General features: G+C 42.6%; 4 protein-coding genes across 4 annotated transcripts; 1 reads left to right on the top strand and 3 right to left on the bottom strand.

Moving 5' to 3' along the window:
- The first annotated feature begins 16,859 nt into the window (after positions 1–16,859).
- LOC111955420 (c-Myc-binding protein) lies at positions 16,860–19,978 on the top strand. The gene is made up of 5 exons (XM_023975644.2): positions 16,860–17,176; positions 17,538–17,610; positions 18,624–18,672; positions 19,368–19,497; positions 19,702–19,978. The coding sequence occupies exons 1-5, from the start codon at positions 17,162–17,164 to the stop codon at positions 19,744–19,746; spliced, it is 312 nt and encodes a 103-aa protein (XP_023831412.1). The 5' UTR covers positions 16,860–17,161; the 3' UTR covers positions 19,747–19,978.
- Positions 19,979–21,406: 1,428 nt separating this feature from the next.
- Positions 21,407–23,115, bottom strand: LOC111956173 (gap junction alpha-9 protein-like). Its single transcript, XM_023976623.2, has one exon. The coding sequence runs from the start codon at positions 23,098–23,100 to the stop codon at positions 21,550–21,552; it is 1,551 nt and encodes a 516-aa protein (XP_023832391.1). The 5' UTR covers positions 23,101–23,115; the 3' UTR covers positions 21,407–21,549.
- Positions 23,116–28,824: 5,709 nt separating this feature from the next.
- Positions 28,825–35,562, bottom strand: LOC111955949 (akirin-1A). The gene is made up of 5 exons (XM_023976338.2): positions 35,264–35,562; positions 30,718–30,864; positions 29,481–29,612; positions 29,144–29,215; positions 28,825–29,055 (listed from the first exon to the last, which is right to left on the bottom strand). The coding sequence occupies exons 1-5, from the start codon at positions 35,463–35,465 to the stop codon at positions 29,045–29,047; spliced, it is 564 nt and encodes a 187-aa protein (XP_023832106.1). The 5' UTR covers positions 35,466–35,562; the 3' UTR covers positions 28,825–29,044.
- Positions 35,563–39,937: 4,375 nt separating this feature from the next.
- On the bottom strand, positions 39,938–46,229 carry LOC111955655 (serine/arginine-rich splicing factor 10). Its single transcript, XM_070436449.1, has 6 exons — positions 46,055–46,229; positions 43,016–43,119; positions 41,948–42,052; positions 41,549–41,726; positions 41,354–41,410; positions 39,938–41,073 (listed from the first exon to the last, which is right to left on the bottom strand). The coding sequence occupies exons 1-6, from the start codon at positions 46,117–46,119 to the stop codon at positions 40,767–40,769; spliced, it is 816 nt and encodes a 271-aa protein (XP_070292550.1). The 5' UTR covers positions 46,120–46,229; the 3' UTR covers positions 39,938–40,766.
- Positions 46,230–62,815: the final 16,586 nt, after the last annotated feature.

Raw genomic sequence — 62,815 nt, 5'->3', positions numbered from 1 at the left:
CAGTATAAAGAGAGACTGGCTCCCCTTCTCTTTTATCCCAGTATAAAAGAGATGACTGCTCCCCTCTCCTCTTTTATCCCAGTATAAAGAGACTGCTCCCTCCCTCTCTTTTATTCCCAGTATAAAAGAGATGACTGCTCCCTCTCTTCTTTATCCCAGTATAAAGAGATGACTGCTCCCCTCTCTTTTATCCCAGTAAAAGAGATGACTGCTCCTCTCTCTTTATCCAGTATAAAGAGTAGCTGCTCCCTCTCTCTTTTATCCCAGTATAAAGAGATGACTGCTCCCTCTCTCTTATCCCAGTATAAAGGAAATGACTTGCTCCTCTTCTTTTATCCCCAGTAAAAGATGACTGCTCCCTCTCTCTTTTATCCCAGTATAAAGAGATGACTGCTCCTCTCTCTTTTATCCCAGTACAAAGATGACTGCTCCTCTCTCTTTTATCCCAGTACAAAGATGACTGCTCCCTCTCTCTTTTATCCCAGTATAAAGAGATGACTGCTCCCTCTCTCTTTTATCCCAGTATAAAGAGATGACTGCTCCCCTCTCTTTAATCCCAGTACTGGCACCCCCAATGTGAAGTGGCTGATGTCCTGACGGATCACAAAGCGCTGTTAGCTGCCTGCACGCACACAAACCAAAATGAACACTCCTGGCATTCGCATTTGTTGTCTTTGAGGGGAAAGCTCTCATCAAATCGATATGCAATTTCTGTCTGTTTCAACATTCCCAAACGGGATGTTTTGAGACACTGAGTTCTTGAACGTCAACCAAGCCCAACATTCCTTGACCAACGTCCTTCTGAGGTCACTGCAAGCAATGTGTTGAAAAAAGACTGCATTGCACTGGGAAACACACACTGGGCGATGATGATGATGATGATGATGGCGTAGCAAATGAAGACAAGTGAAGACTTACCTAATCTTCAATCTTATCTGAATTTACTTACAAGCACGGACCGATTAATGTCTCCACCTGCTCGTAGGGTAGTAATCAAAATATCCCTTGCTGACATTAAACAGAAACCCTGAGCCTGTAATCTTTCACCTGCCCATTGAGGAACATTAAAAGCTAAATTAATGAGAGGCTACGTGCTTGGCTGTGTTAGCTTGGGCTTCCAGCTGACCGTTTATACCCTGCAGAGAACAATGCAAGCTGCAACTGAAAGAATTCTTAGAACCACGTCCCTCCTACACCACCTCTGGTGCATACCAAAACAAAGGGCCAAACCAGATAACAAATAAAGATATCGCTGTGCCTTCTTTGCTCTGAAAGCCTGAGCATGATTTGGTGCTGAAGTTGGTCTAGTCAAGCTAACAAAAAGAGCATAAAGTTAAAAGAAAATCTAAAGAAAAATCTTTTGAAATTAGCAATATAGCATGTATAAATCAATACTGTATACATATATACTGTATAAATCAATACAGTATACATCTATACTGTATAAATCTATACTATATACATATATACTGTATAAATCAATACTGTATACATGTATACTATATACATATATACTGTATAAATCTATACTATATACATATATACTGTATACATCAATACTGTATACATCTATACTATATACATATATACTGTATAAATCAATACTGTATACATCTATACATCTATACTGTATAAATCTATACCTTATACATCTTTACTGTATAAATCTTTACTGTATAAATCTTTACTATTCTTCATGTAGTCATAGATCGCCATGGAATGAAGAGGCGAGATACATCTCTAGAATCCTCTTCTCAAGCAAAGTTACTTGTGGCAACAGGCTGTTTCATTTAGATTCTTTTTCTGTGGAAATTTGACCAAAGAAGAAATAAACAAAAGTTGTCTTGATTTGCACAATCAGCAGTCAGTCATTATCCAAAACAAATATGCTTGTAAAATGTAAACACATTTTCCCAACAGATAGCTGCTGGTAGCCAGTGGAGCATCCATCCATCCAACCCCAGGCCCCGGGTGTTAATGTTCTCAACTGTGTTTATTTTCCCAGAGCCCCAGGCACCCCTATGGCCTGTTGCCTCTGTTTCATGGCTGGTTGATTTGAGATTGTTTTTGTAACATCTCCATGTGTAAGCAGTTTAGGATTGTTAAGACAAATGTCTGTCAACCCAACAAGCTTTGAGGGAGCGAGTATGAGGAACTATAAGATGGAGTGAAGAACAAATCAATATAAGAGAGAGACAGGGGAGAGAGAGACTGGGGAGAGAGAGACAGGGGAGAGAGAGACTGGGGAGAGAGAGACAGGGGAGAGAGAGACTGGGGGAGACGAGAACTGGAGGAAGATCGAGAGCTGCCGGGAGAGGGAGACAGGGGAGAGGAGACTGGGGAGAGTAGAGACTAGGCGGAGAGAGAGACGGTGGGAGGAGAGGAGAATGAGGAGGAGAGAGAGACTGGGCGACGGGGAGAGAGAGACAGGGGGAGGAGAGAGACGGGAGAGAGAGACTGGAGAGAGAGAGGAGACTGGAGAAGAGAGACAGGGGAAGAGAGACAGGGGAGAGCGGAAGAGACGGCAGAGAGAGGGACGAGGAGAGAGAGAGAAGATGAGAGGAGAGAGAGCTGGGGAGAGAGAGACGAGGAGAGAGAGACTGGGAGAGAGAGAGAGGAGACGAGAGAGACAGACGGAGAGAGAGACTGGGGAGAGACGAGAAGCGAGAGAGAGGAGAGACTGGGGGAAGAGAGAGACGGGGAGAGAGAGAGGCGGAGGAGAGAAAGGGAGAGAGACAGGGAGAGAGAGACTGGGGAAAGAGAGACTGGGGAGAGATAGACTGGGGAGAGAGAGGGACAGGGGGGAGAGAGAGAGACTGGGGAGAGAGAGGAGGAGGACTGGGGAGAGGAGAGAGGAGACTGGACAAAGAGACTGGGGAGAGAGAGAGACTGGGGAGAGAGAGACGACGGGACAAGAGAGACTGGACAAGAGAGACGGGAGAGAGAGACTGGGGGAGAGGAGAGAGAGACTGGGGAGAAGAGAACTGGGACAAGAGAGACTGGGACAAGAGGAGACTGAGGACAAGAGAGACTGGGACAAGAAGAGACTGGGGGGAGAGAAAGACTGGGGGGAGAGAGAGAACTGGGGAGAGAGAGACTGGGAGAGGAGAGACTGGGAGAGAGAGACTGGGGAAGAGAGACGAGAGGACTGGGGAGAGAGGAGGAGAGAGACAGGAGAGAGAAGACAGGACAAGAGAGACAGGGAGAGAGAGACTGGGGAGAGAGAACGAGAGTGAAGAGAGAAACGGGGAGAGAGCAGAGAAAGAAGAGACTGGGGAGAAGAGAGGAAACGGCAGAGAGAAGAAATGGGGAGGAAAAAGAGACGGGGAGAAAGAGAGAGAGAGACGGGGGAAGATACGGGGAGAGAGAGAGACGGGGAGAGAGGAGAGACGGGGGAGAGAGAAGAGACGGGGGAGAGACGGGAGAGAGACGGGGGAGAAGAGACGGGGAGAGAGAGATGGGGGAGGACTTTGACTTTTGTCTTTTCTTTAATGATACATCCTCATTTCATTAAACAAATATCCCCTGTGCTGCATACTCACCTTGCCCTCTACCCCACGATACAAAACACATCACAATAACCAAAACCTCACCACTTCTACACCGTGTATCCAACCCATCTTCCCCAGCTATACAGACGGCCTCCCCGACACACCATAATCTCTGAAACATCTTCCCCAGCTATACAGACGGCCTCCCGACACACCATATTCTCCTGAAACATCTTCCCCAGCTATACAGACGGCCTCCCCGACACACCATATCTCCTGAAACATCTTCCCCAGCTATACAGACGGCCTCCCCGACACACCATATCTCCTGAAACATCTTCCCCAGCTATACAGACGGCCTCCCCGAACACCATATCTCCTGAAACATCTTCCCAGCTATTACAGACGGCCTCCCCGACACACCATATCTCCTGAAACATCTTCCCCAGCTATACAGACGGCCTCCCCGACACACCATATCTCCACACTTTTATCATTTTATAGAATTCAAATTCCACCCTAAGGCGCCCAGAGACCATCCCATTAAACAATAGTAAAGGGTCTGTTATCTCTCCACCTTTGACCCTGGTTCCTGCTTGTTGAGCAAACAGAAAATTCAACAACACACATTTGGCCTTTTCCTTATTTGAATACCTGTACACCATTATAAACATCCCAACAGTAAACTCCACCCCAACCTCTCACACAGACATTACAACAGAGACATTAATGGTATTAACCCGCCCCACACAGACATCCCAACAGATGTACTATAGAGTCCAGACGGAATTCAGTTTGTTAGCTAGGACCTTGGCAAATATCTTGTAGTCCGCACAGAGCAATGACACAGGTCTCCAGTTCATAAGTTCACAGAAGTCCCCTTTCTTGGGCAGGAGAGTCAGAGCCACCGGACGGCAGCTCATTGGCAACTCTCCTACCCCGACGCACTCACGCAACATGCAAAAGAAGTCCAGTCTCAATTATTCCCCAGAATTTTTCATAAAAACTCCACTGGGAGTCCATCGACCCCCGGTGCACTACCGGGGGACATCTGGGTTACGGCCCTGCCAGTTCATGGGACAACAGGGGAATGTCCATTTCATCCCTCTGTGCCAGAGAGAGCTTACGTAGTAGTTCTACGTAGTTCTGCAAACAAAACCTGAGCACACATAGGATCACACAGTTCTGCCCTTGTCATGGCATTCAGAGGAAGAAGGTGAGGACAAGGTGCAGCGTGATACGATGTTCATATTATTTATTTGAAACTGAACACTAAATACAAAATAACAAAAGGAATAACCGAAACAGTTCTGACAGGTGATACAAACACTAAACAGAAAATAACCACCCACAACTAACAGTGGGAAAAAAAGGCTACCTAAGTATGGTTCTCAATCAGAGACAACGATAGATTGGGAACCATACCAGGCCAAAACATAGAAATACAAAACTAGACATACAAACATAGAATGCCCACCCACATCACACCCTGACCAAACAAAAATAGAAACATACAAAGCAATCTACGGTCAGGCGTGACAGTACCCCCCCCCCCCCAAAGGTCGGACTCCGGCCGCAAAACCTGAACCTATAGGGTAGGGTCTGGTGGGCATTACTCCGCGTGGCGGTTCCGGCGAGGGACGTGGACCCCGCTCCACTTCTGGCTCGGCCCACTTTAATAATGCCCTGGAGTGGGAACCCTCACCGCAACCCCGGACTAGAGGACGCCACTGGACTGATGGTCGAGTCTGGAGTGAGTGGCGCCTCTGGACTGACGAGCGGCTCTGGCGCCCTGGACTGACGGGTGGCTCTGGCGCCTCCGGACTGACGGCGGCTCTGGCGCCTCCGGACTGACGGGCGGCTCTGGCGCCTCCGGACTGACGGGCGGTTCTGGCAGCTCCGGACAGGAGGGCGGCTTCTGGCAGCTCCGGACAGGAGGGCGGCTCTGGCAGCTCCGAACTGACGGGCGCTCTGGCAGCTCCGGACTGACGGGCGGCTCTGACAGCTCCGGACTGACGGGCGGCTCACAGCTCTGGACAGGAGACCTGGAGGGAGAGACGGAGAGACAGCCTGGTGCGTGGGGCTGCCACAGGGCCCACCAGGCTGGGGAAACCTACAGGAGGCCTGGTGCGTGGAGGAGGCACGGATGGACCGGGCTGTGGGGGAGCACTGACTCTAAGGTTGCGCAGCCTTGGCACCACTCCTCCAGGCTGGATGACCACTTTAGCCCGGACCCTCCAGAGTGCAGGCACAGGTTGAACCAGGCTGTGGGGGAGCACTGGAGATCTGGTGCATACCACTCGCACCTCTCCCTTAGGCTCAATGCCCACATTCGCCCGCCATGGGCGGAGCGCAGGCATAGGGCGAACTGCACCCTCCCAGCGCCCCGGAGACACAGTACGCAGAGCCAGCGCAGGATACCCTGGGCCAAAACGGCATACCGGAGACCAAACCCGCTGAGCTGGCACAATCCGCCCTGGCTGAATGCCCACTCTCGCATGGCACTTGCGGGGGGCTGGCCTATAGCGCTCCGGGCTATGAGCGCGTACTGGCGACACTGTGCGCTTCACAGCATAACGCGGTGCCTGACCAGTACTACGCTGCTTCCGGTAAGCACGGGGAGTTGGCTCAGGTCAATCGCCTGACTCCGCCAATCTCCCTGTGTGCCCCCCCCCCAAAAAAATTGGGGCTGCCTCTCGTGCCTGTTGCGCTGCCGTGCTAACTCCTCATAGTGTTGCCGCTCAGCCTTAGCTGCCTCCAATTCCTCCTGCGGATGGCGATACTCCCCAGCCTGTGCCCAGGGTCCCTTGCCTTCCAGTATCTCCTCCCATGTCCATTTCTCCAGATAGCGCTGCTCCTCCTTACCACGCTGCTTGGTCCTTTTTTGGGGGGTGGTTCTGTCACGGCATTCAAAGGAAGAAGTTGAGGCACAAGGTGCAGCGTGATACATGTTCATATTATTTATTCGAAACTTAACACTAAATACAAAATAACAAAAGGAATAACCAAAACAGTTCTGACAGGTGATACAAACACTAAACAGAAAAATAACCACCCACAACTAACAGTGGGAAAACAGGCTACCTAAGTATGGTTCTCAATCAGAGACAACGATAGACAGCTGCCTCTGATTGGGAACCATACCAGGCCAAACACAAAGAAATACAAAACCTAGACATACAAACATAGAATGCCCACCCACATCACACCCTGACCAAACAAAAATAGAAACATACAAAGCAATCTACGGTCAGGGCGTGACAGCCCTATTCAACTCAGTATAAAACTCCACAGTCCGCTTCCGCATCTCCCCCACCACAGAGGTCACCCGCCCATCTGACAGCTGTAGACAATACATAACCTTGGCTTCACTGCTCTGTCTTTCCAAACCAAAGAAGGAGCTGGGAGCATCCATCTCCTTGAACATTGAGAATCTAGCTCTTACAAGTGCTCCCTCTGCTTTAACCTGGAAAAAACTGTAATTCAGCTAAATTAGCCTGGAGGGCTACATTGCCGTGCCCCACTGGCTCTACCTCCACTTCACTGATACTAAGAGTCAATATTTGCAGTGTTGACCCTTCTTTTTCAAGACCTCTGCAATCCGCCCTTTTGCTGTCAATTAACTTCTGGGCCACATCCTGACTGATGGCAGCCCATTCTTGCATAATCAATGCTTGAAGCAGATGCTAAACTACAGGACTGTTTTGCTATCACAGACTGGAACATGTTCCGGGATTCTTCCGATGGCATTGAGGAGTACACCACATCAGTCACTGGCTTTATCAATAAGTGCATCAATGACGTCATCCCCACAGTGATACCGCCCAAACAGATCCACTAATGATGCAATCTCTATTGCACTCCACACTGCCCTTTCCCACCTGGACAAAAGGAACACCTACGTGAGAATGCTATTCATTGACTACAGCTCAGCGTTCAACACCATAGTACCCTCAAAGCTCATCACTAAGCTAAGGACCCTGGGACTAAACACCTACCTCTGCAACTGGATCCTGGACTTCCTGACGGGCCGCATCCAGGTGGTGAGGGTAGGTAGCAACACATCTGCCACCCTGATCCTCAACACTGGAGTCCCTCAGGGGTGCGTGCTCAGTCCCCTCCTGTACTCCCTGTTCACCCACGACTGCATGGCCAGGCACGACTCCAACACCATCATTAAGTTTGCAGACGACACCACAGTGGTAGGCCTGATCACCGACAACGACGAGCCTATAGGGAGGAGGTCAGAAACCTGGCCGGGTGGTGCCAGAATAACAACCTATCCCTCAACGTAACCAAGACTAAGGAGATGGTTGTGGACTACAGGAAAAGGAGGACTGAGCACGCCCCCATTCTCATCGATGAGGCTGTAGTGGATCAGGTTGAGAGCTTCAAGTTCCTTGGTGTCCACATCACCAACAAACTAGAATGGTCCAAACACACCAAGACAGTTGTGAAGAGGGCACTACAAAGTCTATTCCCCATCAGGAAACTAAAAAGATTTTGCATGGGTCCTGAGATCCTCAAAAGGTTCTACAGCTGCAACATCGAGAGCATCCTGTCCGGTTGCATCACTGCCTGGTACGGCAAATTCTCGGCCTCAGACAGCAAGGCACTACAGAGGGTAGTGCGTACGGCCCAGTACATCACTGGGGCTGCCTGCCATCCAGGACCTCTACACCAGGCGGTGTCAGAGGAAGGCCCAAAAAATTGTCAAAGACCCCAGCCACCCCAGTCATAGACTGTTCTGTCTACTACCGCATGGCAAGCGGTACTGGAGTGCCAAGTCTAGGACAAAAAGGCTTCTCAACAGTTTTTACCCCCAAGCCATAAGACTCCTGAACAGGTAATCAAATGGCTACCCGGACTATTTGCATTGTGTGCCCCCCCCCTCCCCCCTTTTACGCTGCTGCTACTCTTTGTTTATCATATATGCATGGTCACTTTAACTATACATTCATGTACATACTACCTCAATCAGCCCGACTAACCGGTGCCTGTATATAGCCTCGCTACTGTTATAGCCTCGCTACTGTATATAGCCTCGCTACTGTATATAGCCTCGCTACTATTATTTTTCACTGTCTTTTTTACTGTTGTTTATATGGGGACAGCCAAAGAACCCTGTTGGAAGCCTTATTTCTAAGAGTGTACCCTCTCAGGCAGTTGCTGGGAGAGACTCCATCTCTAGAAGTCCTGCCAACCGTCTGGCACAGCTTCAATGATTGTACACAGAACCAACCTTCCCCAATGAGAAGAATGTCAGGGGAGTGCCACTGTGGTCAGAATGGGGCAGAATCATGTGGCTGCAATGTTAGGATTTTTAAAAAGATAACAAAATGCATTTTCTACCACCACCCTTCTGTTCTAAAAATGACAAATTCCTCTTTTCCTACAAATAATGAGTTATTTCTTTCTGGCTGCCACCACATTTCTGCTGGTTACTCCTCACTAAAAAGCCAATTGTTTAAATAATCAAACCAATATATGTAGAGTTGGACCAAAGTGGATCGAATGAAGGCGATGATATGGATATAGAGGATATTGGTTAGGTGAGATGGCTACATAGGCATCCTATACAGAATTTGTCCTAACTGTTTTAACTGTCATGCTGATAAGTAAATCACACAAAGGTAAAACTGTAGAAAAACAAAACTGTTGTATTTTTCCTATTAAACAATGACTCCCCTATACTAGTCAGGACACTGTCAATCAAGCTCTTAGTTTGAATGATCCAGGAAATTAGGGTTCCCCAACTGGTGGCCTGTGGATCGAATCTAGTTGATGTTCCCTGTCCTACAATCTATCCCGTTTAGAGCCCTAGGAATATGTGCAACAGGACAAGGTCTCCCCTATACTAGTCAGGACACTGTCAATACAGGATATAACGTTTAAAGAGAGATAAAGAGGACATTTAACCATTTGTTGGCTGAAAGAGAAAAAATTTAATGTAGAGAGATTTGTGACCTGTTGCCACAAGAAAAGGGCAACCAGTGAATAACAAACACTATTTATTTTCCCTTTTGTACTTTATCTATTTGCACATCTTACAACATTGTATATAGACATGATGTGACACTTGAAATGTCTTTATTCTTTTTGAACTTTTGTGAGTGTAATGTTTACTGTTAATTTTTTATTGCTTATTTCACTTTTGTTTATTATCTATTCCACTTGCTTTGGCAAGTGAAATATGTTTCCCATGCCAATAAAGCTCTTCGAATTGAATTGAGAGAGCATGAGGACTAAATAGAGAGAGAGAGAGCGCATGAGTCCGAGAGAGAATATGTAAGAGAGAGAGAGAGAGACTGTTTATTTCACTTTTGTTTATCCATTTTACTTGCTTTGGCAATGTAAACATATGTTTACCATGCCAATAAAGCCCACTGAAATGAATTGAGAGAGAGAGAGAGGCTATGAAAAATAAGTCACATGTTCTGCCTGTGTCTTGTGTAAAACAACACCCAATAAAATGTTCCTTCTAAAGAGCACTGCATCTGCTTCGTTTTCAACCCGCATTCATATCACTGATTTGGTATCCCACCAACACCACTCTCTGCGGGGTCAACGGTAGGGACGTTTTTAGATTTTAGGGATACAGATTTTCAACCTAAATTCCGTTTCCATGTCGGGACTCAGCTCAGGAGTCTTTTTTCGCCTTAGTTACTGACTCACAGTCAGACAGGTGTCTCGTGACAGCTGTGATAGATAGGCTATCTTTGTGTGTGTGTGTGTGTCCAGATTTCTTGACCTACAAAGCCACGCGAATATCTGTTCTCTTGATAAAAATACACAGGTTACCTTTCCCAATATATGAAAGTAGTTAACATATACCAAATATGTTATCTGATAAATATCAACGGATGAACGGTGAATCGATTCGCATGACTGACACTGCATTATCTAGGTGCTTTCTTTGCCCGAAATTTGACATTTAGTCTAGTAAAATTAAGAGGAAATAAGGCAATTCACGTTTTAAATCCAATACTGATAATATCGACTCCTATAAGTGTGTTATTATTCGTTATTAACACGTGCACAAATGTCAAATAACTTACCACCAGCTCTTTGCGTGTCAGGGAACTTTGCGAAATGTAAGTCCCTTGGTTTCAGTCAGCAACCTGTGGCTTGCAGTTTTTCTCCGGCAGCTGAATTGACTCCAAATTATGGTCAGTCAAGATCACACTCCTCCGTCGAAGTGGCGCACCCTACTCTACTTCAACTACTATGAAATGTATTTTGTAGCCTAGCTGCTACCTCCCGGTGCGCAACAGCATCAATCAAAGCCGTAAAATCCCGCCCAATAAATGTCCCTCCTCGCTCTACTGCTGAGGCATAGGTAACAGGAAACTCATCATTATGTGACAGTATGTCAACATTATGAGACAGTAAGTCATCATTATGAGACAGTAAGTCATTATTAGGAGATAGTAAGTCATTATTATGAGATACGTTTAGGCATCTGTATCATTTGAATCCAATGTGCTCTTTGCATCAGGCCCTCCTCAACTTTCAAGGATAACCTTATGCATATCCTATAGTCAATCTCACGTGTGAGTGTGCATGAGAGAGAGAGTTTGTGGTGATATTGTTCCATGTTAAATGGAATGCACAGTTTTGTTGATGTGAGTTGGTGCCTGTTTGATGACATCTGGTTGACATGAGATTTAATTAATATATTTTTTTTATTTTAAATTATGAATATATAACCATCGATTCTTGAAGAATGTAACTTGGAAATGCCTCATGAGCAACAGTCTTACCCCAAAAGTCAGATTGTTTGGGGGGGTGGCGGTAAACGGGCTTCCATAAGTAAATTCAAATGGCACAGACAAACAAAACTTTACTGAGCTTTTCGTTAACTTGAAAAGTGTTTCTTTAGCCAACATGTCAATGTTGTCACTGTAGAAGCTGCTTTTGACTTGAATGTGAAAAAGTCAAACACGAACAGAACTCCACAGGCTCCTGTATAGGCTACTTCTGGATCACAGATTACTCATCAACCTGTTTGTTCTTCGTCCCTGTTTTATGTTAGCCTGAGTGAATGAGTGCCAGTCTGTACTATCGTGTCAACTCCCAATTGACATGCCATGTTTTGCTTGACCATGACCAATGGAGTTGCCAAGAGCACAAGCAGATCTGGGACCAGGCTGTATGTCGCACTAATATTGATTGATAAGAAGCTGATTGGGTAAAAACTGAAGTGTTGTGTTACTTTGTGTTGTCATTCATTCAGACTCGATTATGGTTCCTTACCCGACTTACTCACCAGATTACATTCTCTGCAGTCACAAGAAACTGCTGGTCCCTGAAAAACTCTAGCAAGCAAGATATCATCCCCCCTCCCCCCAAAAAATGTACCTCCCATTTTCCACCACTCCAAACTGCAGGTCTGGGGTTGATTAGAGATTTACGTTCAATACGTTGTGGCTCCATCCTGCCACTACTCATTAGGCATGAAAAAATTTATGAGCACATGTGGAGTATTAACGAGGCTTTGTGTCACATACATATTTCAACCTATTTATCTTGATAGTTTACCCTGTACTGTTAAAAGGCTTGTGGATATGCCTCAGGGGGGTTCTATAATGTTTCAATTATTTAAAAAACAAATGGGGGGGAGGGGTCACATTATGCAATGGAATAATGAAACATTCTCTATGGTTGAAACAAACCACCTGAGCTAATCATTCCCAACATCAGAAGATCTACCTGAAGAACAACAACACATGGCTCATTAATTTTGAACATTTTAAATGTAACCTTTTTTAAATCTAACATTTAACTAGACAAGTCAGTTAAGAACAAATTCTTATTTACAATGACGGCCTACACCGGCCAACCGCGGACGATGCTGGGCCAATTGTGCGCCGCCCTATTGGACTTCCAATCACGGCCGGTTGTAATACAGCCTGAATTCGAACCAGAGTGTCTGTAGTGACGCCTCAAGCACTGAGATGCAGTGCCTTAGACCGCTGCACCACTCGGGAGTCCCATACATAGAAACATACAGTTGAAGTCGGAAGTTTACATACACTTAGGTTGGAGTCATTAAAACTCGTTTTTCAACCACTCCACACATTTTTTTTAAGAAACTATAGTTTTGGCAAGTCGGTTAGGACATCTACTTTGTGTATGACACAAGTCATTCTTCAAAACAATTGTTTACAGACAGATTATTTCACTGTATCACAATTCCAGTGGGTCAGAAGTTTACATACACTAAGTTGACTGTGCCTTTAAACAGCTTGTAAAATTCCAGAAAATAATGTCATGGCTTTAGAAGCTTCTGATAGGCTAATTGACATCATTTGAATTAATTGGAGGTGTACCTGTGGATGTATTTCAAGGCCTACCTTCAAATTCAGTGCCTCTTTGCTTGACATCATGGGAAAATCAAAAGAAATCACCCAAGACCTCAGAAAAAAAATTGTAGACCTTCACAAGTCTGGTTCATCCTTGGGAGCAATTTCCAAACACCTGAAGGTACCACGCTCATCTGTACAAACAATAGTACGCAAGTATAAACACCATGGGACCACGCAGCCGTCATACCACTCAGGAAGGACACAATTTCTGTCCCTAAAGATGAACCTAGTTTGGTGCGAAAAGTGCAAATCAATCCCATAACAACAGCAAAAGACCTTGTGAAGATGCTGGAGGAAACAGGTACAAAAGTATCTATATCCACAGTAAAACGAGTCCTTTATCGACATAACCTGATAGGCTGCTCAGAAAGTAAGAAGCCACTGCTCCAAAACCGCAATAAAAAAGACAGAGTAAGGTTTGCAACTGCACATGGGGACAAAGATCGTACTTTTTGGAGAAATGTCCTTTGGTCTGATGAAACAAAAATAGAACTGTTTGGCCATAATGACCATCATTATGTTTGGAGGAAAAAGGTGGAGGCTTGCAAGCCGAAGAACACAATGCCAACCGTGAAGCACAGGGGTTGGCAGAATCATGTTGAGGGGGTGCTTTGCTGCAGGAGGGACTGGTGCACTTCATAAATTAGATGGCATCATGAGGAAGAAAAATTATGTGGATATATTGAAGTTAAAGCTTAAAGCTTGGTTGCAAATGGGTCTTCCAAATGGACAATGACCCCAAGCATACTTCCAAAGTTGTAGCAAAATGGCTTAAGGACAACAAAGTCAAGGTATTGGAGTGGCCATCACAAAGCCCTGACCTCAAACCTATAGAAACTGTGTGGGCAGAACTGAAAAAGCGTGTCCGAGCAAGGAGGCCTACAAACCTGACTCAGTTACACCAGCTCTGTCAGGAGGAATGGGCCAAAATTCACCCAACTTATTGTGGGAAGCTTGTGGAAGGCTATCCGAAACATTTGACCCAAGTTAAATAATTTAAAGGCAATGCTACCAAATACTAATTGAGTGTATGTAAACTTCTGACCCGCTGGGAATGTGATGAAATAAATAAAAGCTTAAATAAATCCTTCTCTCTACTATTATTCTGACATTCACATTCTTAAAATAAAGTGGTGATCCTAACTGAGCTAAGACAGGGAATTTTTACTAAGATTAAATGTCAGTAATTGTGAAAAACTGAGTTTAAATGTATTTGGCTAAGGTGTATGTAAACTTCCGACTTCAACTGTACATAGAGTAAGGTCACCAACGTTGAGACAAAGTCACGGGTAGAGTAACACTAGCTAGGTTTCCATCCGATTGGTGACAGATATGTGAATATTCTAAAATATGCATTAAGAAAATATGCAAATTTTCCCACCAGTGGTGTGTCCCCACCAAATTGACTTGCTGTTGATAAAAATCTGTGAGTGATGACATAGTGCACACAAAATGTACTTTTTCACTTAAGTTTTCACGTACGGAATAAAAATCTAAAGTTAAATGTGTTTCCATTGCATTTTCAACTCTATTAATAGTTTTGTCACAAAAACTGTTGTGTTAAAAAGCAAATGTGCCTGTTTTGGTCTTGGCACGTGTTCTCTAGCCAAGATACAGTACGGGTAGGCTGTGGGGGTAGATTTACTTCGATATTATGATTATTATATCAATATTTGCGCATAAAAGGTGTTTCCATTGGCATAATTAATCTTACCGACACAAAAAGATCTCACCATGTTGACTGTAAAAAAATGTATCTGTTGGCATTTGTAAAATTGTACTGAAACTTCCTGTTTCGATCTTCAGTTTAGAATGCAATTTGATTAATCAGCTGTGTTTGCTAGGGATGGAGAAACAGTGTGACACCAATCAGGCCCTCGAGGACTGGAGTTGTCCACCCCTGCCCTATATAGTGCATTACTTTTTTGACCAGGCCCTGGTCTGGTCAAAAAAGTAATAAAGACAAACGCCTCTAAGCAGAGGAGAGTCACCTATTTTTGAATACATAAACATCTGAAACTAGGCTGTACAGCCTTCTCAATGTTTGCCATGGGTAGTGCAACATCTAACTGTACTAATAGTCTCACTTGAGCATCAATGACAAGATCATCTCATAGACAAAGTCCACCTGACCAGGCAAATCCCAGATTTGGAAATTGACGAAAGAGCTGCTGGAGATGTCAACATTGTAGATGTTGTTGGTGTTCTCCAAGAACAGTGTGTGGCGACATCTTGTGGAATACAACCTGGATAGTGGAGCACAATGAAGCGAATTTATGCTTGATCCGAAAATGTGGTCGGAGGCTTTGTGTAGCGGGTGTGACGCAATTGCGTATCTGCCAGAGACACGCAGTGGCCAAATCAAGCTCTGTCTGTACAGCATCGCCGTGCCCTCTTAAAATTTTGTGGAGGGCACCGTACGGTATAGCTCCGCATTGACATGATTGGTTGACGGTAGGTGGGGGCGGTAAGTCCTGTACAAACACAAACTCCCTTCTTTGACAACTTCCTTCACTGTAGTCCTTGGTTTACTGTCACCTGACGTGTTCTCGATATCTGGTTCCTCCATTCCGTAGCCAAAATCATTTGGGAAAGATTGTACAAACCATAGCTCCCTGCCAACGCAGAATCTTCGTACTGAATCGACATTTGCCTCAAATCTGCCAGCTAATTAACGCTAGCAGCTGTTAAATCCACTGATCAAATTCAATCGTGTTTAGCTAGCACTGGTTTAGTTGACAACCAAGTGACTTGAAAATATATTATAGTGTTGTTATATGGTGTATTCACCACGAAATAAATACCAGCATTGTAGTGTCAAAGTAAACATTAATTTACACTAATTCTGCTTCCAAGCACTCCCAAGTGTTAGCTTGTCAACTAGGGTCGTCACTAGTTATCACAAAATCATAATTATGGTTAAACCCCGCCTATTTTCAAGTTTTAATGTCACATGAGCAAGTACAGTGGAATGCATTTCTTGTAAACTCAAAACCCAGCAATGCAATAATTAACAACACTGTAATACTAGGAAAAAACAGTAAGCATACTAAATACACAGGGTCAGTAACAATACCATATTTACAACGTGCAGGGATATTGGAATAGTGGAGGTAGATGTGTATAGGGGTAAGTGACTGGGCAACAGGATATAAAGGCCTATTCGGGCGGGATTAGCTTTACTGGGCGAGCTCGAGTTATGTACACGAGTACCAAACACCAAATCTGTCATTTTAGTCCCGTCCGAATCTGCCATGTCAATAATTGTTACACGGCAGGAGAGTAACAATTCCAGACAGAATAACCTAATGTTTTTCTAGGCTAGCTCCAAAATTCTCTGATAATACTAGTCCTGTGCGAATCGACATCCCTGTGTTTTGAGAGAAATATTGAGAGAAGAGTTTGACAAGTGTTGCTCGCAGTTTGAGCAAAAAAACAAGAACTGATTCGATACATTTAAAAGTGCTGCGCATAGTTTATATATGAAGGGCCTACATGTATCAAATTTCGCTGTGAATGCTTTTGTTAATACGTTATGTGCGAATGAATTGAACATCGCCAAATGCATCATACAAAAATATTGCGCTTATTTAATGCAACCCTTGATGTTAATAGATCGCAAAGCAGCATACAACTGAGCTAAATGTTTGGAAATTACAAATTCACTTTCTCATTCATAGTCTAAAAACGCATATCAAGCGCAAGTGCGCTGTTTAGCCCTAACCGTAACCCTAATCACACTGCTAACATTATGCCTAACATTAATTAAGACCTAAAAGCACATTTTTGTTTTCATAAACTTTTTCGACATAGCCATTTTCTTTACTTTATGGCTGTGGTAACTAGTGACAACCGTCAATTTGTCTGTTTCGTCTCATTTCCGCCATAAACTGTATTTTCCCCGCTCCCTCAATGTCATTGGTACTCCAGCCAAACGCTGTTTCACTACATGGCCATGAGATGGCGCCAAATATATAGCTAGGGTTTTTGCCTAATGCCTTTACACAAGTAGCTCAGTTTCAGTTTCATTTATTGAATAACAAATAGTGAAGTAACCGACAGAGTATAGAAAAGTCCATCATCATTATCATCATATTAGAACATCATCAATCATTGACATTTTATCCCATAATTCACAGTTTAGCTAATTATTTTGTTGTCGTTTTGTCGTTATAGCAACCGTACCACTGTGGGAGAAATTGCTTTGTTGCAGTCAGGCTCTAGGTCTTGTCGGCTGTTGCGTTTATAGCTAGCTAGTTTACGAACGTTAATCATCATAACGCTACATATCTGTTCGCAATAATGGCCCATTACAGAGTAAGTATACGAAACTTTTCTTCAATGAACTTCAAACACGAGTGGTTTGAAGATATTTCTTTCATGTCCTATGTTTTCACTTGTTACATTGTAACTAAGTTAGCTAACTAACTGCATTCATTGATTACTTTGTATCTAGCGTAGCCCTCATTCATTGGAATCAGCTGTGTGGTTGTGCTAGTTAAACAATTCGTTTTCAAAGTTTATGGTCAACCAGGCATATTTTTTTTTGTATTCTGCTTACCTGCCTGGAAACTTTCAAAAGAAACTGAAGTAGAGTTATATAGCTACAGATTTAAATAGCCTATGCACAAATGTTTTGTTAGTCTTTTGAATCTTCTCATCATTGTTGATTTCACAGGCTTCAGAATCCAAGAGAGAACAATTTCGAAGGTATCTAGAAAAAGCTGGAGTTCTTGACAGTCTCACCAATGGTAGGCCTCTTTCAGAAATTGAAGAACATTACTGGCAAAGTTTCTTTAATATGTCTAAAGTTTCTCATGAGGTATACTTTGATTTTGTGCCTCATGTTCATCATTTTGATTCCAAATCCTAACCACTTGCATAGTCTATAGCAGGGGTGTCAAACATAGGCGAGGGTGTCCAATAAGGTGATTTGAGTTACAAAAAAACTCAATACACTTTAACATTTTAGATTGACATTTTAGTCATTTAGCAGATGCTCTTATCCAGATCGACTTACCGGCGCAATTAGGGTTAAGTGCCTTGCTCAAGGACACATCAACAGATTTGTTACCTAGTCGGCTCAGGGATTCGAACCAGTGACCATTTGGTTACTGGCCGAATGCTCTTAAAGGGAAACTTCAAAAATGTTCAACGTCATAGGTACTTCAGCACCACCCCAACATCAACATATGTGAAAATGGTATATAAGTGTTTACAATGACATCATCGGTGTGTATGAGGTGATTTTGTCCAATTATTAGTAGGCAAATTGGTTGATGTAATTGAAAAACATATCTTTGTCATTCATAATCTCCAGCACCACCTCAACATTAACATAAGTGAAAATGGCGTATTTCTATGTTTTGTAGTAAAAAAAGACAATGAAGTAAACATTAAAAATGTTTTCCCTTTAACCGCTAGGCTACCTGCCGCCCATGACAAAAACAAATCGAATACAGTACAGTTTCTTGACTTTGTCCAGTTTGCTATAATCACCGAAATGAAAACTAGACCGTCAGGGAGCATCAAATACCAACAGCGATGATTACTAGTTTTTTGCACATTTTCACGGTGAGGATATATAACACATATTCAGTGAGGCTCTATGGGACCTTGTTGAAGAACGAATGCGACCCCCGGGGCAAAACCTGTTTGACACCCCTGATCTATAAAAAAACCTGTTTGACACCCCTGATCTATAACAAAACTTTGACTCACATATCACCACCAATATCCATAACAATTGTATTGCTGTTTGCAGTGTTGGTCGCCCTGTACGAGGAGCCAGATAAACCTAATAATGCTTTGGAGTATCCTTTTGTCTTGGTTTGATTAATATTCCAATATGATGACAACAACCATGAGCACAGTCTCAACTGATCCCGTTGGTGCAGATGTTGCTTGCTGATTCAGCTAGTCACTCAGCGTTGGGCAGAGAGAATACCTTGCCTGAAATCTGATGACTACTGCCCCCCCTGGTGCAAAACGACCAAGTGTAGACTTTGTGTACATTACAGCAGCCTCGTCTAAAATTGTCGTTGTTCATGTGACGTCTTTTAAAAGGCTCTTTTTCTTATTGTTCTATTAACTAATTTACCGCCTGGTGATATCACCAGGCAGGCCAAAACTACATCCCACCAAAACAGGCTGAAATTTCAGGTGGCCTTTTCAAAACAGCTCTTACACGAAAAGGGCATTATCATAATTCTCACAATTTCACAGCATTATGCCAACCTCATAGTGTGGAAATATATAAAACACAGGAAAATCACATTTTTGACTGCACTGGGCCTTTTTAAAGAGAGTTTAGGGTGTGCAGTGGCTGCCCCCCCCCCCCCCCCCCGACCAAATATTGCCTCTGGTGATATGGGTTCAAACTCTGATTACGCCACTTTCTATTCTATGCACCAGCAGCTCTCCTCTATCTCCCCATCTCAATCACTTCTTGTTCACTGTAGCTATCAACAACAACAAGAGTTTAGACTAGCCTTCACCTAAACCCCAGCTTTCTAAAGCATCACCTTGGTGTGGCTGGTGCTGAGCCAGGAGACGCGGAGGCCCTTCGTCTGGAGCTAACTGAGCTACAGCAGAAGTGGGATCTTCTCATGGAGGAAAACAAAGACCTCAGAAACAGGGTCAGAGAGAATTGAACATTTTTCCTAAATTCAAGGGTTTGTTTCCCGGACCCAGATTAAGTTTAGATTCTCCATTGATCTTGTTTTTTTTTAGCCCAGAACTAGACTTAATCTGTATCCGGGGAAACCACCCCCAAAATACCCCAAAAATATCTAATCCCGGTACGTTGCAAATACCAGACTTTTCTCTACTTTGTTTTACAGCTTCTGCAGTATGAACCAGCACCCGAGGATGGAGCAGCAGAATAGCGGAGTTCGTTGACTTGTTCTTTTTGTCCACTGTTTTGAGAGAAAAAAGGCACTTCTGAAGCTATTATTTCTTAGTAGTATTATGACACTATACCCAAGGATGGAAGAACTGTTAATTGCAAAAGCAATGTATTTTTGTTAAGTAGTATTTTCTGTGTACAGGCACTTGTTCAATCTAAAGTGTCAACTATTTCTCTCCAATTTCAAGTCAATAAATACTATTTTCAGCAAATATTCCTAATGCAAAGTTATTGTTGATGTATCTCTAGATGGAATTCCCAACTGATCCTTGCCTATTCATTTAAATGCCACACACACAGGGTCACCGTGACAACAGGCCTACTACAACTTCTGGTCCAGTATGGGGTTAGCATTCAAAGCCAATGTTCTTGCCTGTTGCTGTTTGGATTTATATTTTTATATCTTGATAAACTAATTATATTAAAATATCATCTCATTAGTAATTCAAGAATATCAGTACTTTATTTTATCAAGTAAAATGATTGTACAATTGTGAATATACAAATCAATGTATGATGTAGTGTTTAGTAAAAATAAAGTACAATTTCATATAAGCAATAGACCTGTACAAAATCAGTCCCATTTCCTCCCAATCAAAATGTATAATTTACTTTGTCAAATGGCTTTGTGCCACAATAATATCAATGCTTTTTCAGGATGGAGGACATCTGCAGTATCCCGACCTGAAAGAAAACAGAACAAGTTGAAAATATTATGTAACTGGTTTATCCAAAGGCTACATTGTTGTAGTAGTTCAATTATAGTTGAACTGAAATAATCTGTTTCTTTGTTATTAGTTGGATCGTTTAAATAAAGTTGGCCAGTAGCCTATATCAGCAAAGAAACTGTCAATTGGACTGATACTAAAATAGATTGTTGTTATGTCCCTGGGAAAATGTCCTCTGATTAGATTGGTAGCTAGTGAACTCCAGCCACCAATTTAACTTGTAAAGTCAAATTCACTTGGTTATTGTGCTTTTTAAAAGCACAATACCTTAAATACAATATTGAGGAAATCATGCTTTGAAACTTTTTCCTTGTTAACACATTCTTTCCAATGAATATCATTGATTGAGTTTTGTGTTACGTAATTGCGAATTACAGCCTAAAGGATATAGATTTTCTGATTCTGCTTTCCATTGCTCTTGGTTCATTGCAGTAAGCCTTGCATTTATATGCACGCAATGCAATGAAAGTCCTTCAAACTAAAACAGACCTGTCAACAATGTCTGTTGTCTTTTTATCTAGATTTACTAAGTGTTTTCCATTGCAAAATTCTGCTTTGCTTTTTGTCTTCTGAAAATAACAGGTGCAAACTTGGTGCATAAAACAGAGTGACTAAATGCATTGTGGCCTGGGCCCAGAGCAGTTTATCTTAACGTTAATACTGTGTACTCAACTTCACTGACAGAAAAACATCACTGTCTCAAGAACTGCAAATCTATGGAATAATATAATTTCTTAGGCTACACTTCAGGGCACACTTAGCTAACACCGTAACAGTGTATCCTGAAACATAGCCTATTTTTTATTTAACCTTTAATTAACTAGGCAAGTCAGTTAAGAAAAAATTCTTATTTACAATGACGGCCTACCCCGGCCAAACCTTCCTCTAACCCGGACAACGCTGGGCCAATTGTGCGCCACCCTATGGGACTCCCAATCACGGCTTGTTGTGATACAGCGTGGAATTGAACCAGGGTCTGTAATGACCGCTGCGCCACACGGGAGCCCCAACATCGTAACAGTTTCTTGTGACATGATGAGATAAGGTAATAAACCTCAGATCTGCAGGTCGCCTGGAGCTCGCCTGCTGCTGCCGTTACTTGCCAGTGACATTCGGCGGTTGGGAGAGCAGACGGGAGGGCTGTTGCCATCGCAGCTGTGCCGAGACACTGAGCTCAGTTCTCCTATTGAGTCTTGGCTCTGGGGCCTGCTCAGTCTCTTGATGTCCGGCTTAGAGAAGGCCCTGACTCGACTGGCAGCAAAGCTACAGCGTGGCTTCATGCTTATAGTCCCAGGGAAGGAGTCCCCACTGTCTGAGCCATTCCCCTCCACCACAGTGGAACAGTTCCAGGGGGCACTGACCCTCCGTGGTTTTCTTGCAATGACCGAAAGGGTCGGGCATGAGGAGGCATCCATCAAGGGTAGCACGGGTAGGGTGGGGTACTCAGAGCCCCGTGATCCTGTGAAGTCCATGTGGTGGGTGAGAGGATCTACATGGGGAAGAGGATGCACGACAAGATCCTCTGGCTCATCCTTCTTGTCCACAAGGGCAGAGCGTGTCGTCTCACGGTTGATGTTCTTTGAGTTGCTGTTGTGCTCAGGACGTGGCACTGCCTCCTTACTGGCTGTATTGTGACTGTCTGTACATGGCTTGACACCAGGGTCCACCTGAATAGGAACAAAGGCAGAGGAGGCATTGAGGAGGGAATGCGTTGGTCCGTTGCCCTGTTTCTCTATCAGGAGTGTGTACCCACTGGGTCCGCTGGGGATAACAGGCTTGCAGCCCCCAGAGGTTCCCCCCATGTTAACTTGTTTGACGTCAGAGTTTCTTTTGGATTTGCTACGGTAGTAGTCATCCTTCAGGTGTGGGTGGTAGGCCAGGATGCCCTTCTTAAGCTTCCTGTAGCTCAGGTGCGTGATCTCCAACAGGCTGAGGAAGAGGGAGACGGCAGCGATGCCCTGCATGAACATCATGAAGACAGTCTTCTCCGTGGGCCTGGAGACAAAGCAGTCCACCACATTTGGGCACGGCTCCCTCTCGCACTTAAACAAAGTGTCCAGGTGATGGCCATAGAGGAGGTACTGGCCCATCATGAAGCCCACCTCCACCACAGAGCGGGTGACGATGTGGGCCACATAGGTCTGTAGCAGGGACCCTCTCAGCGGGGCCTTGTTGAGCTTCCCCAGATCCAGCTGTCTCATCTCCCTCTCAATACGTCTCCGCACCTCGATCAGTTCCACGGCCACTGCTTCCAGCTCCCGACGCAATGCTGCCCTGTTAGTGTGGCGCGTCTTCTCCAGAGCTCGCAGCTGGTAGATGGCGTGGCCCATGTAAACCAGAGAGGGTGAGGAGACGAAGATGACCTGCAGCACCCAGTAGCGGATGAGAGAGATGGGGAAGGCTCGGTCGTAGCACACGTTGCGGCACCCTGGCTGTTCAGTGTTGCAGATGAAGTCGGTCTGCTCGTCGTTCCACACGTCCTCTGCAGCGACGCCAAGCACCAGCATCCGGAAGATGAACAGGATGGTCAGCCAGATCTTTCCCACCATGGTGGAGTGGATATGCACTTCCTCCAAGATCCCACCCAGGAAGTTCCAATCTCCCATCTTCACGCGGGTTTTGCTAATTAATGGGCAAAATGATATGTTAAAAAGCAGAAAATATGGAAAATGGAATGTCAAGATGAAGTGTATGGGGAGGTCAATAATAATACATGGACAAACATTATGGACAATCAATGTTTATTATAAAGCAGAATTGATGATGACGATGATATAAAAGGGGAAACCTGCCATTCCTACATCCATTTTGGGATTTCTAAATTAAGGATATGTACCCATTGATTATTGAAGAATATAACTTTTATAAATGCCTCATGAGCTTAGTTCAACTGTCGTACCCTGTCAGAACCCAAAATATAAGCATGTTTTACTCCTAATGTTTTTAAACAAAGTAAATGTAAACAAACACTATACAACCTAAAAAAAATGGTTAAAACTATAATGTTGATATCATAGATTGTCAGTCCTTGCATCCATAGTTCTGTATGAATTTGAGTGGTAAAAAATGTCCAGCCCCATCCCTCAGCTTTTTAACAAAACGGGTGGGAAAAACACTTTGTTATTGTTTCAACTGTTGATTTGTCTCTTTAATAATCATTATAATATCACTTGCTAATCAATGACTAATGATAACCATTAGTCCTAATTGAATGATCATTAGGTAATACAATATCAAATGAAATAATAATTGACTAGGTACAGAAAAAATGATCATCCCCCCCCAAAATATGCAAATTATATGAATCAGAATGCAGTGGTCTTTGTGAGATTAAATCAGAAGGCCTCTGGTGGGAAAAAATAAGTTAAAACTCAATCTAAAATCACATAAGTAAACTTACCTTTCATTGGGGAAATAATATGTACATAAACAGACATTTTAGAACAAAATATTTGGACGTTTGATACAATCCTGTGCTCATTGTCAATCTTTTTATCTTCTTAGTAAACCATAGGATACCCAGCCCAGAACTCCACAGCTGATTACATGAAAACGAAACAAAAAGCAGCCCGTTGGCCTGGGTTGGTGAGAACTTTATAGCCTGCCAAGAGAAATCAATTATACTATTAGTTGTCATTTACCTTGCAGCAGTATGAACGGACTGCCGGTGGTGGGGAGCCCTGCAGGTCATCGGGTAATAGGGGACCGCCAAAATATTCAATCGTTTGTCTATTTGTGGATCAGAGGACCTCAAACCCCTGTGACCCTCGGTGGCGCTCTACCCTGTGATGCCTGTAGTGGAATATGATGTGGTCTGTCCGATACACAGACACTGAGCCAGAGCACTGGCTCACCCCCTTTTGGTCCCAGTGGCTCTGAGTGCATCTCTACGGGGAGCCAGCAGTTAAAGTACACATCTATTAGGTCAAATATATCTGAAGTGGATTGATATGCCTGCCAGTGGTTACTAAGTGGTGTCTACTTTGGGAATAAGTACAAAACAATTAGGAAACTATTCATTCCCATTATTCATCAAGTCACTGTATTCATGCGTCAGAATCGTGTTGCAGAATTACTCCATTTTGGAGAATGACAGTTGGATCAAACTCAAACCTCAATAAACTACTGTTGGTAACCAATTGCAGAATGTGTGAATTTCTTGATGTTTCATAGTGAGACGGACTGAATAGGAAAGCTCATTTTCTTTTATTTATCCATGGGCCATGATAAGTTATTCATCATTGATAACCACACACCGTCAATCCATAAACTTTGGCCTTTTGGAATGAACCTGTGAAACCTACAACAGAATAAATGATACTCTATATCACTTATTAGTACCATATATTATGCAATACATGTTTTCTTTATACATAACTGTAGATTGTTCCTTAGCACTGTTCCCAAACACAGTTTTTAACGCCACAATACTGGCACAATAGCTGCATTTACACAGACCAATTCAGATTCCCCCCCCAAATTATTGGTCTTTTGACCAATCAAATCACGTCTTTTCCCAATAATTTGGCAAAAGCATCAGGATTTGGCTGCTTGTGTAAACGAAGCCATAGCCATGGAGATTTCACAGCTGCAGGTTACAATCCTGTCCAAAAGACACGCTGGAATGGATTGTCTGTCGTCTAATTATCTTGGCTGTAAATAAACTGTTACAAAATTGTCCATATTAGTCCAAATATAATTTCTCTTACCTTGTTCTGATATGCAATGTCAGATTATTGCTAAATCTGTTCACAAGCAGCTGGCTATTTGGCACTTCCAATGAAAGGGATATTCCGAGTCATTAAGCAGCTATATCGCTGAACTCAATAAACCCTGTCCAATAATTGCCTATAGTTTTGCCTGTAGTTTTGTTAATACTGACCCTTCTGTCATCACTATTGGTCTCTATGCCCTCTGCCATGACCTTGAGCCCAATCAACCTACTATACTACACCTGTACTACTCCACGACAACGTTGGGATTTTAACTTCTATAAATGTTGTTTCCTCTCATTGTAAGAACTGATTGTATGCTAAAATGTGAGTGTAAAAACAAAGCACATTTTTATAAATGAGGCCTCTGGCTCACTGTCACTGTCATTCCGTGTTCACTTCCTGATTCAAAGGATTTCGGGGGCCTAGATTCAGTTGCTCTTCACATATACAAATACAAGTCAAAATGAATGCATGCCATATTAAATTATATGAGAGTCTATAGAGTGCTTCCATGGTACTTTTCGATCAGTGCTTTTTCTCCGTACTGGAGATCAATCGGTCATGTCCGATTTTATACATGGATGACTCCCTGTGAATCTAATTAAGTTGATCCCCCCCCAGCTATTGCATGCTTTTTATTCAATTTACAGGAAATCAATAGCTATGGCTTGTTAGAAGGTTAGGGTTTGCATCCCAAATGGCACCACATTCCCTATATAGTGCAGTACTTTTGACCAATGGGCCCTGTTCATTAAAGGAATAGGACGCATTTTGGACGCATCCTTGGTTTTGTTTACTGTGGCCCGTGCCCTAGGAGTACTAGTTGAACCAGCCAAGGAGTACTAGTTGAACCAGCCAAGGAGTACTAGTTGAACCAGCCAAGGAGTACTAGTTGAACCAGCCAAGGAGTACTAGTTGAACCAGCTAATCCAGGCCCTTTTTGAGTTTCAATGAGGTTGGGACACCCTTGTTGAGTTATGAACCATCTAGCGTCTAATTCATAATTCCTTAAGGCTTGCTCTATTTGTTACTAAAGTCAAATGACTATTTGTAGTTGCTGTCCATGAAGTCTGTCAGGATGTCACTGGCTGTTTTAGCGGTCTCTACTATTCTCATATAGCGTCATTGGAGTTGGCTAAAACAGAAACTGGTCAAACATCATTGTGATTGGTGGAGACTGGAGCTACAGTGCCTTCAGAAAGTATTCATACTCCTTGACTTATTCAACATTTTGTTGTGTTTCACCCATCTACACACGATACATCCATAATGACAAAGTGAAAACATTTGGCAAATTTTATGAAAATGAAAAATCTAATTTACATAAGCATTTACATAAGTATTCCCACTTTGTCATTCTGGGAAATTGAAATTAGGGAAAGGGGGATACCTAGTCAGTTGTACAACACTGGGAGGAAACCAGGAGGAAAGAGGGAGATACCTAGTCAGTTGTACAACACTGGGAGGAAACCAGGAGGAAAGAGGGAGATACCTAGTCAGTTGTACAACTGAATGTCTTCAACTGAAATGTGTCTTCTGCATTCAACCCAACCCCTCTGAATCAGAGAGGGGTGGAGGGCTGCCTTAATCGACACACGATGTTACGTTTGGTATGGTTACTCAAGGCAAAAACGAAAGATGGGTGGTTGGGTGGGCATATAACACAAACGTCAACTTTTTAGCTATTTTGCAACTACTTAGCATGCTAGCTAACCCTTGCACTAACCCTTTACTTAGAGTAAGGGTTAGCTAACATGCTAACTCCCTAACCTTAACCCTAACACAGCTAATGTTAGCCACAACAAATTGGAATTCATAGCATATCATACGAAATGGATGGACATCCACATTAATACATACCATACAAAACGTAACATATCATACTAAATGGAGTATCTCGGATTTAGATAAAGAATAAGGCAAAATGCTATGAGACCAGGTTGTTCTACCTGGTTTGTTGTTGGTTTAATTGTGAAGCCAGAGGAAATGGAATTCTCTCCCATACCAGTTGTTCTTGAGTAGTTTCTAGCAATCATAACTGTACTTCGACAGTACATTGAATATATTGGACCCTTTCGATACTAGAAATCTTTCAAGTATTTGTGGTACTGTGTTTCATGGACTGATATTCTCCATAGTTATGAACATTTTTGTTTATTCTGTTCAAAATGCTACATCAATGCTGTCCTCTGGTACACTATTTTCATTTGCTACAAATGTAACACTTGTGCCGACTCGTATTAAGGCTTACTTAATGTCCTCTAATTTAACTCACAAGAACTACATTCAAAATGATTCCCTTCAAATCAAGGCTTTATTCAACAATGTTATAATAGTGTACAGCAAAACTGAGCCCAAAAGAACACATTGTTACATGTAGGACAATAAAAAAAATTGATAGGGTATTTTTGATTAAAAGTTCATAGTAAGATCTTCTTGTAGAACTCAAACCACAACCACACAATTAGAGAATCAAGTCTTCGTCTGTTTAAAGAAATGGTCATATCTCATGATGCATTTAATGGCACTTCCTAATGGTAGGCTTGCACCCTATGTATACAGCTTGTATAGAAGCACATTAGCTCATGTTTGAATGATGAAAATCAGTTTTGTTTCAACCCAAAGCCATCAGTTAAAGACATACATTCACTGTATTCAGTAGTACGATGTAAAAGTACTACATAACCCCCTCCAGTCCTAATCACAGGCTTTACAGAACACACCAGTATTATAGGATCCCCTGACTAATAACCCAAAACTAATCATTTAATAGGGATATCAAGTAGTACATTAAGAGTTTATAAATCATATGCAGAACATTCAATAAAATTAATATACAAAAAAAAAAAAAAACGAGAGTACAGGGGACCAGCTAGATTCAAAACTTTGAGAAGGCCACTACAATGAGTGTGGTTCCCTTACAAATCTCTCAAGGGCCCAAGTATTATAGATAACAGAATCAAGTCTATACAGCCCCCGTAAAAAATAAAGGACTGCAGTTTCAACTGTGGGTATTTTGGACACAGTAATTTCAGAATAACTGCAGTTATACTGTACTCTGACCCAAATATTTTTTCTCGAGGGGTGTTTTATTCCAAACCAAGAGAGGATAGTGCAGTTTCCCACATTTCATCCTCAAATGAAACAAAGCCTCAATTATGGTCTATCCCTGTAAAAAGGATCTTAACCAGTCAACAAATGAGCCCTTCCATTCATGGTATTCTTGGGAGTAATAGCCTGCATATTTTATAAAGAGCTCAGTGTAACGACACATGCTTTTCTGGCATCTCCTCAATTGCAGCATAATCGGATAGAATGTCTGAACAAGAACCCTGCAAATTCCAAACAGATTCTCATGGGGTTGACATGATCAGTTTCTGGAAAGGGAATATCAATTGAAATATGAAAGACAAGGGAATCAGCCATGTACAAAAATGTTTCAAGAAAAGCAAAACTACAATTGACTGTCTGTAGTACTCCTGTATAACATCAAATACAATTTAGATAAAGCACAAAATGGCAAATAACTTTCATTTCTAAAATATTAAAAAAAGAGAACCACATTTTCAAGTATGGTTGGTGAAAAGTGAGGAATCATGTTGCAGCAGGATTTGGGGGGGTTAAATAGAAGTCACATCAGCCCAGCTTTCTACAGCACTTAAAAAGGAGTCAACCATCCATCTCCCAAGAAAGAGCACACCCACACAAGTACAACTCAGAACATTGAGTGTTAAAAGTCAAAGAAAATCATAGCACTGAAGAAGTGAAGAAAAACGTGGAGATAGGCGAGCAGCAGTCTAGACGTGAGAGCAGGTAACTTCCTATTTAAGACAGTTCATGAGACATCTGAAAAATAAGAAAATGTTGATTAAAAACAGGCCCTGCAGAAACATGAGGATAAAAGTTAGTGTGTTGCGATATCGTTGGAACTCACAGCTGGAGGGTCTGGCGCCATATTGTCTCATGATCTGGTCATGTGTGAACTTCACAAACGATTCATATTGTTCTGGGAAGGAACCAAAAACATCAAATTATCTATGGAATTAAAAGTATTAAACTGAGCCGTCTGCCCATAAGATGTCAATCTGGGACCGTATTCCTAAAGCCTTTAAGAGTAGGAGCGCCGATCTGGCATCAGGTCCCCCCTCCTCTTTAAGTAGTCTGATGAATTATGTTCTAAAAAGATGAAACTGATCCTAGATCAGCACTCCTACTCAGATGCTTCATGAATCCTGGCACATATCTGTAAAGAGGAAGTCACTCAGTATTACCTGCCAGTTTAGTGTTGAGGATTTGCTCATACTCTTCACGGATGTTCTCGTCATGGTCCTTGAGAATCCGTTCACACAGAGAGCCAACTTGGTGCAGTGTGAAACAGGGCTGGTCCCTCTTCACAGAAGACCCTGGAGAAACCATAACATGACAAGGAATGATCTTTGGCCCGACAACTGCACATGCTAAATCCCAAATGGCACCATATTCCCTTTATTGTGGACTACTTTTGACAGGGGCACTACATCAGGAATAGGGTGCCCTTTGGATGGTTAAAAAGAACCACCTTACTAGGTCAGGATGTTGAAACATCTAGAATAAACACATGCAGAAGCAGGTAATCGTGAGTCCTCTTGTCTTAAGAAATTAACTCTGATGGCTCTTATTCCCCACACCAAAAACAAGACAGCACAGTGTGTGTTATTCATCCCTACAGTGAGACAGCACAGTGTGTGTGTTATTCATTTCTACAGAGAGAGACAGCACAGTGTGTGTGTTATTCATTTCTACAGAGAGAGACAGCACAGTGTGTTGTTATTACATTTCTAACAGAAGAGAGACAGCCAACAGTGTGTGTGTTTCATTTCTACCAGAGAGAGACACGCACAGTGTGTGTGTTATTCATTCTTACAGAGAGAGACAGCAACAGTGTGTGTGTTATTCATTTCTACAGGAGAGACAGCACAGTGTGTGTGTTTATTCATCCCTACAGGAGAACAGCACAGTGTGTGTTATTCATCCCTACAGTGAAGACAGCACAGTGGTGTGTGTTATTCATTTCTACAGAGAGAGAACAGCACAGTGTGTGTGTATTCATCCTAACAGTGAGACAGCACAGTGTGTGTGTTATTCATTTCTACAGAGAGACAGCAACCAGTGTTGTGTGTTATTCATCCCTACAGTGAGAGACAGCACAGTGTGTGTGTGTTATTCATTTTCTAACAAGAGAGAGACAGCAACACGTGTGTGTGTTATTCATTTCTACAGAGAGAGACAGCACAGTGTGTGTGTTATTCATCCCTACAGTGAGACAGCACAGTGTGTGTTTTATTCACCCCTACAGTGAGAGCCAGCACAGTGCGTGTGTTATTCATCCCTACAGTGAGAGACAGCACAGTGTGTGTGTGTTATTCATCCCTACAGTGAGAGCCAGCACAGTGCGTGTGTTATTCATTCATTTGCCATCAGATGCTGACAGTATCTCCTTCAGCTTGGTGGGAGTGGATGAAAACACACCTGGTTGGGCGCTTGGTGCCATGAAGCCAGGGCTTTGGCCTGGGCAATCACTTAGACTCTGGGACTGGCTCTGGTTGAAGGCCCCCTCAAGCTGCCGCCTCCTCTGATAGCGGCTGTATTCTTGCCTAAGATTCTGGACAATCTGCTCTGTGGAGAGGAGAAACAGCAAAAGTCATCTTAACATGATTGGCGTATCCTGGAATGAGTGTTTCGTCACGCAACAGCCCAGGCCTCCCACATGTCTCTTGGTTGTGTGATAAAACATGGACACACATGCATGCACCTAATCAACCCATCATATTTTAAATCTGGTAGGTGGATGGATGTATAAATTACTTCCTAGCAGTGGTGTAAAGTACTTAAGTAAAAATACTCAAGTTCAACTTAAGTTGTCTTTTGTGGTATCTGTCCTTTACTATTTATTTTTGAGAACTTTTACTTCACTAAATTCCTAAATAAAATAATGTACTTACCTGACATCCAAAAGTACTTGTTACATTTTAAATGCAGGACAGGAAAATGGTTCAATTCATGCACTTATCATGACCAGGACATCCCTACCGCCTCAGATCTGGCGGACTCACTAAACACACAATGTTTGTAAATTAAGTCCGAGTGTTGGAGTGTGCCCATGGCTATCCATAAATAAAAAACAAGAAAATGGTGCCGTCTGGTTTGCTTCATTTAAGGAATTTTAAATGATTTCTGCTTACAAGCTAAAACTAAAGCAGGAAGCACCAGTGACTCGCTCAATATGGAAGTGGCCAGATGAGGTGGATGCTACGCTGTAGGACTGTTTTGCTAGCACAGATTGGAATATGTTCCGGGATTCATCCAATGGCATTGAGGAGTATACCACCTCAGTCACCGGCTTCATCAATAAGTCCATTGACGACGTCGTCGTCCCTACAGTGACCGTATGTACAGTACCAGTCAAAAGTTACTCACCTACTCATTTCTGGGTTTTTCTTTATTTGTACTATTTTCTACATTGTAGAATAATAGTGAAGACAAAACTGGACCGCTCGCACTACTCTCTGTAGTGCCTTGCAGTCGGAGGCCGAGCAGTTAACATACCAGGCAGTGATGCAACCAGTCAGGATGCTCTCAATGGTGTAGCTGTAGAACCTTTTTAGGATCTGAGGACCCATGCCAAATCTTTTCAGTCTCTTGAGGGGGAAATAGGTTGTCGTGCCCTCTTCACGACGGTCTTGGTGTGCTTTGACCATGAAAGTTTGTTGGTGATGTGGACAACAAGGAACTTGAAGCTCTCAACCTACTCCACTACAGCCTCGTCGATGAGAATGGGAGCGAGCTCGGTCCTCCTTTTCCTGTAGTCCACAGTTATCTCCTTTGTCTTGATCACATTGAGAGAGAGGTGGTTGTCCTGGCACCACACAGCCAGGTCTCGGACCTCCTCCCTATAGAATGTCTCGTTGTTGTTGGTGATCATCTGTCATCTGCAAATTGAATGATGGTGTTGGAGCTATGCCTGGCCGAGCAGTCATGAGTGAACAGGAAGTACAGAAAGGGACTGAGCACGCACCCCTGAAAGGCCTCTTGAGGATCAGCATGGCGGATGTGTTATAACCTACCCTTACTACCTGGGGGCGGCCCGTCAGGAAGTCCAGGATCCAGTTGCAGAGGGAGGTGTTTAGTCCCAGGGTCCTTAGTTTATCGATGAGCTTTGAGGGTACTATGGTGTTGAACGCTGAGCTGTAGTCAATGAATAGCATTCTCACATAGGTGTTCCATTTGTCCAGGTGGGAAAGGTCAGTCAGGAGTGCAATAGAGATAGCATCATCTGTTGATCTGTTGGGGCGGTATGCAAATTGGAGTGGGTCTAGGGTTTCTGGGATGATGGTGTTGAGGTGAGCCATGACCAGCCTTTCAAAGCACTTCATGGCCACAGACGTGAGTGCTATGGGGCGGTAGTCATTTAGGCAGGTTACCTTTGCTTTCTTGGGCACAGGGACTATGGTGGTCTGTTTTAAACATGTAGGTATTTGGCCTAGGACCCCAGATCCTCAAAGTTATACAGCCCACCAACAAGAGCATTCTGACAGGATGCATCACCGCCTAGTATGGCAACTGCTCAGCATCTGACCGTAAGGTGCCACAGAAGGTAGTGCGTACTGCCCAGTACATCACTGGGGCCAAGCTTCCTGCCATCCAGGACCTACAGTCGAAGTCGGAAGTTCACATGCACTTAGGTTGGAGTCATTAAAACTCGTTTTTCAACCACTCCACAAATTTCTTGTTAACAAGAAAGTTTTGGCAAGTCGGTTAGTACATCTACTTTGTGCATGACACAAGTAATTTTTCCAACAATTGTTTACAGACAGATTATTTCACTTATAATTCACTGTATCACAATTCCAGTGGGTCAGAGGTTTACATACAACCAAGTTGACTGTGCCTTTAAACAGCTTGGAAAATTCCAGAAAATTACATCATGGCTTTAGAAGCTTCTGATAGGCTAATTGACATCATTTGAGCAATTGGAAGTATACCTGTGGATGTATTTCAAGGCCTACCTTCAAACTCAGTGCCTCTTTGCTTGACATCATGGAAATCAAAAGAAATCAGCCAAGACCTCAAAAAAAATTGTAGACCTCCAGAAGTCTGGTTCATCCTTCGGAGCAATTTCCAAATGCCTGAAGGTACCACGTTCATCTGTACAAACAATAGTACGCAAATATATACACCATGGGACCACGCAGCCGTCATACCGCTCAGGGAAGGAGACACGTTCTGTCTCCTAGAGAGGAACATACTTTGGTGCGAAAAGTGCATATCAATCCCAGAACTACAGCAAATGACCCTGTGAAGATGCTGGAGGAAACAGGTACAAAGCATCTATATCCACAGTAAAACGAGTCCTATATTGACATCAACCTGAAAGGCGCTCAGCAAGAAAGTGCCACTGCTCCAAAACTGCCAAAAAAAAGCCAGACTACGGTTTGCAACTGCACATAGGGACAAAGATCATACTTTTTGAGAAATGTCCTCTGGTCTGATGAAACAAAATAGAACTGTTTGGCCATAATGACCATCATTATGTTTGGAGGAAAAAGGGGAAGCTTGCAAGCCGAAGAACACCACCCAACCGTGAAGCACGGGGGTGGCAGCATCATGTTGAGGGGGTGCTTTGCTGTAGGAGGGACTGGTGCACTTCACAAAATAGATGGCATCATGAGGCAGGAAAATTATGTGGATATATTGAAGCAACATCTCAAGACATCAGTCAGGAAGTTAAAGCTTGGTCACAAATGGGTCTTCCAAATGGACAATGACCCCAAGCATACTTTCAAAGTTGTGGCAAAATGGCTAAGGACAACAAAGTCAAGGTATTGGAGTGGCCATCAAAGCCCTGACCTCAATCCCATAGACAATTTGTGGCAGAACTGAAAAAAGTGTGTGCGAGCAAGGAGGCCTACAAACCTGACTCAGTTACACCAGCTCTGTCCGGAGGAATGGGCCAAAATTCACCCAAATTTTGTGGGAAGCTTGTGGAAGGCTACCCAAAACGTTTGACCCAAGTTAAACAATTTAAAGGCAACGCTACCAAATACTAATTGAGTGTATGTAAACTTCTGACCCACTGGGAATGTGATGAAAGAAATAAAAGCTGAAATAAATCCCTCTCCTATAATTCTAACATTTCACAGTCTTAAAATAAAGTGGTGATCCTAACTGACCTAAGACAGGGAATTTTTACTAGGATTAAATGTCAGGAATTGTGAAAAACATTTGGCTAAGGTGTATGTAAACTTCAACTGTATCTACTAGGCAGTGTCAGTTAACAATTAATCAAAAGGCCACCTGGACAATTTGCATTGACACCCCCTTTGTTTTTACACTGCTGCTACTCCGTTTATTATCCATGCATAGTTACTTTACCCCCTACCTACATGTACAAATGACCTTGACTAACCTGTACCCCCACACATTGACTCTTACCCTAACCTCATTGTTAGTGTTACTTTTTTTAAACTTCAGTTTAGTAAATATTTTCTTAATTCTATTTCTTGAACTGCATTGTTGGTTAAGGGATTGTAGTAAGGTACACCTGTTGTATTAGGCGCATGTGACATACAATTTGATTTGAGATATGTAAAAACATTTTAGACATATACTCAAGTAGAATTTTACCAGGTGACTTTCACTTGAGTCATTTTCTAATTAAGATATCGTTACTTTTACTAAAGTATGACAATTGGGTACTTTTTCCACCCACCACTGTTTCCTACCTAGGTGTTGTCATCAACTAGAAACGAATTTACATAGCTAGCTAGCGTAAGCATGTTACAATCAGAGCTGGTTTCATTCTGGCAAACTTGTGAGTTGAGACTAGTGGGTAACGTTTGCTAACTACATATTATATTTATATGCCTTTTACACCATAATGATCTTGTCTTGCTTCAATGTAGGCCTACTAGCTACAGCCTTTAAGTCCGGCTTAATTATTATTAGATAGATAGCCTCTTTTACCATTGACGCTGGCTACAATGGCCATCCAGCTCAATTCGGGCAACTGACTAACCTGGCGTGAGCCTGTGTTCTCCTCCACAAGTTGATTGGGGTGACATCGAACGGTCACCTGTAGCAGACAGCTGGTTGCATCGCTTTGGAGACGGGGTGACCGGAGTCCCTGGCAGATTGCTGCACCTTCGCCGTTTTGGAGATTGAGGGCTGTGAAGGGCCTCAAACTCCATTGAACGCTTCAAAGTAGCTGCGCACGCCATGGTAGCTAACTTAGTTCAGAAAACAACGTTTTTTGGGGTCGGTCAAAATGTAAGATAGCTGCTAATAGTACCGAGTAAATTAATATTGTGTGTCCGTCTTGCGCTTTCTTGTGTTCTAATTTATTGTCGGTGTCTGTTAAATCACTTGCTTGCTGAACAACAATGTTCAAATGGCGTCTTCTTCCATCTAACGTTAGTTTTAAGGCAGATGTCACACCTTTAATTGCCTTTACCGCCACTTACTGGACGGAGTTCAGAGGGAAGGTGAATTTTGCTTCCTTTTTAGTTAACACAGCTAGCTAGCTGACCGATTTAAGTAATATCTTTACTTTATAAAATTAAACTTATTTTCTTTTTACAACCAAAATGCTTAGTTCAACGTTAGCTAGCTAATAATAGGCGATATAACTTGCTAATTTAGCTGCCCGCTCCTAGTGTTCTACCAAAGCGACGTAGCTAGCTAGCAATGCTAATTAGTAATTTAATAACATCTATATGAGCTATGCTAGCATTAGCTAATGTTACCCAAATATTATGGATACACTGACAAGATACATGTCTCGCCGCCCTAACAATGGGAGTCGTTGTCAACAAAGCAGTCTAGTAATATGCATGTCAATCTCTCATGGGTCAGTAGAGGAGAGAGTGACTTAATCCCTACTTGTTTTTGTAAGAAGTGTTGACAACCTGAATGCACCGAACTGTCTGTCTAAACTACTAGCACACAGCTCGGACACCCATGCATACGCCACCAGAGGTCTCTTCACAAAGTCCAGAACAGACTATGGGAGGCGCACAGTACTACATAGAGCCATGACTACATGGAACTCTATTCTACATCAGGTAACTGATGCAAGCAGTAGAATCATATATTTTTTATTAAAAATACACCTTATGGAAGAGCGGATACTGTGATGCACACAAACGCTAGTACACGCACTCTACATACACGTACATTGTAATATTGTTGTATGGTGGTATTATACATGTTGTATTGTAGATATGTAGTGGTGTACTAATGTTATATGATGTACTGTTTTATATTTTGTTTTATGTGTAATGTGTAAACTGGATTGTTTTATGCCTTAATGTGTTTGGACCCCAGGAAAATTAGCTGCGGCAGGCAGCAGCTAATGGGGATCCCTATTAAATACAAATACAAAAACTTATCAAATAAGCCATATATTTTTTTGTTTACCAAATTCGACACTCTCATTGACCTCCATACAAAAACTGCTTGCTTGGTAAGCGAAACAAGGAAAAAACGCCACCTGCTGGAGAGAGACAGATTTTTCCGCCGAGTTGGGCCTCTCTTCATCCTCTACGTTACCTCATTAGTCTGGGTCGTCACTTTTTCGTCACTAGTTACCACAGCCACAAAGTGATAGTTCATCGCTAAACCCCGCGTATTTCTAAAATGTATCTTCTTAACATCAGATTTTAACCTTAACCGAAACTTTAAACAAACGACTAACCTTATACCTAACCTTAAATTATGACCAAAAAATGCTCATGAATTTTTACCATAGCCAATATTGCCATTATGGCTGTAGTAACTAATGACAAATAACCATCGGTCTGGAAATCATTGGTCTGGGTCGCATAGCTAAAGTCAATAGACTGCACTAACGTTAGTTCATCATGAAATGATTGACTTGCTATTATTAACTTTAGCCGCTCATTGATTCACTTTCCAGGTACAACGTAGGCTAGTGTTTGCCGAAGTTGACTGATGTTCAACACAGAAAAACACAAACACCATAACATCAGTACAGAACAAAGGATTGGCATGTGTCATAACTGAGGGTCACTCTCTACTTGGTTCAGAGCCATAGGCAAGTACCTTTAACATACATCTCTGAACTTGTTAGTTAGTGATGCTTTTGTATCCAAGCATGTTTTTATTTAAATTGTAAATATCTTACCATGTGACAAAGTAAAGTCAGCATGGTATGAGGACCGTGTCAGCAGAGCAGGGGCAAGGTACCAGTCTGTGACCAACATGGACATGCAGCATCAAGGAGCAGTCCTGATTCTGCTCGCAAATAGAAGATTATTATCAGTTGATTCACAACTGAGCGCATAGGAAGTAAACTCGATAGCTTTGTTGACAAGATGTCTCATTTCAATAATCATGTCAATTGTTCGTGTAACAGTATAACTTTACGTCGTCCCCTCGACACGGGCGCGAACCAGGGACCCTCTGCACACATCAACAACGGTCGCCCACGAAGCATCGTTACCCATCGCTCCACAAAGGCCACGGCCCTTGCAGAGCAAGGTGCAACACTACTTATAGGTTTCAGAGCAAGTGACGTAACTGATTGAAACGCTAGTAGCGCGTACCCGCTAACTAGCTAGCCATTTCACATCCGTTACATTCGCAAGAAGAAGAGAGATCTCTCTGTAGTATGCAGAAGCCTCAGGTAAAAGACACCAGCAGAGACCAACAACAATATACATTTTCTCCCATATAACCAGAACTGTGATGGTAGTGTTGTATCTGACCTAAACGCATGGAAACAATCTTCTTATTTCTTAGTAAGTTCAGGTAGTCCCTTTCCGTTTCTGCCCCTTTGCTTCTGTGTGGTTCCTAGTGAATACGACCCAGTCAGATGAAGGTTTTGTCCTCTTTGATTGTCAGGAGTAGGAGCTTGTGGGAAGTTAAACCAATGTTTGTAATTTACACAGCAGGCTCAGCTATACTTGTGTTTTTGGGGAGTCCGGGCAGTAGAATGAAGCAACAGTCAGAGCAGTAGAAGGAAGCAGCAGTCAGAGCAGTAGAATGAAGCATCAGTCAGAGCAGTAGAAGGAAGCAGCAGTCAGAGCAGTAGAAGGAAGCAGCAGTCAGGGCAGTAGAATGAAGCAGCAGTCAGAGCAGTAGAAGGAAGCAGCAGTCAGGGCAGTAGAATGAAGCAGCAGTCAGAGCAGTAGAAGGAAGCAGCAGTCAGAGCAGTAGAAGGAAGCAGCAGCCTTTATGAAGCAGCAGTCAGAGCAGTAGAAGGAAGCAGCAGCCAGAGCAGTAGAATGAAGCAGCAGTCAGAGCAGTAGAATGAAGCAGCAGTCAGAGCAGTAGAAGGAAGCAGCAGCCAGAGCAGTTGAATGAAGCAGCAGTCAGAGCAGTAGAATGAAGCAGCATTCTTTAAGAAGCAGCAGTCTTTATGAAGCAGCAGTCAGAGCAGTAGAAGGAAGCAACAGCCTTGTTGTATTAAGTCTGCAGTCCATCTTGGTTGCCCTGCCTCATTGTTACTATCCTGGTCCCATATCAGTTTATGCTCTTGCCTACTCCATTGTTTGGCATTAGTTGACAAGGGAGCAGAAACAGACCGACACCCAGGCTATATTGTTACTGCTTGTTGTTCTATGAAGTAATGGAGTAATGCACATACCAAGCTTTGGAGCTTAATAGAGCATCTGATCTCAAAGTTGGAACTATTTTTCTGTCAATTGGTTTTCTACCACAGCAATACTACTTAGTTTCAACTGTTTTTGTTGCTGTCTGTATCAGAGTGTATTATGTAATATTTTCACCAATTTAATTGTTATTTCTTGAGGACTGTCATTAATTTCTGTAGAAACAGTGCTTTCTGTGCTCCCCCTTCTTCTTGGGCATTTTATACACAGCAATCGTGATCATGAAAAGTATGAGCAATGATCTGGGAAAACTATGCACAGCACAGACAGGATGAAAATAGATTTTCTTTTGTATTGGAAAAAATGTAGGACTAAATGTAAGTCGTATCGAGTATCTTTAAATCCAAAAGCTAAGAATGTTTTAAAAAAGCGTTATGACTTAACACCCGCACTTGATATGGTTACCTTACACGTTCCATTGCGAAATGTAGTATTTTATGTACCAAAACTTACAAGTTAAAATTGGAATCAAATGGAACATGTAAGCTATTGAGTGGAATATTTGATTTATATATTTTTTTTCTGATGTTTTGGTTACTTTGCTGTTGTTCCAACTGTTCAAAGTTTATGCTTCATACCAAATTCAAATCCTATTCTTTCTCATTTTATCCATCCAATTTATATTGAGTTAGATTTTTGAATAAGCTTGTGTGACCTTTATCAAGATGAAAATAAATTGTGTATGGTATTAGCATTCAAGGTATTTTGTGTATAGTGATATTACAGAATCAAATATATTGCTAGGTACAGATATCCTCTGCTTTAAGTTGATGTCTCAGTAAGACTGGTGATTGCACATCGTATTGAATTCTAAAACATCCCCACATACAGAAATGCAAGCAAACAATGTCTGATAGAATGCCACCCAAACTAGATAGCTACCATTCATTTTTACACATTTATTACTCAAGATACAGTTGCATATACAGTGGAGTATAACTGATATTTAGAAGGAAGACTACACTTCTTGAGTTGCTGTCGAAGGAAACAAAGATTATAGAATAATACAAGCCACCATAGGAACCGTTGAGTATGAAGCACTAACACAGAGAGAAGGATCAAGGTCATATTTTTTATGTCAGAAAACAATACAAAATACAACAGGCTATGTCAAAACCATAGCAACTAAAGCAAACTTAGAAACCTTCAGTTGACAGGATGACACTACTGAAATGAGTCTAGAATTCCTGGAAGGCATGACAATTAGGGCTATCAGAAAGTATTAAATCAAACAGGACTGTAACATGAGCCTGTATCGCTGAACAAATCCTCACACAAAAAGACAGCACTAGAAAATGAACTGTGCCACCAGTGGCTAGTGGCTCTTATACAGGCCAGGTAACTTATACTACAAATCATCCCAACTGTGTGGAACGGTGTCCAATGTACCCGACTAGATAGTCAAGGTAATGATTTTAGTGACAAGGGCCAGGATTCAATCTGATCAGCCCTTTTCGGCTATGCAACTTTAAAAAGCAACATTCCCTCGTTTGCCGAGACTGCATTCATGGTAAACACTGCATATGTTGGCTCAATCGGAAATTACCTTTAAAATGTAATGTATGTTATTACACAAACCTACCAATGATGGGATGCAATCCTGGCCTTGATCTTAGCTTGTACAGTACTTATAGCCCTGGGTCTTATGAAAGACAACCCTTTTACATAAAGATATAAGGACTAGAAACAGAGGGTGTAAACAGCGGGACATTTCTGGGATTGATGGATTTAAAAACAGAAGGTTACCATGTTTGTCTTTCCTCAAAGAAAAAAAAGAAAAAAACTAAGGAATATCATTTTTGCAAACAAACAAACCAACAACTGTTCCATGAACATTCAATTATCCAGCAAGACACAACTACTGTCAAAAAGATCCAACAAACATGTTTAGTGTCCCCCTGACTTGCGTCCAGTCCAGGACCTGGAGCGAGAGCGGGACCGTGAGAGGGAACGGGAACGTGAGCGGGACAGGGAACGCATACGGGACGACGCCTCGTCCCGAGGCTCATAGCCACCGGGGGCTTGGTGGAAGTCGCCATCTTGTGGGCTCAGGGACTTCGAGTGGGAACGAGACTTTCCTCTGGACTCCCTCTGGGCCCTGGGCCTGGCTCTGGAGTGAGAAGGGGAGCGGGACTGGCTGTGAGGGGAGTGCCCAGGAGGGGGTCGTCTGTGGTCACGTGGGGGTGGTCTGTGCCTGCGTAAAGAACAAACCATTGGATTATTAGAATCACGCTTCCACTGATGAAGACAGCAAAAGTGACAGAAGATCACAGCCAACTAATGATTGATAGATGAATTGAAAGTGTCCAGAACATGGCTTTGTGTACCTCCCAAATGGGTCCATATTCCCTATATAATGCACTACTTTTGAATAAAGCCCAATAAATCCTGGTCAAAAGTAATGTACTATATAGGGAATAGAGGTGGCATTTGGGATGCAATCATTGTCAGTGGTTCAGCTGTGAAGGACCCACCTGTCGTTTTCCGGGCTCCTGCTTCTTCCTCTACCACCGTACATCCTTCCACGGGAGCTGGGTAACAAAACTACATTGTCAAGCAGAATGTACTCAGCAGAACTGACATTTTGTAGAAGCTTTGCAGCTTGAACCCCCCCCCCAAATGGAGTTATTGGAAGCATACTAGTTGGAAATCACTAGAAAGGACCTTACTCTCGGGGACTCTCAGAGCGTCTGGGCCGGCGCTCGTAGGATGGGCTGCGCGACCTGCGTCTTTGGTAGCTACGGCTGCGAGAGCGCCTACGACGGCTGTCCCGATCATAATCACGATCATCATGCCGCGAAGAGCTGCGCGAAGATCCCCCCTCTTTCCCTTGCATCTGATTGGGTGCTGTGATGTAAAAAAAATAAAGGGTACTTGGGTAAAGAGAAAAACCCAACTAGCAGACATACAGTACCTAGTGCTTTAGCTCTACTTGAAAGTATTACAGTTGCACCAGGTCAGGTAGAAAATACATGTCTTTGAACTTACAGCTGAAAGTAACATCAGTAAATTGCTCGATATGGTACATAGTTACTTCAGCAAACAATAAATTGGGGTAACTGTCTTACTCTTTCGATCTCCCTGCGCGAACTGGATTTCAATCTGTCGGCCACACACCCACTTCCTGTCCAGGTTGTGCAGAGCATCTTCAGCGTCCCGCACATCTTCAAACTTGCTGAGCTGTTAAGGTTCTTACCTTGTGGTCTTATGTGGTTCAATTATTTTCAGCACAACTGTTGTAATACAATGCATCTTCTGCCACTTAATCAAAAAGGGAAGCCATATTGGCTGACAGTATAAAGCCAAACGTAGGTTCTGGAACACAATTGTTAAGTGCATGTTGGGTTCTTCTGAAGATTAAAGATGAGGCAAACATGTTTCAATAATGTGTCGCTAATTTTATGGCTTTTACCAAGTAACCAATACTGCTTCAGTATCAAATGATATTGTCGAAGGCAAAATATATCGATAAGAGTACAATTATAATTTCTTAGTTCAATTAAGAATCAAATTTAGCATATTGGCTATGTATTGATTGCTTTTCCTGTAATATTTGTCTATTCATTTTTTTGGAGGATACAAAATAATTCAGGTTTGTTACCTTAAACACGCTCGACTTTGACTTACATCTTGATCTTTAAGCTCTTTAACCGCCTCCCAGAAGAACTTGGTTTCCTGCTCGTCTTTGCCCTTTAAAATCTCTTCCCTTTGCCTCTGTCTTTTGATGACATATCCAAGCCTCGACTCCGTCCCCTTTTTCCTTTGTCTCTTCAAGCTTTAAATTCTCTTTCTTTTTCAACCTTTCTCCCTCTCTCTGTTTCTTGCATCCTGGCGGTCTTTTGCTGCTTGTCTTTAGATCTACTCTACACCGGACATTCTTACTCTTTCTCCAGGCTCCACAACAACTGGATGCCTTTACATTTTCTGGGGCAACAGAGAAATGTAAGTTAGATATTAAAAAGTTCTTCACCGTGTACATGCAGAAAAACAGTCACAGCAAATCAATTATACAACCATAACTCAATGCTTGAAGACACCGGCTGAGAAAGCATGTTAAGTTTACACCACATTCAAAATTAAAAACAAAAAAAGAAACACAGATTTCATAACTCTCACTGTAGAAGGGAAAGGATATTGAATATATGCAAATCCTCTCGGTCGGCGTGAATAGAAGTCAAGTGGAATGTAGACATCTACTACAGGCCCATAGCGACCAAACTCACGCCGCAAATCCTCAGGCCTGAATACCGTAAATAGATAGAAATTTCACTTCAATGACCTGGAGGAAAAGTCTTAAGTTCCAGAATAAAGTGGCACCACCTTGGGAGCCACGGACAGACCGCTGAGACCGGTGGCTTCTGTTGGGCAATATGAAGATACCACTTCTTTGCATTAAAAACACAATTAAAACTTTTTTGAAGTTCATGCACACTCTGAAATGTATCTTAGTTCCAAGAATGGTTCAAATCTCCTGTTAGTTGCCCAAATGCCGGCAGATCGCGATATTTAGTCGTTTCAGCTTACCGGCCAATGGGAATATTATGCAGCTTACCGGCCAATTCCCCTGTGAATTTTAGGATAAATAATGAATTTGGCCTTTACTACTATAGCCCATACATACGCATTGAATAACACATTCATAAATGGCAAAATAAATGTCTTTGCTATATCTAGGAGGAGATGAGAGCTCGGGTTTTTATTTTTTATTTACATTCATAGTACCAGTCAAAAGTTTGGGCACACCTACTCATTCCAGGATTTTTCTTTATTTTTACTATTTTCTACATTGTAGAATAATAGTGAAGACATCAAAATTATGAAAATACACATATGGAATCATGTAGTAACCAAAAAAAGTGTTGAATAAAAATATATTTTATATTCTTCAAAGTAGCCACACTTTGCCTCGATGACAGCTTTGCACACTCTTGGCTTTATCAACCAGCTTCACCTGGAAAACTTTTCCAACAGTCTTGAAGGAGTTCCCGCATATGCTGAGCCCTTGTAGGCCGATTTTCCGTCACTCTGCGGTCCAACTCAATTAGGTTGAGGTTGGGCGATTGTGGAGGTCAGGTCATCTGACACAGCACTCCATCACCCTCCTACTTGGTCGAATAGCCATTACACAGCCTGGAGGTGTGTTGGATTCAGCTTACCACTGTTTTCAATGGCTTGAACTTTAATTATAAGCCCAAATCCTCCCAAATTGCAGTTCCTAGGTCTTCCACTAGATGTCAACAGTCTTTAGAAAGAGTTTCAGGCTGGTTTTTAGAAAAATAACCTGGAAATTGTAGTTTTTCTAGATGGCTCCCATTTTGGCTTTAGTGTTTCCAAGCGCGTGGAGGAAAGCGCGTTCTTTGTTGTTTATCTCCGGTAAAAACAATAACGATTCTCCGTCTTAAATTGTATCATTTATTTGCGTATTAGGATACCTAAGGATTGACGTCAAACGTTGTTTGACTTGTTTGGAAAAGTTTATTAGTAACGTTTGGGATTCATTTTGTATGCATTTTGACGGAGGGAAACAGTGTTTTATTGACTGAGGCGCGCCAGCTAAACTGAGTTTTTATGGATGAAAAAAATGACATTATCGAATTATATCGTTATTTCTGAGTTTTGTGTCGTGCCTGGCAGGTTGAAATATGATTGTCATGTGTTTGTTTGATGGGGTGCTGTCCTCAGATAATCGCACGGTATGCTTTCGCCGTAAAGCGTTTTTGAAATCTGACACCATGGCTGGATTAACAAGAAGTTAAGCTTTATTTTGACATATTGCATGTGTATTTTCAAGAATGTTAAATATTTACAATTCTGTAGTTTGAATTTGGCGTAGCGTCCCATCTAGCCTAGAGAGGTTAATGAATCTGAATTCTGCCACTAATAACCCCATTTCTCTCTCACTATGCCTGAGGAAACCCTGGCCTGATGATTCCTGGCTCTGCATGTCACCAATCCACCTAGCTGGCTTGCCCTGGACTGATCTCTGACTACCATGCCTCTTACCACCACATCCCTTGACTGCCTAAAACATTAAAGACCACCTGTCCTTACAGTCTTGAAGTGTTCGCACCCTGTATTCATTATGGATTTTATGCTGGATATCTGTAAAACTCTGACAATTCCTGGTGTAAAAAGGGCTCTACAAAATAAATGTGATTGATTATAGTGTGCCGCCTTTCATTTCCTGATACATAAATCAGATAAGATTGACACACCATATTTGTTAATCAAATAAATTATTTCAATTTGTAAACAGACAATAAGCTGGACTGTGCATTATTTGAGGAGACAGTATACTGGTCTTGGGGAGGAAATTGTGATAGTGTGATTATGACAGATGACTGGGTGATATGGTACATGATATTATATTAAAGGATTTCTGGAAACAAATTATTTTGAAACTATCATACCAGTTGTTGAAAAACAGACTGCTGCAACATGATTGGTAGAACGCGATACGCAACATCCGGGACTAGCATTAGCCACAGTAGCATGGTAGTGGAAAATGGCGTTTCATTAAAGTATGTTATATATTTAAAGCCTTGTTGCCATTAAATCGATTATCGACGACTTTTCTGCTAGAATTGAGAATGTTTAAAGTACAAACCGGTCCACGGGGGATATGAGTGTATAGTTGGATGCATAACGTTGCATTCCCCTTTGGACGGTAAGGTTAAACCTCGGTATCGCCATCTGCCTGCCTTTGGGCTACTGTGTTACTATGTGTAGGCCTGTGTATGTAGTGTTGTTCTTGCAAATAAAATATCTGGCTGTTAACTAGATAGGGGGCACATGTCATTCTAACAGTCATATGTTTAAGCCATTTATATTAGAATTCCATAAAACGTAGTTTTTTTTCACCGAAGTGTGGACCGGAAGCTACAACAAGCTAACGACGTTAGCTCATTAGGCAGGGCAACTAACTAATTCGAAGTATTGCCAGATTGAAACATACGTTTGTAGCTATATCAATCTGATCTAATGATAGTAGCTTTCTTTTGATTTTTATGGACTAAGATTTGAGTCTAGACACCTCTGGTCTAGCTACCCCGGTAAGGTCAAGTCAGGCCGAAGCGCGTGGCTAGCCGACTAGCATTGGGCTAATGTTAGTTAGCTCGGGGCGTCGAATTATTTAGTTGACTCGACTAGGGGGATTTGTTCAAATGTGTACTCACCTGGATTCATCGGAAATGTTCCTGATGAAAAGCGATGTATTTGGAGGTCTCAAATATCTGGCCATGTTCAAAATATTCAGCAAGAACGCAGCTTTACAGCAAATATTTCTGCTATGTTTTGGCTTAACGCGCAGCCAGAGATTATGGCGCAGCTACGTGGAAGAAGGAATGCGCAGGCGCGTGGTCTACTTCGCGGAATTGTAAGCAAGTGAAAGCACAAACAAAATCAGCAACATCTGCTGTTTTTTTAATTAAAATTGTGTATAACCAGAGAGTCAGATGAGCCCTGCATGAACACATAAATAAACAAATTAGGTGCCGTTATCACAGCATGCTGAGGATGCAGCAATATCCCTACTGTAGGTACTGCGTAGGTGGTTTTGTTAAAGAGTAACATAAAATAATCTCGGTGGGTTTTGTTGCCAGTCCCAACTAGGTAGGCTACCTGTAAACTGCCTGTAATTATGACAATTCTTGAGGTAAAATAGTAATAGAATTATAGAATTTTGTATCATTACTGCCTGCACTTTGAGGCGTCGGGCCAGTAACCGAAAGGTTGCTGGATCAAATCCCAGAGCTGAGAAGATTTTAAAAAGTCTGTTGTTCTGCACCTGAACAAAACACTGTTCCCCGGTAGGTCGTCATTGTAAATATACATGTGTTCTTAACCGACTTGCCTAGTTAAATAAAAAACTCCATGCTTGCATATTTTTTGTTTTATTGTGTTGGCCTGAGCACTCTGGAGCAAGTTTTCATCAATGATCTCTCTGTACTTTGCTCTGTCCATCTTTCCCTCAATCCTGACTAGTCTCCAAGTCCCTGCCGCTGAAAAACATCCCCACAGCATGATGCTTCCACCACCATGCTTCACCATAGGTATGGTGCCTGGTTTCCTCCAGACGCGATGCTTGGCATTCAGGCCAAAGAGTTCAATCTTGGTTTTATCAAACCAGAGAATCTTCTTTCTCATCATCTGAGAGTCTTTTATGTGGCTTTTGGCAAACTCCAAGTGGGCTGTTGTGTGCCTTTTACTGATGAGTGGCTTCTGTCTGGTCACTCTACCATAAAGGCCTGTTTGGTGGAGTGCTGCAGAGATGGTTGTCCTTCTGGAAGGTTCTCCCATCAAAACAGAGTAACTATGGAGCTCTGTCAGAGTGACCATCAGGTTCATGTTCACCACCCTGACCAAGGCCCTCCTCCCCCAATTGCTCAGTTTGGCCGGGTGGCCAGCTCTAGGAAGAGTGTTGGTGGTTCCAAACTACTTCCATTTTAAAATGATGGAGGCCACTGTATTCTTGGGAACCTTCAATACTGCAGAAATGTTTTGGTACCCTTCCCCAGATCTGTGCCTCGACTCAACCCTGTCTCGGAGCTCTACAGAAAATGTATTGATATTTGCTCTGACATGAACTGTCAACTGTGGGACCTTATATAGACAGGTGTGTGCCTTTCCAAATCATGTCCAATCAATTGAATTTACTACAAGTGGACTCCAATCAAGTTGTAGAAACATCTCAAGGATGATAAATGGAAACAGGATGCACCTCAATTTCGAGTATCATACCAAAGGGTCTGAATACTTATGTAAATAAGGTATCGTTTAAAAAAAAATTGTAATACATTTGCAAAAATTGCCAAAAACTTGTTTTCACTTTGTCATTATTGGGTATTGTGTGTAGATTGATGATTAAAAAAAAAAATCTATTTTAGAATAAGGCTGTAGCATAAGAAAATTTGGAAAAAGTAAAGGGGTCTGAATACTTTCCAAATGCACTGTATATTTAGGTTAAAATAAATTGTCTTTATTTCTATCGATTGATTAAAAGCTCTCATCATGGATCAGATAAGTCCATCGGAAAATGTAAAAGGTGGTTTCGCTTCAGACCCCTTGTGAGGATCATGATCAATTCCTGGAGCTCCCACCTCTCCCTTTAACATCTTGACCCTAGTCACTGGGGTCAAGATGCTCACAACAGACCATAGCAAGTATCCCTGAGGAATAGGCTCTGGAAGTCTGTCACCACATCAGCCTGCCTGTGGACACCCAACCAGAGGTGTGGGCTGAGCAGTGGCAAACATTACACTAAACTACACTAAACAATACATTAATTGCACTATCACGATGACAAACGGTGCCCACAAACTGTTAGGCCCTACATAAAGCTGTCCCAACACCTTACCACTGCTACACCTGGCTATCAGCTGAGCCTTGTCTGACAGCGAAACGTCTCATTCAGTCTCATTTACTGCCTTTAAAAAAAACATAGCTGATATGGCTTACTTGCTTAAACAAATGTGGTTTCTACTGACAATGGAGCTGTACAAACTGTGGCATAAGGGGACGACGAGTGAATAAGAGGCAATCCATAATTTATATTAAGTAATTCATGAGCGAGCAAGAACGGACGTAGTCAATATAACTATTTTTTCACACTTTTGAAATGTACAGCGTCAGAATTCAGAACATGGGCCGTTCTTACAATATTCTCTCTTTACACCAAGTCAGAGCCGTAGGATAAATAAGGGGACATAAGCAGACAATGAAAGCTCTTACAATATTCAATGTTGTAAATTTCTCTAGAACAGGCTATAGGCTACATGTGCACCAACAAGTCAGAACAGTAGGCTAAGTTATGAGGGGAAAAGGGACCAAATTATTAGGGTGAGGGACATGGACTACTAACAGCTTACTACACAACTTACACTTAGCATTACTTTCAAGTCGGAGCTCTAGAAGAGGCCGACTTGGAATTCTGAGTTGGATGACTGTTCAAAACGTTTTTTCCCAGTCGGAGCTAATGTTTTTCAGAGTTCTCAGTCGTCTTGAACTCACTGAAGTCTGAGATTTCCGAGTTTCTAGTTGTTTTCAACTTGGCAGAAATCATGCTGGATTGACAACATGGCCAAAGTTGAATGCTTATCCTTTTAAGCTTGGAAAAGAGACCCTTAAACCGAGATTTGGACCACACACCCACTTCACTGAATAYCAGGCTAGTGATTGCTTTGCWCTGCTTGCAGTTAGCCACTGATTCCTTCCAAACCACTCATTGTTGAATTTGCGATTTCCAACTTGTGTAATCTTTATGTCCAATGGCCGATGAGCATCTATCTATAATTTCTCTTCATAATTTCTCTTCATATTGGGGRGTCAGTGTAGGCTAGTAACCGAAAGGTTGCAAGTTCAAATCCCCCAGCTGACAAGGTACAAATCTGTCGTTCTGCCCCTGAACAACCCACTGTTCCTAGGCCGTCATTGAAAATAAGAATTTGTTCTTAACTGACTTGCCTCGTTAAATAAAGGTAAAAAATAAAATAAAAATATGACAACGATTGAAAGGATTGTCAATTTGATTCATGATGATGACTGCTAGCTTGCTAGCTATGATTTTGAAAGTATGATGTTGACATGATCAGTCCAATCAAATCTACGGTAGATATAAAGTGATTTGATGTCATTTCATCTGTGGCCAATGACCTTGAGCCTTCCTGGATGGGCACTTCTAATGTAATTCTATGGCATCACCCAAGGGGCTTGAATTTTCTAACTCTCCCTGTAGATTCTTTGGTGACGTATTTTGGAGCTGCCTTACTCAAGAAAGCAAAAAAGACCATGTTTGTATGCGGATTAATTAACTAAATGTTGTTGTTTTACATTGTTTGCAAACTGATATGTGACATGTATTAATGCCAAAATAACATGCCCCACCTGCCATGAATGATGGGTCACCACTTGGGCAGAGGAAGCTGCCTAACTGAGGAACTAAATGTAACCTTGCGTAATACCCTAGCTGCAGTCACACCACTAAAAACAAAAAACATTTGTCATAAGAAACTAGCTCCCTATACAGAAAATACCCGAACCCTGAAGCAAGCTTCAAGAAAATTGGAACGGAAATAGAGCTACACCAAACTGGAAGTCTTCCGATTAGCTTGGAAAGGCAGTACCGTGCAGTATCAAAGAGCCCTCACTGCTAATCGATCATCCTATTTTTCCAACTTAAATGAGGAGAATAAGAACAATCCAACAATTATTTTTGATACTYTCGCAAAGCTAACTAAAAATGCAGCACTCCCCAAGAGAGGATGGCTGTCACTTGTGCTCTCTCTCCGGCCTCAAGGTCACCAGGCTGCTCGTTATGGCGCACACCTGTCACCARCMGTACACGCATCAGCCCATAATGACACTCACCTGGACTCCATCATCTRCTTGATTACCTGCCCTATACATGTCACTCCCTTTGGTTCCTTCTTGAGGCGTCATTGTTTCTGTTTCATGTCTGTGTGTTGTTCATTGTTTTTTGTTTTGTGTTATGTTTATTTATGAAAACACACTACCTGAACTTGCTTCCCAACTCTCATCGTACAAATGGCTTTCACTTCAGCAGTGACAAATTTATGAACTTCTTTGACGAAATGATCATGATCATTAGAAAGCAAATTACGGACTCCTCTTTAAATCTGTGTATTCCTCCAAAACMCAGTTGTCCTGAGTCTGCACAAAACTGCCAGGACCTAGGATCAAGGGAGAAACTCAAGTTTTTTAATATTGTATCTCTTGACACATTGATGAAAAAAGTAATGGCCTCTAAACCTTCAAGTTGCATACTGGACCCTATTCCAACTAAACTACTGAAAGAACTGCTTCCTGTGCTTGGCCCTCCTATGTTGAACATAATAAACACCTCCCTATCCACCGGATGTGTACCAAACTCACTAAAAGTGGCAGTAATAAAGCCTCTCTTGAAAAAGCCAAACCTTGACCCAGAAAATATAAACTATCGGCCTATATCGAGTCTCCCATTCCTCTCAAACATTTTTGAAAAAGCTGTTGCACAACAACTCACTGCCTTCCTGAAGACAAACAATGTATACGAAACGCTTCAGTCTGGTTTTAGACCCCATCATAGCACTGAGACTGCACTCGTGAAGGTGCTAAATGACCTTTTAATGGCGTCAGACCAAGGCTCTGCATCTGTCCTCGTGCTCCTACACCMTAGTGCTGCTTTTGATACCATCAATCACCACATTCTTTTGGAGAGATTGGAAACCAAAATTGCCCTCCCTGGAAGCCTGTGTTTCAGACACAAGGAAGTGGATGGCGGCAAATGTTTTACTTTTAAACTCGGACAAAACAGAGATTCTTGTTCTAGATCCCAAGAAACAAAGAMATATTCTGTTGGATCTGACAATTAATCTTGATGTTTGTACAGTCGTCTCAACTAAAACTGTGAAGGACCTCGGTGTTACTCTGGACCCTGATCTCTCTTTTGACGAACATATCAAGACTGTTTCAAGGACAGCTTTTTTCCATCTACGTAACATTGCAAAAATATGAAACTTTCTGTCCAAAAACTATGCAGAAAAATGTATCCATCCTTTTGTTACTTCTAGGTTAGACTACTGCAATGCTCTACTTTCCGGCTACCCGGATAAGGCACTAAATAAACTTCAGTTAGTGCTAAATACGGCTGCTAGAATCCTGACTAGAACCAAAAAATTTGCTCATATTACTCCAGTGCTAGCCTCTCTACACTGGCTTCCTGTGAAGTCTAGGGCTGAATTCAAGGTTTTACTGCTGACCTACAAAGCATTACATGGGCTTGCTCCTACCTATCTTTCCGATTTGGTCCTGCCGTACATACCTACACGTACGCTACGGTCACAAGACGCAGGCCTCCTTATTGTCCCTAGAATTTCTAAGCAAACAGCTGGAGGCAGGTCTTTCTCCTATAGAGCTCAATTTTTCTGGAATGGTCTGCCTACCCATGTGAGAGATGCAGACTCGGTCTCGACTTTTAAGTCTTTATTGAAAACTCATCTCTTCAGTAGGTCCTAAAATTGAGTGTAGTCTGGCCCAGGGGTGTGAAGGTGAACGGAAAGGCTCTGGAGCAACGAACCGCCCTTGCTGTCTCTGCCTGGCCGGTTTCCCTCTCTCCACTGAGATTTTCTGCCTCTAACCCTATTATGGGGGCTGAGTCACTGGCTTACTGGTGCTCTTCCATGCCGTTCCTAGGAGGGGTGCGTCACTTGAGTGTGTTGAGTCACTGACTTGATCTTCCTGTCCGGGTTGGCGCCCACCTCTGGTTTGTGCCGTGGGGGAGGTCTTCGTAGGCTATACTTGTCTCAGGGTAGTACGTTGGTGGTTTGAAGATATTCTTCTAGTGGTGTGGGGGCTGTGCTTTGGCAAAGTCGGTGGGGTTATATCCTGCCTGTTTGMCCCTGTCCGGGGGTATCGTCGGACGGGGCCACAGTGTCTCCCGACCCCCGCCTGTCTCAGCCTCCAGTATTTATGCTGCAATAGTTTATGTCGGGGGCTAGGATCAGTCTGTTATATCTGGAGTATTTCTCCTGTCTTATCCGGTGTCCTGTGTGAATGTAAGTATGCTACCTCTAACTCTCTCTCTCTTTCCCTTGGACCATACCTCAGGACTACCTGGCCTGATGACTCCTTGCTGTCCCCAGTCCACCTGCTGCTGCTCCAGTTTCAACTGTTATTCCTGCGGCTATGGAACCCTGACCTGTTCACCGAACGTGCTACCTTGTCCCGGACCTGCTGTTTTCGACTCTCTCTCTCTATCACACCTGCTGTCTCTAACTCTGAATGATCGGCTATGAAAAGCCAACTGACATTTACTCCTGAGCTGCTGACCTGTTGCACCCTCTACAACCACTGTGATTATTATTATTTGACCCTGCTGGTCATCTATGAACGTTTGAACATCTTGGCCATGTACTGTTATAATCTCCCCCCGGCACAGCCAGAAGAGGACTGGCCACCCCTCAGAGCTTGGTTTCGTCCTAAGTTCCTGCCTAGGTTCCTGCCTTTCTAGGGAGTTTTTCATAGACACTGTGCTTCTACATCTGCATTGCTTGCTGTTTGTGGTTTTAGGCTGGGTTTCTGTATAGCACTTTGTGACATTGGCTGATGTAAAAAGGGCTTTATCAATACATTTTGATTGATTGGTTGATGCAAATAAACAAAGCTTTGTGATGCTCTCTAGTGTCTCCTGGCTAGACATGGTGAGTCATGCAGAGTCATGCCTAGGTCTATGGTCGARCATGCAGTCATGCCTAGGTCTATGGTCGATCATGCCACATACAATACATTCACTTCAGTTTTAATGTGTATGTAGTTCTAAAATCATTCATACACAGTTTGGTAGAAACACAGACGACATGTTCAATAATTGATAAATTACCGTAAACCTTTCCCCCCCCCCATCCGTTGCAGTGATTTCGGACTCCTTTCCTGAATGAGTTGGTGACAGTGCGGAGAGGAGAGGAGTCTCAACTCTCGATGGTGAAGTCGTCACCCTTCTGCTCAATGATTGTGGTTGGCTTGACACCCTCGAGCATCTTGACAAGCATCTCAGGTAGAGTTGAAGCACATAATAGAAACCAAAGAAAAGTCATTTATAAGAGGACAGTTCACACTCATGAACATCTTATCTGACTTCTCACCCATTGCTTTAAGAAWCTCCTCATGGTTCTCCTGACTGTGGATATTCCATGTTCCATTGAATACCCATGTCTAGCTCAGTGGACCTGTTGGCTCCTTCAGTATTGTGACTAACAGCAGGCAGTAGTTTAACCTCGAGGCAAATGGATGGTACGTCCGTATGTTGTGACAGGTGTCTTTATTAAGACAGAACTCTCCCCTCCCACTTTCTCTCTTCCTTTGTCCCTCTCACGCACACATACTGGTCACTATCACGTTAGAGATTTGGGGGGGGCTGAAGAAGTGCTGAAATCCATCAGAGACATTTAAATGATCTGACAACACAAATAACCGGCAAGGGCAGAAAGTCATACACCGAGAAATGTTTCTATTTTCTTGTCATAGCAGAACATTTTAATGCACATTGGATATTTCACAGAGAAATWTTGACACTCAGACAACTGAAGTTCTGGTCACTTTAGTATTTTCTTCACAGATGAAAAGAAGTAGATGGTTATAGGTACTCACTGTTGGCTTCTGATTTTCTGTGATGATTCACAAAATGTGTTTCCCAGTGAAGACACATTGTCAATTCCAAGTCAGAGATATGTCTCACTGACCAACTGACCAATGTGACTATCCATCTCCTGCAGTTTAATCAAGGCGACTTGGGCTAGAAAGCATCTCTTGCAGTTTAATTGTTTTTAGTCTTTATTTAAGTCAGTTAAGAACAAATTATTATTTTACAATGACGGCCTACCCCGACCAAACCCTCCCCTAACCTGGAWGACGTTGAGCCAATTTTGCACTGCCCTATGACACTCCCGATCARYGCTGGTTGTGATARAGCATGGATTTGAACCAGGGTCTGTAGTGATGCCTCCATCACTAAGATGCAGTGCCTTGGACTGCTGTGCCACTCGGGAGCCCRCCGAAAGTGACTTGGGCCAGAAAGCAGCTTCTGCCGTTGAATCAAAGTGACTCGGCCCAGAAAGGGAGCTTTTGTCTCTCTGAGGGCCAGGCCTCGGAGACGAAAACATAAGAGGAGGAAAGAGAAAAACACAMTTTTTTCTTCCTAAACACAGTAGGAAGCACTGACACATTCTATACAATAGTGTTATGTTTTACATTTAAGTCATTTAMCAGGCYCTCTTATCCAGAGRGACTTATAATAGTGAGTGCATACATTTTTATATTTATTCATACTGGTCCCCAACGGGAATTGAAKCCACAGCRCAGGTGTGTTGCAAGTGTCATGCTCTACCAACTGAGCCACTAGTGYAAAGCACAGAGAAATTAAGAAAATAGCAGACATCAAAAAATATATTTTCCTTCACGCCAGTATTTCTGCAGTATTTATTTTATTTATTATTTAACTAGGCAAGTCAGTTAATTAAGAACAAATTCTTATTTACAATGACGACCAAAACCCTAAGCCGGACGACGCTGGGCCAATTGTGTGCCACCCTATGGGACTCCGCCCTAATTGTTTCTGCCAACGTCCTACACTAAGGAATTGAACCCCGGTCTCTGGTGGGGAGCAGTGTATGTGCCTTGAGCTGTTAGCATTAATGCTAAGCATTAGCGCTAGGCTCTGCACAGGTACTACAGTCTTATAGGTTAACTTCATTCCATGCAACTACTTTCAGATCTTGGCACACTATAATCATTTCAAAATMGACTTTAGTAGCAAGTTAAAGTAGCAACTGAAGAAGATGCTGACATCAAAATGTGTAGACTTCCTGCTATGGAAAAGATGTTCACACTTCTAAGGACGCCTGATCACGCAGTGCTTTGGACCTCTGTGTGAGAACCAAGAAGTCTAGGGAAATGTATAGAATGTAAAGAKGTTTTTATAAAAACACACACACTAAAAGACAAGTGAAATGGCTCGATCTTTATCAAAGTTGTGAGAACAACACATCTTGTGAAATTACTCAACAGGAACTAACAACAGCAGCATCATGTTAGATTYGGCCTTCAGCTCTGTTTGGGTCACTCTCTGGCAAAGGAGCAGTTGAATATAGCTTTTTGAATAAAAACAGTTATAGCTTCACATATGTTTGTATAAGACCTGAACATATTCGCCTCAACCCCCTAGAAAGAATAACGTGATCAACGTGATTCCCAAGTCAACAGACTGTAAACTAGGTCTTCAAATTGGTCATATTTAGTCATTTCCCCCATGTAGTCATCATATAGTACTTTATACTTTTACAAATCTACTTATACTCTATAAATCCTTGGATATGTGTATAGGCTACCCATATGCATATCTGTACATATACATGGATGTTAATGTGGGCCTCAGTGAGTTATGCATGCAACATAACTCACTGTGGCCTCAATGTTCACCCTGTAAGGTACTTATCTTGATAAACAAACACACTACAAAAGTTGTTCAGATCTGTATCAGGAACTTAGGCTCGTCCTCCTTTAGGTTATTAAGACCCATTCTCAACACTTTATTCGACTGCACTGCCAGTCAGCTTTCTTTCKCATTCTAACTGATGCCCATCACATTGGCAAGAGATATGTTTGCAGGACTACTCCTCTTTATATCCAGTCTGTTGGCTGTAGATGCAATGAATTGCGATGAGAAGAATGTTTGTGCTTTAGAGGGATCGTCAGTGAACATGATGATGACAATTTGTTGTRAGATATTAGCAATTTATTCTGGTTTAACAATGACAACAAGAAATGGAAGGACATGACCATTCCCGAGGACTTGACAGATGACGAAGCGTATTCCGGGTGTTTTTAAGTGGCTGTTTGATGTTTCAGGACGGTTTATAAAACACAACGCCTCCTTCTCTATCACGAAAACTCTCCAAGTCAACGATCTAAGAAAGAGTGACACCGCTGTCTATCGCGTTCTGGTTCCGTCAGAGAACTCCGGATGGAAGTTCATCAAAACTGGAATCACTGTTACCGTCACAGCTCTTAAAGTGACAAAGGATACAACCACGGTGAACAAAAGGACAGAAAGTAACACTGACCTGTAGCACCACCTGTACTCTGAGTGACAATCTCAACCCCAACTACATCTGGTACAAGAATYGACAACAGCTTACCAACCCAAAGACCCTGAATGTCAACCTGTACCTAGACCCAGTCAGCAGTCAGGATGCAGGCAGTTACGTCTGTGCTGTAAAAGACAGTGAGAATCTCCACTCCCCTGCACTCTGTCTCCTTGGTAACTGCCGGGATGTGACACACCAACACAAGACCATCTGCGCCTTCGCCGGAACYAACATTGAACTCCGTTGCAATTACACATACCCCGGTAATCAAACCATCACAGACACAATCTGGTCAAAATCTGCTTTCAAATACTTGGACTACAATGATCGCGTAGAATCACCATGGTAACAAGGAGAAAGATTGCACCCTGAGAATCACAGACCTGAGAGAGAGTGACTCTGGTTATTACAAATTCACATTAAAAACGCAAATGGTTCCAAAGTACAGTGATCCATTTGGGGGTCAATCTGTCTGTCACAAACTTACAAGTAGAAGTTAGTCCTCCTGTTGCAAATGAGGGAGATCTAGTCATTATCTCCTGCATGATCTCCTGTCCAAACTTCAGTGACTTACTTTTGTACAAGACCAACGCCCAAGTCCAAGACCATGTTCCTTGACGCAGTCAGCAGTCAGGATGCAGGCAGCTACTTCTGTGTTGTAAGAGGCTTTGAGGATTTTCCATCCCTTGCTGCTACACTGGTTGTGAGATATGGCCCTAAGAACACTTCAGTGTCAGTTAGCAGTGAAATAGAGGAGGGCAGTCTAGTGACTCTGACCTGCAGCAGTGATGCCAACCCACCAGTGAAGTCTTACATTTGGTATATGAGGAATGGGACTGAAGTGAGCGTCTTACAGACAGGAGCAGGAAGAGACAAGTACATCGTCCCCAGTGTCAGTCTGAGAGACAAGATCCAMTACTACTGTAGGGCTGAGAACAAGATGGGAGCTCAGAACTCTACTGCCTTGGAACTCAACACAGGTGTGTCTTTTCCCGTGTCTGTTTGGGCTTCTGTACTGGGGGTGGTTGGGGTTGTCCTGGCTGCTAAAGCTTCAGTCCTCATCTACTGTACACTGAAGAGGAGACGCACAGCCGGAAGTGGTGTCAGAGGAGGAAGGGATGTCAGAGGAGAAAGTGATGTCAGAGGAGAAAGTGGTGTCAGAGGAGGAAGTGGTGTCAGAAGAGGACGTGGTTTTAAAGGAGGTTGTGATGTCAGAGGTGGAAGTGGTGTCAGAGGAGGTTGTGATGTCAGAGCAGCCAAACAAACCATATATTATGCCAATAACGATTCATCAAACCCAGATGTGAGTGAGACGACCAGCGCCTGTATCTATGAAACCATTATGCACCTAGACCCTGATGAGTATAATGACATACAGGATGACGACTACACAAGTCTTCAGAGAGATGCCTGCCCATCCTTGTATGACACCATCCCCAAGAAAGCGTCACCACAGGACCTGGAATGAAGGGTTACCTACAACACCAAACCAAAGCTAGGCCTTACACCTTTTTTCTGCCATTGGCTTTYTTACAGAATCCCCCTGCAGAGGGCATTGTGGGACTCATTTCCAGCCTGCTTGTTGTTGTTTATGTCTGGCTGGTGACAGGTAGTTTAGCTCCCCCTCACATGAGTGATAAGATCACCTCCAGCTCCATTTCCACGACACATGCATCCTGTGATTGGTCAGATGCTCCTAGCTAGCCCAGCACTGGCCAGTCAGGTCCGTTGCACGCTCTCTGAAGCTTCTAAGTATTAGCGGGGCATGGGTGGACACCTGGGATGCGTGATTACWAAGTAAGTTGTCGCTGTTGTTATCATTGCAGTATGAGTAGCAGTATTCTATGTAGTTCTTATTCCTGTTGTTATTATGTTATTACTGATATTGTCTGCTATGGTCAGTCACTGTTTACTACTTCCTGTTTCCTATATATTTAAGTGCAGTCCTTGCTCTTGTGTGTTGCTGTGCAATAGCCTACTATTTGTATAATATACAGTCCTTGCCATTATTCTTACTGTGCTATTGCCATGCAAGTCACTCATCTGGTGTTACTATGGAACACATGGTTATTAGGTCATTGTTCTTCTATCACATCTCCCATTCTATCCTACTCTACAAATATCTATTCAGGCCAGTGTATTTATATCCTGTATAGCATATTCATTATGTCTCTGCTTCTGTCCATTGCACAACCATCCCCATGTTCATCTTCCTCAGTGTGTTTAAATAAAGTTCCTGTGTGGTAATTCTTGGGCTTCTTTATTCCACTCTAACCGGAGACAGTGTCAGTAGGTTGTAAACCAGTAAAATACGTAGAGCCAGGTTGCTCTCTTTCAGGCATATTGAATATAATGATGTAATGCTATGTCTGGTTGGATGTGAGGTTCTGTTAGAGCATGGGATTGAGGGTGGTGGACGGGAGGGGTTCTGTTAGAGCATGGGATTGAGGGTGGTGGTGGTGGTGGTGGGGGGGTTCTGTTAGAGCATGGGATTGAGGGTGGTGGTGGTGGTGGGGGGGGTTCTGTTAGAGCATGGGATTGAGGGTGGTGGTGGTGGGGGGGGGGTCTGTTAGAACATGAGATTGAGGGTGGTGGTGGGGGAGGGGGGGATAGAGAGTTGGTTGTTTGATTGTTCCCTTTGCCTGTAAAATACTGAAAAGCCAAATAAAAAAAACGTGATTAAAAAAAAACTTAAATAATGGTGATTCATATTTAATACATCTTCTTTGTGGACCCTATAGTAAAGTAAAAACGCTTCACACTTTAACTAATGAATAAGCAATGTGCTGTGACATTCATTCATTCTGAGACAGAGGCTGTAATCACATAGGACAGTTGTGACTGTCCTGTTCCTAGAATGCATTGGTCTCTGACAAATTCCAGAACTCAATCAATGTATATCATTTCCGTGTTTGTAGTGTTCCGTAATCGATGCATTCTAGGTTATCTACATCAATTACAATCAAAGATGTGATGGTGGTTCTCTTTTATTGATTCGTCCACATTCACAGGCAAGTGGATAGATTCTAGAACTGCCTTCCTGAAGACAGATCTCATTAGGCCTCATGTACAGTTCATTCAAACCCTGTAACATGTACGCTGGGAGTCGGGAAGCAAGTACAGGGAGTGAATTTAATAATCAATGTCCTTTTTCTTGTTTTGATGGTGACATKTACCACTACGGAACAGATGAAAACCAAAGTAGTGAAGCCTCTTTAAAGAGGAGAGCTGTTGGGAATGGGATGGGGACATGGCTGTATTTGAATACACTTTCCTCATGGTGCATTAAGGAAAGACAGAGGACGTTTTTGTTCAGTATGATGAACAGGTGGTCTGTGGTATGACCTGCTTCAAAGAACTCAGAATTAATCCAAGAGTCTACTTATTTGAATCTCTCAGTACTATTTGGTAGTCAGATACCAATTGTACGAAAATACCTCTGTGTGATTGCCATAGTAACTGGGCGGCCATACCAATCAGACTACTGTACTATACCAACCACATTAAACTCTGGATGAAGCCAATGAAAGGCAAGGAGGAAGCACCAGGAAGCAGTGGCATTGTGTGTGAGATCCCATCGTCTGTGGGCGCTGGGAAAGCACACTAATCTCTCTGTCCCAGTCCCACTCTCTGCTTTTTGAAAATGTATTTCACCTTTATTTAACCAGGTAGGCTAGTTGAGAACAAGTMCTCATTTATAACTGCAACCTGGCCAAGATAAAGCAAAGCAGTGCGACACAAACAACAACACAGAGTTACACATGGAATAAACAAACATGCAGTCAATAATACAATAGAAAAGGTCTATATATAGTGTGTACAAATGAGGTAGGATAAGGGAGGTAAGGCAATAAATATGCCATAATGGTGAAAAATTACAATATAGCAATTAAACACGAGTGATAGATGTGCAGAAGATGAGTGTGCAAGTAGAGATACMAGGGTGCAAAGGAGCAAAATAAATAACAGTATGGGGGATGAGGTAGTTYGATGGGCTATTTACAGATGGGCTATGTTCAGGTGCAGTGATCTGTGAGATGCTCTGACAGCTGGTGCTTAAAGTTCGTGAGGGAGATATGAGTCTCCAGCTTCAGTGATTTTTGCAGTTCGTTCCAGTCKTTGGCAGCAGAGAACTGGAAGGAAAGGCGGCCGAAGGAGGAATTGGCTTTGGGGGTGACCGGTGAGATATTCCTGCTGGAGTGCGTGCTATGGGTGGGTGCTGCTATGGTGACCAGTGAGCTGAGATAAGGCGGGGCTTTACCTAACAAAGACTTATAGATGACCTGGAGCCAGTGGGTTTGGCGACAAATATGTAGCGAGTGCCAGCCAACGAGAGCATACAGGTCGCAGTGGTGGGTAGTATATGGGGCTTTGATGACAAAACGGATGGCACTGTGATAGACTGCATCTAATTTGCTGAGTAGAGTGTTGGAGGCTATTATGAAAATGACATCGCCGAAGTCAAGGATCGGTAGYAWAGTCAGTTTTACGAGGYTATGTTTGGCAGCATGAGTGAAGGATACTTTGTTGTGAAATAACAAGCCGATTCTAGATTTAATTTTGGATTGGAGATGCTTAATGTGAGTCTGGAAGGAGAGTTTACAGTCTAACCAGACACCTTGGTATTTGTAGCTGTCCACATATTCTAAGTCAGAACCGTCCAGAGTAGTGATGCTGGACGGGCAGGCAGGTGTGGGCAGTGATCGGTTGAAGAGCATGCATTTAGTTTTAGTTCTGCTATCTCCTCATGTCATATCTGTCTGACTGAACACAGACTCTCTGCTATCTCTTCGTGACATCCCTGTCTGACTGAGCAGCCTGGTATCATAGACTAGACYTAACATAGTAAAGGTAAATCCGGGACACTCAAATTAGTATGATACGTTACATTTGGTATAGTTTACAAAGACAAATGATTATTTAAGGCAAAAATGAAAGTAGGGTGGTTGATTGTGGTGGATGAGGGGGTGGATAACTTGAACATCTAGCAAGTTTGTGTGTTTGAATCTTACCATTTTAGCTAATTAGCAACTTTGCAACTACTTACATCACAGGAGTTTGGTGGCACCTTAATTGGGGAGGACGGGCTTGTGGTATTGTCTGGAGCGGAGTAGGTGGAAGGGCATCAAATACATCAAACACATGGTTTCCATGGTTTCCATGTAGTTGATGCCATTCGCTCCATCCCGGACATTATTATGAGCCGTCTTCCCTTCAGCAGCCTCCTGTGACTTACATAGCATACAAATGGTAATTCTTAACATATCATACGAAATGGATGATGGACATCCAAAAATGTAAACATACCATATGAAACGTAACATATCATACTAATTTGGGCAACCCGGAWTTACATTTACTATGTTACGTCTACCCCTGAGTTCAGGTTACCAGACTGGCCTCACAGARAGACGTAACATAGTAAATGTAACTCCGCGTTGCCCAAATTAGTATGATATGTTACGTTTGGTATGGTTACATAAGACAGAAGGTTACTTAAGGCAAAAAATAAAGTAGGGTGTTTGGTCATCGTGGATGGGTGGGCGTATTGCAACATTGCAACTCTATACTACTTTTTTGCTACTTTTCTACTACTTAGCATGTTAGCTAACCCTTCACTTAACCTAAACCCTTTAACCTWACTCCTAACCTTAACCCTAACCTTAACCTAAACCCATAAACCCCTAGCTTAGCTAACGTTTGCCATCCAGCTAACTTTAGTGTTAGCCACCTAGCTAACGTTAACCACAAAAAATTGGAATTCGTAACATATCATACATTTAGCAAATTCGTAGCATATTGTACGAATTGCTTTCATAACATATTGTACGCATGGAGATTCGCAACGTATCATACGAATTCTAATTTGTAATATATCATCTGAAATGGATGATGGACATCCACAAATTAATACATACAATACGAAACGTAACATATCGTACTAATTGAAGTGTCACGGATTTACATCTACTATYTTARGTCTACTCCTGAGTCCAGGTTGGTCTGACTGAACACATTCTCTCTGCTATCGCCTCACTTTCTCCCTGTCTGTCTTTCTGTCCCACCCCAACACAACGACAGAAAAGACAACAATCCATGAGGATTAGACTGTTTAACTAGGCACCGGATTCTTCCTTAAACATGGTTGTTTACCACAGCATCCCACTGCTGGCCCCAGTAGGTATTCTAACAGTTACAGACTCTGGCTGACTGACTGACTGACTGAGCTTCTGGCAGATTCCAGGGAATGACGGGCCAATTGACGCAGATTTCCACAATAAAGATCATGAGTAAACACTA

This window comes from Salvelinus sp. IW2-2015, linkage group LG31 (genome assembly GCF_002910315.2).
Source record: "Salvelinus sp. IW2-2015 linkage group LG31, ASM291031v2, whole genome shotgun sequence".
Taxonomy (NCBI): Eukaryota; Metazoa; Chordata; class Actinopteri; order Salmoniformes; family Salmonidae; genus Salvelinus; species Salvelinus sp. IW2-2015.
The sequence above is the reverse complement of the archived record's forward strand: the minus strand, read 5'-3'. Positions and strand labels throughout refer to the sequence as shown.

Excerpts from the sequence above, each read along its gene's own strand:
- LOC111955420 (XM_023975644.2), top strand. Across the intron at positions 18,673-19,367 it reads AAACCTAATAATGCTTTGGA|CTTTCTAAAGCATCACCTTG; the intron begins GTATCCTTTTGT and ends CCTAAACCCCAG. Across the intron at positions 19,498-19,701 it reads ACAAAGACCTCAGAAACAGG|CTTCTGCAGTATGAACCAGC; the intron begins GTCAGAGAGAAT and ends TTTGTTTTACAG.
- LOC111956173 (XM_023976623.2), bottom strand. The coding sequence starts at position 23,100 with ATGGGAGATTGGAACTTCCTGGGTGGGATCTTGGAGGAAGTGCATATC.
- LOC111955949 (XM_023976338.2), bottom strand. The coding sequence starts at position 35,465 with ATGGCGTGCGCAGCTACTTTGAAGCGTTCAATGGAGTTTGAGGCCCTT. Across the intron at positions 30,865-35,263 it reads AGAACACAGGCTCACGCCAG|AGCAGATTGTCCAGAATCTT; the intron begins GTTAGTCAGTTG and ends TCCTCTCCACAG. Across the intron at positions 29,216-29,480 it reads CCTCAACACTAAACTGGCAG|AACAATATGAATCGTTTGTG; the intron begins GTAATACTGAGT and ends GTTCCTTCCCAG.
- LOC111955655 (XM_070436449.1), bottom strand. The coding sequence starts at position 46,119 with ATGGCCAGATATTTGAGACCTCCAAATACATCGCTTTTCATCAGGAAC. Across the intron at positions 41,727-41,947 it reads CGCGCAGGGAGATCGAAAGA|CACCCAATCAGATGCAAGGG; the intron begins GTAAGACAGTTA and ends TTTACATCACAG. Across the intron at positions 41,074-41,353 it reads AGGAGCCCGGAAAACGACAG|GCACAGACCACCCCCACGTG; the intron begins GTGGGTCCTTCA and ends TTCTTTACGCAG.